Below are 72,089 nucleotides of genomic sequence, written 5' to 3'. Positions count from 1 at the left end.
GACTTCAATTTTCTAGTTCATCTCATTGGTGGCTTCCAACATTTTAGCTTGTTGAGATCATTTTGAATTGTGTAATCTTTATATTCCAAATGCACTCTTTCTATGGCATCTCCCAAGTAACAGACAAAACTATTAAATAGTCCTCAGCCTCCACTGTGGACACATCTCCCTTGTGAACCTGGTCCATCATTAATATTCTGTAAATATGGCCACTCAGCTCATTACATAATTCAACTGCCAATACTGTCATTGTGGACAATGCTCATCAAAATGTTATCCATGGGGACATCAAAAGAGACTCTTTCAGATCTTTTTCCAAAGCATTATTCAAGCAACAAGGTATGTGGATTGCATTTTTTGGTTGAATTATCATGTAACCAGTTCTATGTTCTCAGAATTTAATATTCATAAATCTTGAAGTCTTGAGGAAATCTTTTCATAGATTACAACAGAGAGTTCTCAAACAAATCTCTGCTCAGGTTTTTAGACAGACTACATCAAAAGTTCTTAACTTGCACAAATTCAAGGGAGAATTTTTAAAAAATTGTAATTCCATGAGAGTCACAGGAAATGTATTGTGGTGATGTAAATATAGGCATTTTCTTGGAATAAAAAACCTCAACCCAAAAATGTCCTCAAAAATTACCATGAATGACATTAAATCCCTAAATAAAGATGGCCCAAATGAAAATCTATTCTAATTTCTGTGGTTGCAGTTTTTTGTATTTGTGTCATGCAGCAAGAGGCATGCAATATCACTTTTATTCTCCATTCCTTCCTGAGTGGAGATGAAAGGATCTAAAGACAGCAAAATGAACTGTGCTTGTCCCTACTGGATTTGTGGTTTGAAACACAAACACCTTCAAAACGTGGCATTTAATATAAATAAAGCGTCTGCCTCTGAATCAGTCTTCTGATATCTACAGGTCATGCAAAGAGGATTTTTGTCATGGTTGAATATGAACTGGAAGGACAGGAATGAAATGGAGAATGGATTTGTTTTAAGAAAATTGGGAAAGTATGAAAGACCTGATTATAACTACAGGGTACAACTATCAAGACTGGACATTAAGCTAGTCCTTAGAGTATTCAGGTGCCTAGGAAGGAAAGGATGTTCTCCTGAAGATGAATGGAGTGGCGTGACAGCTAACTGAAGAGCAAGCTGCCTTGGGAGTCCACGTGTGGGCTGGAGGAAGATCCCACTGCAGTGGTTCCTCTAGGAATCCCCAGCATCATTTTGGTTACATATACAATCTCATTTTAAATACTGGCTTAAGACTCTAATCTGCAAAAAAGATATTAATTCACAGTTCCTGTAGGAAGGAAACACTACTTGGAAAGATCACTAGAAGGAGAAGCCCTACTGAGCAGGAAAGAATAAGTGTCTCAAAAATCAGAGAGAGGAGAAGCTTTAACACACCATTTCCAAGGTGGAAGAAGTGGCTTCAGGTGACTTTCTAGAAGGGTTCCATATTCCTATCACTTTGTCCTTCCATATGCCAGTTTGTGTACTAAGATGTACAGGGTGAAAACAATATTTATTCAATAGAGATTTTATGTCATATTTGCATTTAACATTCAATATTGTACACTAAAGAGGAAAAGAAATGGAAGGAGGGAAATTAAGAGGAGGCAGAGGGAATCGATAATTTAAAGAGCACCAGCGTTTCTGTCTGCCATGTCAAACAAACTAGCGCCTAGCATGACTGAGCATGTGTCACATGGCATGGGTCGCCTGCTTCCTTTGTGAGCTCAGTTTGCAAGGGCCACTCATCTCGTGAGGAATTCTGTAATTCTAGTACTTGAATATATGGATGTGTATGAATACATACATATATAACATATTGAACAAATTGGACAGGTATATGATAGATACAGAGATATAGCTATACACACACACACAGAGGAGAGAAAGAGAAAGAGAGGGGGAGGGGGAGAGAGAGAGAGAGAGAGAGAGAGAGAGAGAGAGAGAGAGAGAGAGACACAGAGAGAGAGAGAGAGAGAGAGAGAAATAATATCAAAGAATGGTTTTGCCCAGTGCCTGATTGGGGGAAAAAAAGACACTGGAAAGAAAACTGGTTGGTGGTTCCCACTGAGAGTTATGTATCTAGTTCTAAAATAATCTCTTACCAAGCCATTCCCCAGAGTCAGTGTGATTATATACAGAAATTTATTGGAAACGCTGATTTGGATTCTGTGGTGGGTGAATAATGTTCACAGTCAAATTCCCAGAACCTTCAGATGGAGTTTTATTGTGGATGACCTGGGCAGGTCCAATCTAATCACAAAGCATCTTTTTTACAGCTATGGTCAGAAAGATAGATCATAAAGATGCAATATTACTGGTTTTGGAAATGGAGGAAAGGGCCAAGAGCCAAACAACATGGTGGCCTCTTGAAATTCAGAAAGACAAGAGAATGGATTTTCCCCTTGAGCGTCCAGGAAAGAAGCAATGCCTTATGGACACCTTGCTTTCAGCTCATTAAGTTCAACTGAGTTTAAACTTTTAACCCCCAGAATCCTAAGAGTAAAAAAAAAAAAAAAGCTAGTTGTTTTAAATGGCTGAAATTTCAGAATTGTTACTACAGCAAACCATAGCCTATCCTGACTGCATATTTCTCCTAGAGAAAATCAACTTTAGGTGGACATGGTTTAATAAGCAGCATATGCAAAGATCTCCTTGAGTTGGTCTCCCTATCCCACTATGAATCAGTCTGAGGAGTTGAAGGGGAAGGGAGGGGGCATGGGGTTAGAAATGATGATGTGATGTAGAATGTGATGATCATAATTATCTAAAGTGCACGTATGAAAACATGAATTGGTGTGAATATACTTTCTATACAGACATGAAAAATTGTGCTCTATATGTGTAATAAGAATTGTAGTGCATTCCACTGTCATATATAAATAAATAAATAAAAGGTCTCTTTAATTAGCAAAATTTTAAAGGCCAATCAATATGATTCATATAAAAGAGGTAAGTTTCACATACATCTGGACCTAGTTGTTAAAATTGGCTCACTGGGAGTTCTACTCTTTCTTTTTCCCTTTATACCTTTTCTTTCCTCTATGGTTCTTCCTTCTCTTCTCAAGCAAACTCTTCTATGGTGGGGTCAAGATGGCTTTAGTCATATCTTACCAGCTTAGTATCTTCAGTGGCAAAAGAAAACCTCTCCATGACAATTTCAGGAAAAGTCCCAGATCCCGTTCTTACTGCCTTGTTTGGAGTCACATGTGTGTCTCTTCAGCAGGGGTAAGCAGGGAGACGTCGTTCCATCATTAGGCAAGTCTGAGTCTTGACCCCACCCAAACTTCATGAGCAGAAGGGGAAAACATGGATTTCCTAAGGGAAACAGGAATGGCACCTCCAGGAGGATGAAAAGATCACTGGGAGAAAGTGAAACAGTAACCACTCCAATACCTAAAGCCTAAATGAGGGGCCCCGAACTTGACTTTGTATAAAATCTCTTCCAAATTCAATTGCTTCTGCCTCTGATTTTCCTTTCTTCAAGATATGTTCTAAGTGTGCATTTATTTTCTCAGATGAGTTAGTTTCCCTTTGTGACTAAATGTTCTTAGTGATTCGTGGAGTGCTGGGAGCCATTAGCCAAGTAGGTATGACAATTTCCTTGCCAGCGTACCCCATGTTGCAGTGACATTGAATGTAGGTGACCTTGCTCAAGGACCAAGGCGGATTAGGGTGTTCCGGGTTTATGATAATCGTGTTTAGGGCGTTCCCAGTTTAGGTTCCAGGTTTAAGGTTTAAGATTATTCCTGCTGGGAATAGGGCGTATCCTGCTGCCTAAGTTCCCCTTGAGTTCTCATGGGATTCAGACAGTATATTTTGGGAGACAGAAGCCCAGTGAAGGTGAATTTGGGAGAGAACGTGATTTTGGGCAGAGAACGTGGATTTCCCCAGAACGTGTTTGTATACGGCTGGTGTGAGTTCGGGAATAAAGAGTTGCTGTTTGAATCTACAAGCTGTGTGGTGGCTCGTGATTTTGTGCCCAGCCAGACTGCGGCATTTGGTGGCCCGTACGGGGAACTTCTGAAGCTTAGAGGTAAGTGAAATTTCTCACCCTTGAGGAAGAGAAAGAATGGGTGACCAATTCAAAAAACAATGTGTTCTCGTTTTGATTTATTTTGTTTTTATTTCAAGTTGCCTGTTCCTAGAACTTTCTCAGGCAAACTGGGGAAAATGGTTGACTCAAGGTTTGAAGTTGTTCGCCTCCGAGCAAGATAAATTGTTAGAGGAAGGAGGCGCCCCAGTGAGACCAAGAACAATTAGGGCATATGTTGATACAATACAAAAATGTAGCCCATGGCTTTTTAAGTGCGTATGTCCATATTTCTTATATGAGGAGCGCTCATGAAAAAATGGATCCGAATTATTATTTTTTTTTTTTATTCACGTGATTTAAATGGTTTAATTTAAATTAGGTAAACAGCTGTTAAGGATTGTTTTTAAAGTAGGTTAACAGATCTGTTTGTTTACTTTCACCTTTCCTTTTCATTATATTTAATAATTCTTTTCAGGATAATGTCTTTTTAGCATCATTGCCAGAATTCCTATCTTCATCCCAGTGCCGGTGAAGACAAAGATAAAACCAGACTACAGCTTCTATGATAGCTATCACAGTAAACTGTATAAACTGATGCATCAATGAATATAACTCAACAAGTAATGCTCAATCAAGGAGTTAACTTACTTTGGGAGGAAACGGATTTTGGGAGGAAATGGACATATTGATAGATTCCTCCGCTTTGAACTGCTTGCAGAACTTGCCTGGACTATGTAACTATCGTTTGGTGCAGCGAATTGTGGTAATGCTGGCATATCTTTGCTGATGGTGTCACTAGTGATGCAATTTTTATTTCCTTGCCAGCGCACCCCATGTTAATTGTGGTAGTGCTGGCATATCTTTGCTGATGGTGTCACCAGTGATGCAATTTTTCCCAAGGAGCCGTCAATTGGCTTGGTGTCGTGGCATTTCTGTATCCTCCTCCCTTCTGCTAGTGATGGTCTAAAATTTGGGGGCCAATGGCTGTATGCTGGACCGGTAGTCAGTGACGGGTATGATCCAATTGCAGTGGTATCAACCTAAGACAGGAGGCTGACGCCTAAAGGTCAGTTTTCCGATGACGGGTAAGAACCATATGTTGAATTGGACAACCTACCAGGCACGGTCCTTAAGCCACATTGCTTGTTTAATTAATCAGAAGGGGGGAGATGCTGGGAGCCATTAGCCAAGTAGGTATGACAATTTCCTTGCCAGCGTACCCCATGTTGCAGTGACATTGAATGTAGGTGACCTTGCTCAAGGACCAAGGCGGATTAGGGTGTTCCGGGTTTATGATAATCGTGTTTAGGGCGTTCCCAGTTTAGGTTCCAGGTTTAAGGTTTAAGATTATTCCTGCTGGGAATAGGGCGTATCCTGCTGCCTAAGTTCCCCTTGAGTTCTCACGGGATTCAGACAGTATATTTTGGGAGACAGATGCCCAGTGGAGGTGAATTTGGGAGAGAATGTGGATTTGGGCAGAGAACGTGGATTTCCCCAGAACGTGATTGTAGACGGCTGGTGTGAGTTCGGGAATAAAGAGTTGCTGTTTGAATCTACAAGCTGTGTGGTGGCTCGTGATTTTGTGCCCAGCCAGACTGCGGCAGTGGAGTTTGACTTTTTAGGTGTAATAAAGTGGGAAATCATTTCACTGTGTTTTCTATAATGATCCTTTTACCTGGGCGTCTCTCAATACCTGAAGGCGTTACATCCTACCTACAGGCAAAGCAACCAGGGAAGGTATAAAGCCTTCCACTGCAAGCACTGACTTCATGAGCTCAGAGCTGTAAAGTGGCCGAGAACCACAAAGGGACAATAAACGGGTCCCTTCTTTCTATTCTGGGGTTTCAAGAGAATACGATGTATGTAAACTCCTTAAACCCTTCAGAGAAAAAGTGTATATAAATCCGAGTGATTATTCATACCATTATCCAACACAAATTGAACTTCCATCCCTTAGAGACTGTTCCATTGCTAATTTCACTGACAGCGGTTGATAAAGTTGACATTTGGTTTTAATGGCACTGGCTAATAAGCTGTCAGAAGGTTTCACAATCTTACAAAGTAATATATTACATTACAAATATTAAAAATTACTGCTGGAATTAGCATAATCTACTTTGGACACTCTACTGTATTAATCTGATAGGATATATCAATTTTTGTTCTTTTTTTCTTCTTCCCCCAGGGAAGACTCACGTACGTACAGCAATTGAGGATGGATGTTTACAAAGCCTTGTGTGTTTGTATGTATTCTATGTTCTTCTGATGACAAATATTCAGACTGTGTCAGAGTAACTGGCATTTTCGTGACATGCTTTGAATTTTTGAAAATACACAAACCCCCAGCACCTGATTCTACTTAAATCCTTTTATAGCTTTCAACTTTCGAGACCACTCCAATCATTATTATGAAAATAGTGTAGCGTTTAAAGGAAATTGAAAAACAAAAAAGCATAATGATTGCTACTTTTTACTGAGAACTTCCTCCAGATTAGTTCTGTTCATAATTATTTTTTTCCTTGCCACAATCTTTTGAGATAATTTTATCAATTTAAACTCTTATACTTGCAAGTGACAGAAAGTCCTACTCTGACTGGCTAAAATAAGGAAGGGGATTTGTTGGCTTACGTGCAAGTCCAGGGTAGAACTCAGGCTCTCAGGCCTCTCAGTCAAGTGTTCAAATGATATCCCCAGAATCTTCTCGGCAGTATTAGATGTATTTCATCCTTTAGATGTATTTTGTTCTCAGAGTTCTATGGTGGCTTTCCTTAGGGGAAAGTACAGCGCCCAATCCAGCATAGCCGGGAATCCATTTCTTGCTTTAGTTCAGAAAACACACAACAGAATCACATTTTCTTGGTTCTGATTGGCCTGACTTAAATCATGTGACCAGCTCTAAGCCAATTATCAAATCTTGACAGATGGAATGTACTAATTACTACTGATACTTAGCCTTAACTTTCTTCACCTGTTGGAGCTGGAGAGAAAGGTTAGAGACAACTTCACCCAAAATACAAGGGCTAAGAGGGTGAAGCCAGGGGGCCGTCAAGACAGAATCGTTATAGCAATGCCTAAAGAGTGGAATTAGGATCAGAATAGGAGCAGAGCCACATGTCAATACATATCCCTTGTAGACTGACATCATCTTTAGTTTATCCAAGAGGAACCTTCAAAGAAGTTCAGTGATTTGTGCAACATCAGACACCTAATGAGTGGCAGGGCCAGAAATTACAATTAAAACCCTTTGCTGTCTCCTGGGACTCAGCAAAATGGTCATGTCAGGCAGGGCCTGTGCAAGAGGTGGGGTACAGCCTATCTCCACCTGAGAAAGGAGGGCCCCGGGTGCTCTCTCTCCTTGCAATATAGAGAGCAAGAAAAGAGTGTCACATCTAACAGAGTAAATATCTACTGTATGCCATTTATGCAGTGGATGAAAAGGGAGAATGAAAGAATTTTTCCTTGGTGGAAAGGACAGTGATTTGGTTGGGGGGCCGGGGTGGGGGTTGCTTAGCATCAGATGCTCTATCCAAACTTCTGCATCTTCCCCTACATTTAGTGAGAAGTTAGGGAGACTCATGTAACATCTCTGAAACTTGAAATAATGGATAAAAGGTCCCTAACTCTTGCATGCTGGAAAGCATTAAAATGCCCTGATATATTCTAAAATGTTTTATAAGCTGTCACATACTTACAAACACCAGTGAACATGAAAGAGTCCCATTCCCACTTGTAGTCACAATGTAGCACTGGGCAGAGAAAGATGTCTCTGTATTTCTGAATTTGATTTAGATGAATTTTCTTAACATTTACAAATCCTCTCTGTCTTGAAACATGAGGGACCTCACACATGTTATAAAATGGATTCCTTGTTATTCTCCCTGGCTCATCTTCTTCCTGTCCTCATTGTGCCGCTGCTCCTCAGGCTGTGTCCCCTCCCACTCAGCACACTCTTCTTGCTGATCCCTCCAGTCCTCTGGCTTTCGTATGACCCATGTACCATTGAGCCCAGAAGTATATCTTTAACTCTGATAGTTCAAATATGTGCATCCAACTGTCAGTGTGTCACCTCCACTTGGGTTTTAACAGGTATTCCCAACTTAACATGGTTCAAACAAAATTCTAAATTCCCATCCTCAGTCACTTCCCCCAATCTACTCCTTTTCTAGATTTTCTCCTGTCAATGCCTTCATCCTTGATTTCTTTCTCCTGCATCTCCCACATCTGATAAATCAGCAAGTCCAGTTGACCCCATCCACCTATATGTCACAGCCTGAGCTAGCCTCCACTACCATCACCCTCTCCCAACCCTCTAATGTTACCCCTTCTTCTCCTGCAGCAATCCCCCAGCAGGTCTTGCTCATCCTATTCCTTCCCTCCAAATTCGGCCATACAGAAAGTGGCCAGAGAAATGCTTTCCAGCCCTGCACCCACCCTGCTCCCTTCTCCAAGCCTTCCAACATCTTCCCATCACTGAATGGATGATACCTTCTCTGTGATCCGGTGCCCATTCCCCTTTTCCATTCCATGTCTTACAAAGCTTTCCCTAGTTCACCAATTTCACTTGTCCAAACTCCTTTCATTTCCTGGGGTTCCTCTCTACCAGCTATTCTCACCACGGAGAATCCCCTGGCCTTTGATTTTTTTTTTTTTTTTTTTTTTTGGCAAAGCTGACTGTTTGAGACCATACAAACATTACTAATGAAAACTAAAATCTTCAGAAGGGCTCTTTCTGACCATCCAAATTAAGACAGCCAGTCACCTCTTTTATCATATCACCCACTTTAGTTCTTTGCATGTCCTTATCACTACCTATAATTTCTATTGTTTATTTGTTTGTTCATTCCCCCCCCATAAAGATATATTCTATATAACCAGGGACTTCAGCTTATTTATAGCTATGATGTCTAGGACTAGAACAAAGTCACTTTTTAATAAATAAATAAATGGGAAAACAAATGAATAAATGAACACATGATGAATTATGGCTTTTATTTTAGCGTGGGGGCCACCTTGCCAAGGGAGATTGTGATATCTTCAAGATTACTAGCTCTGTAAGGTGAAAACAAGCTATGAACTTATATTTCCCTGGAACGTAACAAAGTGAATCAACTCAGTCTCAGATTGGCCTAATCATAGAAGATCTTTCAAGGTTCTGACCTGTGCTTGTGTTGGAAGCAAGAGAATTGCATGGTACCAGGGGAAGCATTTGAATCCACCGTCGCCAGCCCAGTTCCTCTTCCGCCATTTCTGCATCATGTGCCATTACATTAAGTTACTCAGCCTCCCTGCCTTGCTGTTTTCTCAACCGTAAAGTGGCTGCAATAATAACCCATCTCACTGAGTCATTCTGAGATTCAATAAAACAAAACAAGAAGCCTGGTAACCAGAAGGGATCCAATAAATGTTACTTCCACTTCTCTTGACTTGTAACTTCATTTGTCACTGATGACAAATAATTTTCACAGTTCTTGCTGAGGTTAGTATCCCTACAAGACATTGCAGGTACTGGGAAGAAGGAATCACCTCAATACAAAAAATTCTTGGTCTCTGTGCTGCCTCCTTCCACTTTCGCTTCCAGATTCACTCTCCTTCTGTCCACATGTGCTTCCTGATACATGACCTAGAGATGGTCCTGTGTGCACTCTATCCATGAGCCTTCTTGCCTTTTGGGTTCTGGTTGGGTTTGATAAATAGGGAGCATCCTCAGGAGACAGGAGGGAAGCAAGAGAATGTGGCCAGGTTATTCCTCTGGCTTCTTCTGTTCTGAGTAGACAGGACTAAGAGCATCTTCCCCTGAGAGGCGTTTCCCTCTCCTCCTCTGGTTTCCACAATTTCTTCTTCTCTTTAGTCCTCAGGCCTACGAATGCTAAAGGCGCCCTTTCTAATAATTATTCTTTAGGAACCTTAAGCATATGCCTCTGACACATTTGTAAATAAATATTTAAACTTCCTCATCGTACTCTATTTAAAGGTGTCATCTCTTCTCTACCTAGATCCTGCCTGCTGTGGTCCCTGTGCCTAAGGCATTCACATCCTAAGAATGCACCACAGCAGAACTCACTGATGCTAAGTGGACCACAGCAAGAGTTCTCTCCTGCTGCATGCACTTCATGGTACATCAATTCAGAAGAGCAGGGTGATATTATTTATTATTTACCTTCCAGAAGGAGTCATCAAAAATATCCACATACTTATGAAACAATAAAATTGAACAGGTCATGTTAAATGCAATTATTTCCTTTTACTCAGTGTTTTTAATGAATCAAGTTTCAGGGAATGAAGCACAGAGTTCTATATATTTCAGAACAACTCAAGGGTCTCCAACATGAAATTAGGCTGAGAGTGGTAAGAAGCCCAGAGCAGATGCCAGCATCTAATAAAATGCTACATGGTCATCCTCACTGTTATGCTGAATTTGCTCCAGATTCAATTCTTCACTATACACATCCAAGCTACTCTCTTACCTTGGCTCTATTTTCTTTAATTCTGTGTAAACAACTATTCTTCTAGTATTTCCATTGGACATGGCTACCCAACCATCACTGCCTAATAATTTGCATAATATTTCTCTTGAATGTCTTCAATAGTGTCCCTTGGTTTCAGCCTTCATCTCTAAGGACAAGAAGCATTATGTTATATCACTTGCTGAGAGCTCCAGTTCTCAGCCCAGGCCAACAGTGCACCTGGGCCTTCCCCTTCCAGGGACACATACTGCATCACTTCAGAGAAAAATACATCTTCAGAAGTGGGTTTCACCAGGGGTGTACTTTTCACATCCCTTAGTATATTGAGAATATTCAAAAAAGTCTCATAATCAAATCACAATCATCAGAAGATATTATAACTACTTCTCTTTAAACAGATCGAAGGATTTTGATAATGAACTTATCCAAATCTCTTAATGCACCTGGATTTGTTCTTTAACTGTCCCTACCTTAGGGAGCTAATATATGTGGTAATTCTCTGTAAAGTATGCGCTTCTGCACATGTACGTGATTATCATTACTGCTTCTATGATTGCAACTTCAAACCAAAAACTTAAAAATGCTATAAGCAAATGCATTTAAGATAGACTAAATGAAACAAAAGCAATTTCAATGCATTCAAACTGTTTAATAATACCAGCACTGGAAATGGAATAATATTGAGTGATCCCGATGCTAGTAGAAACTTTACAGAAAAAAAAGTATTATGAATCTGTGTGTATTTAAATCTGAACATCCAAAGTTCTGTTGTAACCAAATATCAGAACCACGTTTACTGATAAAGAAGTTGGATGGACAGGAAAAGAAGTAAGTGGGACAGTTATTGAAGAAAAAATATTGGAAGTTGCATATTGAAAGCATAACCACAGTGCTCATTTGACAAATACCAAGATGATGTAGCTGTTGTTGACCTTCCAAGTGGCAAATCCACCCTAGCTTCCAGTCAGCCAAGCCAGCAAGCTCTGTCTTCGACTGTTGATTCCAAGGTGTTATTGCAAGTTTGCAGGCAAATTTTGTCTCCAGCTGGAATAGAGAAGGATGACTGCCTTCTCTTGTGTGACCTTAATGTCAATCACTTCATTGCAAGTAATAGTTGTTGTGAAATCTGAAGAAATAATTGGATGTGATTAGAACACTTTTAGAAACTGATATATCAGGGGGTTTCATATGTAATCATTTATGCATTCATTCCCATCCTTCAAAAAACACTGCTTAAACAGTCAGGAAGAAAGAGGACCCGTGCTAGATACTGAGCCATAGAGAACGTACAGGCCGGGCACCTCTTCCCTAATGCTTATGGGCTAATGCTAGAGAGACAGACATGGCTTCTGAATTAACAATATCTGACAAGTGCCACAGACAGATGTACATAAAGAAGGGAATGATTTGTTTGTAAGAAAAGTAGCCGCATTTGGCCTACCTAACCTTCCTTCCAAATGTGACATTGCTTTTAGCCTAAATCAACTACTTGGACTAAACCCCTTACTTACTACCCACTGTTTCCAAATCAATCTTTCTGGGCTATCTAGATTCCTGAGGGGCTGCCATGGAACTGGCCCCTCCTGTCTTCTCAGATGCTCTGAGGCAATGGGATAGATTGGATCTGACAGTCCTGGGTTTGCTTCTTGTTTGCATCAGTATCTGAGTAGCCTGGACTAAACCTCCTTGAGGGTGTTAGTCAGCTTTTTGTTTCTGTAACCAAAACACCCAATAAGAACAATTTGGTGGAAGGAAAATTTATTTTGGCTCATGGTTTCAGAGCTTTTAGTCCATGGTTGGATGAGTCCATTGCACTGGGCCCACGGTGAGGCAAAATGTCTTAAGGTCACAGTGGAGCAAAATTTGCTTGCCTCTTGGGAACCAGGAAGCAGAGCAATGGAAGGAGGAAGAGGCCACAGAGAAGATGGTCCTCCAGGGGATATCCCAGTGACCCACCTCTGCCAGCCATGTCCCACCTGTCTGCAATTAACACCCAGTCAGTGCCTTCAAACTAGGATGAACTGATCACCATCCATTCATTTCACTTCTGAGTTTTCCTGCTTTAACACAGGAGCTTTGGGAGAGCACCCCAGATCCAAACCATAACCCTGAGTCTCTGTGACTTCAGGTAACTAAAAATAGGGTACAGTTAAAATTAGAGAAGTATATATAAGGCAATGACACAGAGCCTAGAATATGTAACAGACCCACAAGGAATGAAAGCATTTACTATTACTATTGTTGTTGTTATTATTATTCTCAAACCTTCCAAATTTTGCATCGTCTCTTGATTCATGCACTTGATTTAAGTTTTTTTAAAATTACCAAATAGTTCCATAGAGATTTGTTTCGTTTTGGTTTTGTGTTTGAACTGCTGGGGATAGAAGTGGAACCTTGTAACATGTTAGGCAAGCATTCTACCATGGAGCTGTATCCACAGCCTGTCAAATAGTGATCGTACCAATTTAGGGGTACCATGTGACATTTCAATACATGTATACAATGTATAATGATCAGAGCTGACTCTACTTTGATATCCTAGTCTTGTTCCTTAAATAATAAATGTGAAAAAATATTTAAAAGTGGAAGGAAGTGAAGCTTAATTCCTACCCCACATGGTTGGCTGGACTTAGTGACTCACTTAGAAAGAAAAGAATAGAAGAAGATGGGGAGAGAAACTTTTCAGTGGAGAAGTCGGGCAAACATGAACTTAGCCAAATGGTCCTGGTTAATATCACACTGATAACCATATTGATATCTTGGCATTTTACACCTAATCTACAAAGTGCCTGGTGAGTACTCCTCAACATTGTCAAGGTCACAAAAAACTAAGAGAACAGAGGGGAATATGGAGACATGGACCCCAAGTGTGGTACCTGGATTGGATGAACCCGGGAAGACCAAGAGCATTAATGGAAAAGGTATCAAGAACTTGGTTAGTAGTAGTTTAACAATGCTGCCAAATGCACTATATCATCTTTAGAACTTCACTGTAGATTTACATTTCTTTCAAAGCCACACATTTTTTTCAGTGAAAACTGAAATTCCTCTAGAAAACTCTCCTTCCTAGGACTATGGATTGTTTCTGTGTCTCAATTACACTCAGCTGAAGTCTTGTATGTTTCTTCCACTTTTTTCTTCATTGAAGCATAGTCATAAACAAAACTATTTTCTGAAAATCCACTATATTCTTCTCATTGAAGGGAGTAATTGTTTCCATCAGTCAATATTTTGGTATTTGGGGGGTTAAGTAAAATCAGTGTTTTTTTTAAACTTCTAATGAGTGAGTCTATAATTTGGGAAATATATTCAAAGAATAATCAGATTGATCATAGCTTAATATTCTTCATACGGATGTTATTTCTTTATGAACAAAACAACTTGCAGGTCTCTCAACAATTGGATAAAGTGATTGGTCATTATCATTATACCAATTACAATTTGAAAACTAGGATATAAAAGATATTCCTTGTACTAAGTCAAGTGACAAAATAAGTCAATTTTCCTAAAAGACTTGTTTACCAACCCCATTTCCTATCTATCCTATAATGATATTCCCTATATAAAAGGTTTTTAATAAGCCCATTAAATTTTCCAGGGTCCTCATTATACCTTTGTGTAACTTGTTACCTATTTGTGAATTATCTCAGTTGTCTTTTAGGTTCTAAACTTTTAATGAAAAAAAAATATTAAAACTGAAGTGAAGGCAGACAATCAAGGAATTTGTCTTCAAATTTGTCTTCATTAGAATTTGTCTTGAGTGTCACGTTCATCTTGCTTGTTAGGCTGTGAGGCCCATGAAGGCAAGGAACACGTCTCATGCATCTTCATGTTTGTAGGACTTGGAACATTTTCCAACACACAGCACAGCTCAATAAACAAAGGAATACTTGTTGTTACTTGGAGCCTGGAGTTTCTCCTTACGTTCTCCTTAGCATTTCTCTGTTGAGTGAGGCCTCCAAAAATGAGACTGAGGTGCACAGTAACAACTGCAGGAAACTAATGGGGTGGGAGGCAAACCTGGGAAAGAGGAAGAAGCAGGTTTGACAGGAAGAGCCTCCCAATGCAATGCAGATGTGACCAAGTCTCAGCCAGCACGATGGGGAGCTCTGGAACAAAGGTTGCATGTGAGAAATCCTGCACCCTAACTCCCTCCCCCTGTATGGGGCAGAAATGTCAAGGTCCCAATGCCCCTGGAGAGTGTGGCCCCCTCCAATGCTGTGGCCAACTCCAAGAGTACTGCAGCTGGAGCATGTCACGTGACTTCCTTCCTCACAGCTCAACAGTGAGCTCTTCCTTGAAGTGACACGCCAGTGGTGCTCCTCCTGCAGCCTCTCTCCAGCAATCACTGAGTTAGCATGCGGACGACTACACGATACATTGAATGATTTGATTCCAAATCGATCACTAACTTTTAGGGCAGGTTCAAAAATCTCAACTATGACATATTTTAAAATATTGAATGTAGTTAAAGTGTCCACAAAAACAAGGCTATGATAATAAAATATTATTATTTTGCGTATAATTGTGTTACACAAAATAACCATAGTTTTCACAAGCAGAGATTCATATTATGTGAATAAATTACAGCTCATAGTGTCATATAACATCTTTGAGGTAGATGGGACAACGGAGTTCTAAGTGGGAACAAAATATATTTGGAGTCAGAAAAATCATGGTAAACAATTTGTTGATTCATGTTGACCCCTGCTAGTTCTGAGTGCCCTGCAGTTACTCTGCATCTAACACGCTCAGAGGAAGACATTGCTGCTGAACTCTGACTTCAAAACAGAGCTCTGTTTGCTCCTATAGGACAATAAGAACCTTGAATGCACGCTGGAATAAATAAAAAAGATTTCTCAGGATTCACACAGCTGGTTTTCTTTCTTGCTTGTTTGCTTTCTTTTATTCATCTGTTTTCTCTATCAAAAACTAGAACTTGAAGGAATGTTTATAGAGGAAATCACACAGTAGGAGCGAGAATACAGGATGAGATTTAAGGGAAGTTACACCTTCAAAAAAAAACAAGGAAAACCTCTGTGAGCACAGAAAACAGCTTGGAAAGATCATGAGTGGATGTGTCCTAAGCCCTGTGGGGTTAGCATGACCCACTCATGCTGGGGAGTAGGTTGGGAACCACGGGATTTTGAACACGTAGCCCAAAACACAAGACCTCTGGGGTCCAGCATGTTCCCTTGTGAATTCTTCACTTTGGCCACATCTTTCTTAACAATCCCTCTATTACACCTTACTTGAATTATCCTAATTCCATGTGCCATTGTTTTCTGCTAGGAACACTGATTTTACAGATGTTAATATCATAATATCAGAAAATCATATCTACCTAGGAAGAATATGGAAATTAACTGCTTTTACTAGACCATTAGATAACAAGGAGATTGGGAGTCTTTAGGCAAATAGAAATGAATGTCAGAATACAGTTTTTTAAAGCCCAGTTTCTGACAAATATGTCAGATTTTTTTAGTGTGTGTGTGTGTGTGTGTATGTGAGAGAGAGAGAGAGAGAGGAAAGTTTTTAAAAAATAGAGAAATTCTTAAATAAAATCATAAAGTAACTTCTCCCTGTTTCCTTCCCAAATAATGCCATGCAAAAATGATGAGATGAGGCTAGGCAGGGCAGCGTCAGGGTGGAAGGGCTGAGCAAAGGAGCCCAGCACAGGATTGGGAAGGTGTGTACCCCTCGGGGTGGCCCAGCACAGAGGGTTGGAACCTAAGTTGGGCGTTAAGCTCCTTGGGATGAGATAGCTGCTTGGGGTGTAAGGCCTCTGTAGGGCACTGATGTGGCAGTATCATCCTGTAGGGTTGTTGCATTCTGAGCAGGGTGAGTACTACATGTGCTGCCCACCTGGCATGGGGCATTGGAGCCCAAGAAGGATGAGGAAGTGCTGGTGTAGAGGGCCCAGTGTCAGAGCCTCAGAAGGTGAAAAGAGCTTCTGTGTGAAGGAAAACAGTTGCCCCTAGTGCAGAAAATTAGAGGCAGGGTAGGGTGAGAAGGCAGGGGATACCAGACCTAGAGGCCCCAGCAGCAGCCACTGAACCTGCAGCCCTGGGCTCCAGTTGGGAAGAAGAAGGTATCCATGCCTGGGGAGGAGCAGCAGTATTGGCAGGTAGGTGTGTCAGAACCTGGCAGGCTGAGAAGGTGTCCTTGAAGGGTCACAGACCTGGGCAGGCAGTGACCTATGGAGGCCATGAGAACCCAGGCTGAATAATGGGTGGACTCTGCCCGAGTGAGGGGCAGAGCTACGAAAGGAGATTGGTTTCAGGGAAATGATTAAGTAAGCAGGAACATTAAGGATAATGGGGGCCTAGATTCTCACAGTGGAAAAGGAAAAGGAAAATACAAAAAGAAAATCAGAATGAAACTTGTGGTACTGATGGAATTGGAGGTATTGACGTAATCTTGTGATTTTTTTTCACCAGATTAGAGAATACACACAGCAAGTAAGATGTAAATGTGCAAATACACATACCTCGTATACATAAAAAATGATCTGTTCCCTAGCTTTGCCCACAATGGAGGGTCAGCATCTGATCATGATGAGCACACATTGCAACCACGCCTTGGCTTCTAAATATTGTTTCCCACTAAAAGGAATGAGGTTCTGTGGAGCAGTGGCTGCTCCCAAGACTGGGACAGGGAAAGTACTAAATTCCCTGGATCATGTTTCTTGGCCAGAATGTAAAGAGATCATCAAAGATGAGTGGAGATGCATCAGGGGCACATAAGCCAGCCTGTAGGGACTTCCCTGGCCTTAGACAATCCCAATGTTTGTTCTGATATAAATATATCAATGAATAAGCTGAAAGACTGGTGTGTAACTATATATTTATAGAGAGTCATACATAGTACCTCCTTCAACACATTTTTTATCCATAATAGGGAAAGAAAAACTCTGCAATGGTAAAGCCTAGAAGAATTGACTTAATCCAGTAATCACAAGTGTGGGACTAGTAGAAATCACTGTGACCAGAAAGGATACAATGAGGAGGAACCAATGTCACTTCAGTGATATCCCTACCAAAAGTACATACTATGAGCTTAGTAATTAAAATAATAAAGCAGGCATTCTACAAAGTAACTCTCTAATCTTTCACTAAAGCCAGGGTCATGAAAGTCAAATGGGGCTGAGGAATTGCTCCGGATGGAAAGAAGCTAAAGAGAAATAATATCTAAACACAAAACTAAATGCAATATTTTGCTGTAAAGGACATTATCGGAACACGTGGAGGGATTGAAATGGGGTCTGAGGATTAAATGAGAGTCATGTATCACTGTTATCTCCTGATCTTGATGGTTGTTTTGTGATTATACAGGAGAACACTCTTGTTTATAGAAAATGAATACTGAATTATTTGAAAGTGATGGGACATTATCATATGAGCGTATTACTCTCACATTGTTCAGGGTGAATAAAAGAAATTTTTGTGCTGAACTTGCAAATTTTTAAGGTCTGGATATAGTTTTAAAATCGCTCTGAAAATGTTATTAAATGTTTTATCACAATGTAGCACCATAATCCACTCATCATTCATTTTAAATATGAAGACTCTGCTTAATGAGTATTCTCTCCTTTTCTAGCCTCTTCAGCAAAGAGAACTCAGACTTACTTCTAGCAAGACAATTTGGGTCCAGTAATTTACAGGGTAACAGTTGGCGATATGACAGTCCCAGGGAGATTTCTTTCTCTTTTTTCAGCTAACTGCTTCCACTTAGAAATGAAACTTTAAATATTCTGCTCTGACCTTTTTGCCTGGGAGGAGAGTTTAATTACCTGCCCAGTTTACATAAATTATGTCGCCTGTTTGTCTAAAATTGAATCCTGGGCAGAGATCAATATGGCCTCAGAAAAGCCAGAGCAAATGACTTCCCTCAAATGCCATCAAAGGTCACCAGAACCTTTCCTGCTTGGATGGGACACATTCTGTTCGACAACCTGGAGCATGTCAGAGGCCGGCCGCCTGCTGCCTTGGATGCACCACGAGAGCATGATTGATCATCGGCTAGAGGACATTGGGTACAAACTCCCTCAGGAGCCGACTGTGTGAAATTAATTGAATACCATGATGAGTCTGATCCATCACTCTCCAAAGAGAAAGGGGGAAAAATGGCACAGAACACACCCAGAGTTTGATGCATGAGACCTTGGGAAGGGAAAGTGCAATTTCTATTCAGGATCCTGATGGTCACGAACTGTGGATGTTCTATTGTGTGCAGCTCCCCAAAATTATCCAGAGAAAAATAGTATCTCTGTGTCCATACTTCTTTCTTTTCTCTTCTCTTTTTTTGAAGGAAACAGTTGATAAGGGCTGGCTACGTGTTGGAAACTACTCAAATAACCACATTATACAAATATTAAAAGAATTTTAATAGCGATAGGATTTTTGCCATCTGAGGGACTCAGAGAAAGCTTCATAGAGGTTGTAGAATTTGATTGGTAACAAGGTGCATGACTGTACTGAATAGTCAAGAAATGAAGTCAAGAGTAATGTCACAGAACTTGTTCAAATTTGAAGCCCGCAATTACTTCAATATGATTAGAGCAGCCAGAAAATAGTGTTGGCAAAAGAACACAGCTCGTGGTTGCTGAAGTCAAGACCTTAGGGAACACATGCTTTCAGCACAGGGCTAGAGAAAGAGGTGTCAACCAAGAAGAAACAGAAACGTACAGAACATGGAGGGTCCCACTAGCTGAGAGAGGAAGGAGATTTTACATGACAAACAGGTCAAAAGGGAGAGAGAAGCCAAAAGTTAAACAGAAAACACCATTGATACTGTAACTGTGACTTTTGCCAGAGCAGTTCTTTGGAAAGCATGGGACACACCAATCTAAAGAGGAAAGAGGAGGTGCTGAAGTGAGAGTTGATACACTGGGGGGAGTGGGGATCACCTTCCTCATATTTTGGTGGTCAGTGAAGGAAGAATGCAGGTAAAGATAGCAGTCAGAAAGAAAAGAGTGAAGCAAAAAGCAGGAAAGGAGATTGATTGATGGATAAGGACAAGAAAACCACTGTGATAGGCAGAAAGGTTGAACGCAACACAGAATGAGAGATTGGTGCTATAAGAAAAACAACACTCCCGCAGTTAGGTTGGAAGGTGAGAGAAGTTGGAATGGAGAATATATCTCTGAGAGTACCTCTTCTAACAGAAGAAAGAAGGAAAGATAAGACATTTTTAAGGTCGTTGGGATGAGGGGTATGCAAGGGAGAAAAGTCAAACATGCTCTGTTAAGTGGGTGCTACTTTCACGTATTAAGAGCTCAGATACCTTCCCGAAAAACAAAGGAAGCGTAATGGGAGAGAGAATTTGAGATATAGACTCCATTGAGATTATCAGCTCTTAGGAGGGTTTCCCATGAATGCAGAAAACTTCTATATTCATGAAGGAAAGAACCGTGGTAGGATGGAGGAGGGTAAACTGCTATTAAGGTTTGGAATGTCCCCCAAGCCCCAGGTGTTCAGAGGTGGGGCTTTGGGACTGACTTGTGAGGGCTCCGTCTTCATCAATGGGTGAATCCAGTGACAGCTGAATGGACACTAGGAGGTGGAGCCTAGTGGGAGGAGGTAGACCACTCGGGCATGTCCTGTAATGGTTCATCTTCCCCCCGTCCCTGCTCTCCCTCGGCTTCCTGGCTGTCACGAGTTCAGCAGCTTTCCTACTCTGTGCCCTTTTGCCATGATGTTCTGTCTGGGAGCCAGCTGACCATGAGCTGAATCCCCCGAAACCATCAGCCAAAATAAATGTTTCCTCATTTAAGTTGCTTGTGTCTAATATTTTTATAACAGCAACAAAAAGCTGGCTACTGTGACTACTATGAATGACTATAGCAAATAGAACTCAAGAATTCAACAGCTTACACACACACACACACACACACACACACACACGATGTTTGCTTCTTTCTCATGAGAACCAGGTTAGCAATGAATCTTTTCCACTCAGTCATCTAAAGACTAGGTTTGTAACAGACCTTTCCAGTACAACATGTGACTTCCAAGGTAGCTGAGTTCTAATATCCCAATGGAAATGACCTTAGAGGAAAGTGCATACCAGGTTTGTGTCCCAGAGCTGAAGGTGGCACACGGCCTTTCTACTCACATGCATTTAACTACATAGAATTCAGTGGCCTGCCCTAAGAGGGTGGAACAGCTAAAAGTTTCTGAGATTAGGTCTATGCTGCTATTCTACGGGATCAGGACTAGCATCAACATGCCAGATCTCTTAAGGTTTATAAAGGTCTTCCCTAGGGACAGAAACAAAGGCACGCAATATGAAATTATTCAGGATAATAAGCTTCATAGTCTGAAAAGCATCAGGGGCCACATGCTTGCTGGAGCTCTCCTTGGTACTGAACACCACAGCTGCACAAAGCATTCCACAAAAACTGAAAGGAGTGCCGGGTGCATGCATGCATCTTTTTTTTTTCTTCTTCTTCTTTCTTCTTTTTTTTAATGCTCCTGGGGATTGAACCAGACGCACTCAAACACTGAGCCACATCCCCAGCCCTTTTTTTCGTATTTTATTTAGAGACAGGATCTTGCTGCGTTGCTCAATCTCACTAAATTGCTGACTTTGAACTCGCAATCCTTAGCCTCCCAAGCCGCTGGGATTACAGGCGTGCACCACTGCATCCAGCGGGTGCATGGATCTTCAGGGGCTATTAAATCATGATCTTTCTGCGTATACAAGAAATTCTCTTGGACACTTTGAAGTCTGTCCATTTGGCAAAAATGATCAAATTAAGGAATGAAAGGCATCTCAGACTGTAAGTTAGATAATGTAGAGTGTTGTCCAGATTCTGTGAGCAATTCTCTGGTGACATGGCCAAGTGGCTTCTCTCCTCTGAGTATCAACTTCTCTGCTTAAAAATGCTGATTTCAGGTTCAGGGACCTTGTAGCTTCTCTTATTCAAAAATAAACAAATATTTTGTCCTTTCAGCTGTGGCGATATTTCCTGCTTCTGCTGTCTCATGAAACAAAAGCCCCAAGTTAGTGTTCAACAGGAAGTCATCTTTAAATAATGATGTTCGGAATACAGATGGGGCCCTCTTCCTGGAAGGCATTTTGGTACAGTTTTTTAAGAGCCGTAAGTACTTTCATGCCAAAGGGAATATGAGAAATCTAGGTGTCTGTAGAGAATTATCCATAATTATCTATAGTAGAGAAAATTAAAAGCAATAAAAGTGTCCTAATTCGATAGGAATATTGAATACAGTGAATATATGCAGTCATTAAAAATAGGATTTGAAAGTTTAGCTAGCATAATGGATATTGAGGAATCATTAAAATGTTTGGTTAATTATTTAAGATAATAGAAATATGCTTGTGACTTCCATCTCTAAAATGTCAAGCCCTCCCCATGCTCTCCTGTACTTTCAATCAACACCTGGAACCTACGCATTATAATTGTCTTGTTTCTTCTTTCCCTTCCCAAACTGAATGTATGTTCAATGAGATCTATGATTTTTGGTCCTTTTTTTCCTCTCTCTCTCTGCTTAACTCTCTTTTCCTAGAAAAGTCTTTGGCAGAGAGTAGGCATTCAATAAAAGCATTTTACATATATACATTTAGCATCAAGTAAAAAAAAAAGAGAAAATTACATGCAGAGTGTAACTATCCAAATAAAGTTAAATTTATATGTATAAATGAGCCTGAATGTGTCTTAGATATTTCTTGTGCATTTATTTCTTGTTAAAGTACCAAAAAAGGGGGGAGGGAATACCCATTTCTGAATTCTTACGTGATACTATTTGACCTTCAACCTGGTTAGTGTGAATGTGTATGTGTGTATGTGTGTGTGTGTGTGTGTGTCTGTGCGTGTGTGCATTTGTGTGCGTGTGCAGTAATGCTACGCTGGCCATCCCTGGTTCCGTCTGTCTGCTGTATAGGAGTCTCAAACCTTTCTTTGTCAGGATTGCTCCCTCTATGGTCCGAGCGTCCACTGTTATCTTACTGAATTGCCACAAAGCCTTTACACGTGTCTCCCTGTGGTCACTCCTGCTCCTATAATTCGCCTTTCAAGTAGTTTCTACAATTTAAAACCAAAAATGGTTCTTGCTAGTCCCCTGTTAAAAACCCCAGGGACTTTGTGTAACACTCAAACTACAGTCAGAACACTGCCTTCTCCTTGGACTGAAGCCTGGCCAGCTCCCTGGCCTGTGTCCTGCCAACCCCTCCCACGCCCACCTCCTTTCACTGCATTTGATCTTTGTCCTCACCGCCCAGAGTCTCAGCCTTCTTTGATGGCATTTGAGCTCTGCCTGAAGCCTCCTCTCCCAGATGGCTCAGGCCCACTTCCTCTCAGCCGCCAGGCCTCTGTTCAACTCACTCCCCAGAGCCACTGCCCGTGACTCCAACTCCACAAGTCACTGACTCACCGCCATCTTGCTGAATTGATTTTAAAACACTAATCTTTAGCTGAAATCACCTGGCCTCTAAATTCTTTTGTTATATTTTCCTCCTTCTCTAGAAAAACTGCTTCCTGTCAGCAGGACCCTTGTCTGTCTTCTCTGTCATCCCAAGACCCAGAGAACACGCAGGGAGTCACCAACAATTCCTTGTTCTATGAGTGAATCAATGATGCTGACCTCGGTTCTCATCTGTTCTAAAACGTAGTGTTCTTCCGACTCCATTCTTAGTATCCTATCCCTTGATCTCACTTTCAAAATGATGAAGGAAGGTTTGACTTCAAATGATAAAGCTATGGGTAAAGATATGAGCAAAGAATGTTCTAGGATGAGAATGTTACAAGGGACCAAGAGAGACGAGGCACTTGATGTACATTAAAACCTGCTGGAAAGCCTACAGTGGTAAGAATGTTTACAGAGGGAAGGCCCCAAAGCCAGCCATTTTAAGAAAAAAAAAAGGATTTTTAACTTCACATTACACTGAAATTCAAGAGTACACTGTCTTCAGGTATTACTGCATCAGGTACTCAAAACATGTTATCAAAAAATGAGTTTCCCTTCCCTATGCAGCAAGATGAAATTAAGCCCCTATCTCTCACCATGCACAAAACTCAACTCAAAATGGATCAAGGACCTAGGAATTAGACCAGAGATGCTGCATCTAATAAAAGGAAAAGTAGGCCCAAATCTTCATCACATCAGATTAGGCCCTGACTTCCTTAACAGGACTCCTTAAATGCAAGAAATAAAATCAAGAATCAATAAATGGGATGGATTCAAACTGAAAAGCCTCTTCTCAGCAAAAGAAACAATCAGTGAGGTGAAGAGAGGGTCTATAGAATGGGAACAAATTTTTACCACACGCACATCAGATAGAGCACTAATCTCTAGTATATATAAAGAACTCAAAAAACTTAGCACTAAAAAAACAAAAACAAAAAAGACCCAATCAATAAATAGTTTAAGGGACTGAACAGACACTTCTCAGAAGAAGATATACGATCAATCAACAAATATATGAAAAAAAAATGTTCAACATCTCTAGCAATTAGAGAAATGCGAATCAAAACTACTCCAAGATTTCATCTCACTCTAGTCAAAATTGTTATTAAGAATACAAGTTACAATAAGTGTTGGCGAGGATGTGGGGAGAAAGGCACACTCTTACATTGCTGATGGAACTGATGGTGCAACCAATCTGGAAAGCAGTATGGAGATCCCTTAGAAAACTTGGAATGGAACCACCATTTGACCCAGCTATCCCCACTCGTCAGTTTATCCCCAAAGGGCTTAAAAACAGCATACTATAGGTCACAGCCACATCAGTGTTTATAACAGCACAATTCACAACAGTTAAATTGTGGAATCAACCTAGATACCCTTCAATAGATGAATGGATAAAGAAACTATGGTATATATACACAATGGAATATTACTCTGCATTTAAAAAGAAGGAAATCATGGCATTTGCAGGCAAATAGATGAAGTTCTCTAGAATATTCTAGAAATGGATATTCTATAGAATATCATGCTAAGTGAAGTCATCCAATCCCCAAAAAACAAAGGCTGAATGTTTTCTCTGATAAGTGGATGCTGATCCATAATGGGTGGGGGGATAAGGGAGGAATGAAGGAAGTTTGGATAGGGCAAAGGGGAACGAGGGGAAGGGGGGAGGGCATGGACGTAGGAAAGATGGTGGAATGAGATGGACATCATTACTCTAGGTACATGGATGAGGACATAAATGGTGTGAAAATACTTTGTGTACAGAGAAATGAAAACTTATGCTCCATATGTGTACTATGAACTGAAATGCATTCTGTTGTCATGTGTAACAAATTAGAACAAATTAATTAATTAATTTTTTTAAAATGAGTTTCCTTAACTTTTCATATCTGTTTTTGCCTGTGTTAATATTTTTTAAAGCAAGCTCATCTTGGGTATAAATGACCAACAACAATTCAAATTAAGTCCTAATTGTTTAATAATATCAACCAATAATTATTATTTCTTTCCCAGTAGCTACACCAAAAAATTCAGAAGATCTCTCTAGCTAGATGTGTCAGTTAACTCTTACTTCATGAAACATCACTCAAACTCACAGTTTATAAGGCAATAATCATTCATCACTGCTCACACGACTGCAGACTGTGTGGGTGGTTCCCTTGGTCTCAGTTGGGCTCAATCATTTCTGAGAGAGCTGGAGGTTCTGGTGACCATGCCCAGGTCCTCTGCATGTTTGGGACATTACAGATTGGCTGTACTTGAGTAACTTTACCTAGAGAAATGAGGTTCTCATCCACGTGTCTCTCTTCTTCTACCAGCTTGTCCCAGTTATTTATCAAAGCAATGCTATGGTTCTAAGGTGGAAATTCTCAAGAAATCTTGCGGCCTAGACTTAGAAGCAGCACAGAACCAAATTAAGCCACAAGGACTCATCCATATTGAGAGGACTCAGGGAATATCATGGGGAAAGCTGCAGAGACGTCATAAAGGGCAGGGATGCAGGTAGGTGAAAACCCGGGATCATGTTGGCAATCAATCTCACACTGAACTTGGGTCAAAAGACCATCATTAAATCAGTTGCTATAAACAAAGTGTGGACAGAAGCTTAGGAGTAGTGGTTTCTAAGGAAAACGTGACATGCAGCTTCCTTAGGAAAGACTGATGAGGAAGGAAAACCAGGGGTACTTCACTTCATGACCTCACCATCAGGGAGTCTGTTTATCACAGTGATTTAGAGCACAAGGGTGTGATTCTGACTCCTGATGGTGGGATCACAACACTGTCACTTAGTAGGGAGGTTAAATGACTTACTTATCCTCTCCAAAAACTTATCTGCTCTAAGTCTTCACATCTGTAGTATGGAAATAATCACAGCTCTTTGCTCAAGGTATGCTTCTGAGGACTAAATGCCATAATATAAGTAAAGTCCTTAGAAGAAAACTGGGCACATAGTAAGTGTTCACTAAATCTTAGATATGTTGCATTACCCTTTGGCAACAGCAAGCTTTTGAAAAATTACAGAGAAAACAGGGATATGTTAGTAACAACCTTTGAGGGCAAAAGCTGGGTTTTCTTTATAATGCTGGAGTGAGGACCCTCTTTCATCTCTACTATACCTGCCATACTAAATTTCATTTCTAGCATAATATTGGAGCCCCCAGGGGAAAATATTCTTTCACTGAGAAATTCAGGTAAATTTCAGGCTTTCAAAAACAGAACTTATAAATGTAGACTAGTGGAAAGGGCACAAAGCTGGGTTCTCATGGTTCCAGGGTATTGGAGTCCATCATTGATTATCAAACAAGGTCAACGTCTGTGGCCCAGAAAAGCATTTTAGCATCTATTATTTATGTGATGTTTGTGATAGGCTCTCTATGCTTGAATAAGGAGCTTCAAGATCAAGAGTGAAAGACTGTTAGCAAGAACACTAGTTGGCAAAAGAATTGGGGTATCTTATTTTTTAGGCAAACCTCTCTCTCTCTCTCTCTCTCTCTTGCTCGCTCTCTCTCTCTCTCTCTCTCTCCCCACACACACCCTTCTCTCACTCTCTGCTTCTTCTGTTATGTAACCATTTTATTTCTACACAGGGAAATAATCTCCAATAAATCTATAATCACTTTTTTCTCCATGCTGTATTTTGCTAGTATTTTACTATAGAAAAGTTGCATGGAAGTTCTAGGTAGAATAATTTTGGCTCTGCAAGAAGCCTGCATTCTCACTGGATAAATGCAATTTCAGGTACAAAGCAGGAAAGAAAATGCTCTAGATTATTAAATGCTGGACATGGGATTGCGGCAGATGGTCAGTAGAGATTTTGGTAAGAGAGGTGGTCCATAGGAACTAAAGATGCTGATGGACATGCTACAAACTGCAGCTTTTCCTCCAGAGTTTGAAAGACGACTGGCTGGGGGTGAGAGGAGGACATGGGGGGCTGCATCAGTTGACAGGTCTAGAAGGAAGTAGCTCAGAGGTGACAATGAGTCAGCTGCATGGAGAGGGAGGAAGCTCATGACAGGAGATTCACTTGGGCTCCAGGAGGCAGAAAGAGTTTTGCATTTAAGAGGTGACTCAGGCCTCCATCTGCAAAGAGATGCGACAGCCAGATTCTGTTCATTCAACTTGCACAACACAGAGCTGCTCTTGATCAAAGTTACTTCTTGATTCACTCAACAAATGGTAAGAACATTTTGTTGAATCCCTACTGTGTGGCAGTTCTGGGCCCACACACAGAAACATAGGGATTTCTAGAATGAAGACCTCCTCCTCGGAATTGCTGGGAGCCAAGGCACACGTGCATGCACGCACACACACACACACACACCTGCTGCTGAGCTAGCCAGATTTGCATCCCAGTGACTATAATAGTTGAGAAAAACAACTGGAAGAAGGAAAGATTTATTTTGGTTCACAGTCAGAGTTTTCCAGTCCTGGTTGACCTACTGCATTGCTCAGAGCCTGAGGCAGGCAGCGCATCATGGCAGAAGACCATGGAGGAGGAAGGTTGCTCAGCTCATGGTAGCATAGGCAGAGAGAGAGGAGTGGGAGTCAGGGATAGGATACTGTGCCCAGGGACATGCCCATAGTGACTACTTCCTCCAACAAAACTCCTACAGTCTCCACCACTCAGCTATCAGTGGACTAATCTGCTGATGAGGTCAGAGTCCTCATGATCCCGTCACTTCCCACAGCCCCACTCTGCACATTGCTGCATCGAGGACCAAGCCTCCAGCACATGAGCCCTTTGGAGGATACTGCACACCCAAACCAAAACAGCAGCTGTTTATAAAGTGGGAATTGCCTTACAAGAGATGTAAATGGCTATTCAGAGGCTAGATCTCCTGGGCAGCAGGAGCCAATACATATCAGTGAGTGTTTTGGAACTTTCTCTGGAGTGAACTCAGTTCACCTCTCTGGTTACTGGAAGTAGTCATTGATTTTTAGACTTAACTAGAAAACTCTGGTTCTTTGTTTGCGTCGTGTGAAGCCCATCAGCCAGGTAACGGCATTGATTTACCTTTTGCCCCAAGAGTTGTTCTGGACCCAGTATTCTGTTGTCCAGGACACTCCTTAGTATCTGGTCACCTTCTCGGCTATGGAAGGTGCTTAGGAAAAGAAAATTTCTGTCTGTTGGGAAGCAGAGACATTTCTCGTCTACCTAAAGTGCTGTCACTATGCTAATAAAGGAGGGACAGGTGAAGCAGTCAGGAAGACAGATCCTTGGCTCACACATTCATTGGGGTTTGGAGAGATCACGACATGAAGAGCTTGGAGCTTGTCTCCAGCAGGTCTCCGGCAGAAAGCCATCAGACAGAAATCACTGCTGGCTGCTATTCCCCACACCCCTCCTTAATAATAATAGTGGACGGGATGAGGACTTCCAGTGTGTGCCTGAATCAAGCTTTTAGCATTCAGTGTATTTTTAAATCCGTATGGAACTCTAAGAGGTGGGCATCATTGTCATCTATATTATAAGTGACATTAAGTGGAGGTTAAATGAGGTTAAAGTTCCTTCCTAGCAACTGCTGGGGCTATGGTGCAAATGAACTCGTGTGGAAGTTCAATTTTGGAAGTGGTGCACATCTTTCTGATTTTACTCTATAATGTCTTTTTTTCTCCAAAACCAAAATATGGTACCACGATGGATGATCTTATATTATAGCAAATACTTCAGTAAGTGTTTTCAAATGCATAGAATAAAAATGTATTATATATTCCATATATCTAGGTGGGTTTGTATTTATCTAACACAATATGTGTACCAACACATTAATTTGTCATGTGTAGTTTATTTATTTTTCCCAAGGAGGCACTACTGGGGAATGAACCCAGGGATGCTTTACCACTGAGCTACATCCCCAGCCCTTTTATTTTTAATTTTGACACACAGTCTTGCTAAGTTGCTGAGGCTGACCTCCAACTTGCAATCCTCTTACCTCAGCCTCCCGAGTCACTGGGATTACAGGCAGGCATGAGCCACCACAGCTGGATTTTCATGAGTAAATTCTAAAATGGTACAGATATGCAATTTTATCTACTTGGTCTGTGTCCTTTTATGTTAGAGTCTGTAAACAAGTCAAGATGGCTCCTGGCATTTTGCCAGAGGGAGTGGTTTGTGAAGTAACGCCAGCGAGCCATTAAGTGTGGAGATTCCTTATTGGTTGACGGCTCTATCTAGTTTATGTTAATTAAGATAAGCTGTGTGGAATGTATAAATACCTCTGTTGTCCTACAATAAACGGCTCCCACTCCTGCTGTATCAATGTACACAAGTTGTTCGTCACCCCCCGGTTATTTTGCTGCAGCCGGACTGCGGCAGCTGGTGGCCCGTCCGGGGAGCCCAGGGACACCCGGGGGTAAGTGACCAAAAAAAAAAAGCTGCCCGTCCATAGATAGGACGGGAGCAAATCTGCTCGTCCCTAGACAGATAGGGTGAGAGGAAAAATGGCCATTTCGAGAAAATGGAGAAGATTGATACAGTATGTTTGTGTCTTGTTTTGTCTTGAAATGTTGTATTGTCTTTGTGACAAAAATATGGAAGGGGTGTTAAGTAAATTACTAAGGGAAGGAGGCACCCCAGTGGAACCAAGAACAGTTAGGGCATGTGTTGATGGAAGCCCAGGAACTCTAGTCAGAAAGAAGAAAGTTCAGAGGAGGAAGGATTATCAGGAAAAAAGTTGCAGCAAAAGGCTATTACAGAATACTTTTCGTTACCGGAGGGTGCGTGAATCAGTGCAGCGGCTGCCATGTGCGCGAGCCGGTCACGTTGCAGCAAGGACTTTCCAAGTGGCAGCAGCGGGCTCTTCTCTGCCCCCTGCCTGGGGAGCGGGATGCCACTGCGAGAGCCCAAATCCAAACCTGACCTGGAGGCACAGTCTCGCAGGCTCTTGCTCCCTGTGCCCAGTGGCAGTTTTGAGTCCGGGACACTCCCCAGACTCTCTCGGGGCCATCTGGGGCTGCCCGGGACGCTGCAGGCGAGGACGGCCCTTGTCCCTGAGGTTTGGTCATTTCCAATGTCAGTAACTACAATGGTTCTCCCACACCTGGAGGCTAATGAGTAATGAGCACTATTAAGGCTTATTTCAAATGTAAAAAAAAACTTGAGATAATGTACTAAATTGTTCAGAAGGTTGTTTTCTTAGTAGAATGCTACAGGATTTTCTTTAGCATCATTGCCAGAGTTCCTGCCTTCGTCCCAGTGCTGGTGAGGACGAGAGTGGAAGAATTTCCAGTGTTACTGAGAATGGGATGAGACTTCGGATCAAGCTAGCTGCCTGCAGAACTTACTTGGACTGTGATTTAAGCTAGCTGCCTGCAGAACTTACCTGGACTGTAATTTAAGCTAGCTGCCTACAGAACTTACCTGGACTGTGATTTACCTGGACTGTGAGTTAATCTATTGAGACACTGCTTTACCTGGACTGAGACAGACAACAAACTGTAATCTACAACAAATTGTAACTCGGTATGTTTGCTAATGGTGTATTGCTGGTATAATTTTTCCAAGGGCTTCTTGCATGGAGCCATCAATTGGCTTGGTATTGTGGCATTTTGTATCCTCCCCTTCTGCTTGTAGCAGATTATTTATGGTGTTTGTGTAAAAACCACTATGGTCGTTATTCAAATTAAACAAAAGGGGGAAATGTTAGGGTCTGTAAACAAGTCAGGATGGCGCCTGGCATTTTGCCAGGGGGAGTGGCTTGTGAAGTAATGCCAGCGAGCCATTAAGTGTGGAGATTCCTTATTGGTTGACTGCTGTATCTAGTTTATGTTAATTAAGATAAGCTGTGTGGAATGTATATATACCCCTCCTGTCCTACAATAAACGGCTCCCACTCCTGCTATATCAATGTACACAAGGTGCTCTTCACCCCCACGGTTATTTTGCTGCAGCTGGACTGCAGCACTTTTAGATGAAAAGTTCCATAAAAATGACATTATGCTTGGTTGCTGCCGCAGTCCGGCTGGGCATAATAACTGAGAGGTGACAAGCAACTTGAAGGTTGAAGCGGGAACTGCTTTATTGCAAGTGAACTCAGCAGGAACTGATCGAGAACTCAAAGTAGCGGGCTCCTAAGGTAGCGGAACCGCCTTATTGCGGGACAGCAGAGGTATATATACCTAACTGACTACACACAGATTGACTCAATTAACATCATCTAGATACAGCAGTCAGCCAATAAGGAATCCTCACCATTAATGGCTCGCTGGCGTTGCTTCACAAACCACTCCTCCTGGCAAAGTGCCAGGCGCCATCTTGACTTGATTTGCATCCCCAACAGGTTGTTGCCATGTCACAGTTCCCAGTAAAGTGCTTAGCTCCTAATAGACATGTATCACAGGTCAAATCGTAACATAAGTGTACATATAGCCTTATCAAGACACGTGTATCTAAATATTTTAATTGTGTGTATAACATTTTAAGTCCATACATATCACACGTCATATGATGCCATTTTCCAAATGTCGTTAGTTATTTCTCAATGGACTAAGAATTCTTCTAGCCTAAGTGCTTGTCGGCGTTCAACAGTGAGAAAAGTACAGGCAAAGAGATTTGCAGAGCTCCATTTCAGTTACTTCATAAAAATTTGATTCAAGAGAAAAATATCTATTTCTTGGCCCTTGCTGTGTTGGCCTGTTGATGGATCGTGTGGTGGAGACACAGAAGCATGAAACAGCTGCCACGATTCATGCTCTGACTGTGATTGGGGATGTGAATCCCTCGAACTGAACCAGCAGAGGATGGTAGAGAAGGGCAGAGGATCATGTCCCCAGGGTCCATGGGAAGACTGAGCACTGTGTTAGTTCACAGGAGAAAACAGAGAGAGCTTTCCATGACCTGGTGTGGCTATTTAATGACCAGGTGGGCATTTGTTTTGAATGTCAAAAGATCGATGTCATTAAAGACGAGTGAGAAGAAGAGACAGGGACAGAATTCACCGAGTTGAGAACCAGGCAGGTGCGGGTGCTCATCACAGTACTTCCCCCACCTCCTTTTCTCTTTGACTTTGTCGATCCTCAGTCTCACCGTCTATAACATTGGGATTGCAACAGTAGCTGCCACAGGTGGCCACTATAACATCTAAATAAGATGTCACACATGGAGTGGTTAAACATGGTGCCTGCCTCAGAGAGACTGTTCCTCAAATGTTGGGACTATTACCTTCTGTTCTTAACATCTTTTGGGGTGTTACAACCAAAATGGTGGAGCTGGAAGAGCTGTCACACCATTAAACCTAACTCAGTCTGATCTAGAGGGAACGAGTCTTTCTTTTACCATTTTACTTCGGAAGACAGGTGTAAACAGCCCAGTGGAGCAGGCTGTTGTATTTGTATTTATCTATTGAGATATGTCTATTGATTTTCTCCAGAGCAGGGCTGCACCAGAGGCCTTTCTGATACCAACTTAAATCAGCAGGTTCCCCCCATTTCCATCAGGGAGGGTAGCCAATGTCACTCTCCATAGAGATGGGCTTTTGGCAGAAACAGCAATTATACTATGCTGGAGAGTTTCATCGAAAAACTCTTCTAGCGGATGACAAGAGTGGACTGTGCCTGTGTTCCTCCTTTGTATGAATGAGAGTGCACAGAAACTCAATGAAAGCAACAGAGGAGGCTCACTCGCAAGGATCATCGAATCAGGAATCAGCTGCATCTTAAGAAGCTACTTTCCTGCTAAAAGGCTGAACCCAGAGCAAAATCCCACTCTCCACCCGGTTCCCGACACGAGCATTTGGAAGGGCTCCTTTGGGTCACCCGCACTTGCAATTTGAGCCCTGACGCTGTGGGCCCTTCCTGGCCTTGCCCTGCTCTTGGCTCACTCCCTTCCTGGCCCATAATTTTCACCAAGTTCAAAGCCGCCCCGTCTCTTACCTAGACTTTTTCAAGTGGCCTCCCAGCTGGTTCTCATTCTCTCACTAGCACTGATCCACTTCCACGGGGCTGAACAAAATATCCACCTCGAGCACAGACGAAAGACTCCTACTTTCTTAAAGGTGTCTGTTGGACGCATTTCACATCCTAGTTCTAATTGCTTCTGATGCTGCTAGTGTTATATTATCATCACCATCATCATCGTCACCACCATCATCATTTCTGTATAAAATCCAAACACCTTGGAGCAGAATTCAAGCTGTTCAAAATCAGTCGACACTCCCAGCTTTATGCTCATGAACATTTTTTAATGCCTTTACTTTATTTATTTATTTTTACGTGGTGCTGAGGGTTGAACCCAGCGCCTCGCCCGTGCTAGGCGAGTGCCCTACTACTGAGCCACAACCCCAGCCCCTATAATTGTTAACATTTGTTGGAAGTTAATATGTTGCAGGTCATGTGCTCAGTGGTGTACCCCACACTCCCAGCTCATGCACCTGAATGCTTGGCACCTGAATGACTGTCGCGCTTTTCATAGGAACAGAGAAATGTCTCATTAAATGATATCCATCTCCCCAATCCCATTAATAAGCTAATGCACCTGAATGCTTGGCCCACTATGGCCAACCAGTCCCACCAACTGCCGTGGGCCTTTGCACGTGTTTTCCTTCTCTGTGGAATGCTATGTCTTCCTCCAACCCATTACAGAAAAAGAATCACTTCAAATGCCCGCACAGCAGGTGCTGTGAACACCCCCGCCCAATTCCACGGAAGGGCTGGTGAACTCACCTGCCTGCCGCAGGCCTCGGCTGCTAACCACTTCCTTCCAGAGAGCTCTTCAGGAGCAGCTTCCTCCAGAGACGAGGAGGAGGCCATGACACAGTCCTCCCCCACTCACGGCCAGTGGTCCCCCAAGGAGAGGGAATGACCAGGAGGACTCCGGGGCAATCTGAAGTCATGTCTTTGCATAGCTGCCTCCCCTGCCCTGGTCTGCGTCCCTGCACTCCCCTAAGAGTGCATCCTAAGTGAGTCCCTATGCGGGATCTCTTGAAGGGCACTGACCTAAGACAGGCACACCCTCCCTGAGGCTTTTCCTGATGTCCCCAGAAAGCCCCAGGATCTTGGTTGGACATTCTTGTATTAAAAGTCCCCGTCCTTTCCTTGTTCGCCATTTCTTTCGAGATGAGAACAGTGCCCCGTTGAAGCCCCTGACCCCAGAACCCGGCTGCTGCTCTGCCTGGCTGCCCCCGGCCTCCTCACATGAGACCAGGGGCCAGCTCCTCTCTGCATTCCCCACACAGGCTCTGCCTCCTCCCTTCTCCTCCCCTGCATCAGTTTATCTTTCTCTCTCCCCCACTTCCCAGACCTCGAGCAACGGGACACTTAGGATTACAAATCCTCTCATCAGAGGCAGCCGATGACCTCCTCAGCCGGATGCAAATGTGTGGCCTCTTTAATTTATGACTGTCGCGCTTTTCATAGGGACAGAGAAATGTCTCATTAAATGATATCCATCTCCCCAATCCCATTAATAAGCTAATAGAAAAATTAAAGTGCAGCTCATGGGGGATAGACCGGCTTCTGTGATAGAATGTTGGCTAAATGAGATATTAATAAAAAGACATCGGAGGTGTGTGTCCAACTCCTCAGGGACGAGGGCTGGGACTAAAATCCACAATGTGAGTTTCTTCTCATTTGACTGATGTACCCATTCAGGATCCTTTCTATCTGACTTAGTTTTTGTCATGATCAAATGATTTTTATAAGCACAAGTTGAGCAACTAGAACTAAGAATTGTTTATTGAGAAGCAGATGCTTTAAATAAATTGCCTCATTTAATAATCACACAAACAACTGGCGAGGTTAAACATTTCCTAAGCTCCTGCTCTAGGAAGGCCACTAAAACTCAGAGAGGGTGATTTGCTTCCTTGGAGTCACACAGCTAACAAACAGCACATAGCACTTGGTTCTTCTGACACTCTCTGATGAAGGGCCAGGATTTTGTTTGCTGGGGTTTTTTTGTTGTTGTTGTTGTTTGTTTGTTTGTTTGTTTTGTTTTAAGTTTTCAAACCTTGCAGATGCTGCATGGTCCCAGTTCATCTGACAACATAGATATCGTGGCAACATCAAATTGACCTAGGAGTCTCTAAAGGCTTGCTTTCAATTTTTCTGTGCTTTTCTCATTGACGTCTGTCCACAGATCATAGTTGGAGTACTGCAGCTCTACTGTACTGCTTTCCGTTGCTCTAGCTGGCTGAGACGGTCAATGGGATTTAGGTTTATTAAGGTTTGCACGTCCTATCTAGAAGAAACATATTTTTCCAAGACACAAGTTGGAAAACTCTCATGAAACAAAGTGTGGTATCTTCAGTCCAATTTCCCAGGCCCAAAAGTAAGGCTAAGCAGGTCTGAGTAGCCCAGCTCCAGAACCAGTCTCTGTTTCCCTGAAAAAGATATCTTTGCATTAAAGGCATAATATAAATTATCTGTCTGTTCATTACTAGAATATATAAGTGATACATCACAATTTAGAAAAAGGTTTATAGAAATATGAACGCTACGATACAGGCTGGTAATTTTTCCCTATGCTCAACTTCAATTATCGTCAATCATAGCTTCATCTAGCTGTGATTCTTGCTTCCTCTGATACATTCTTCATGTGATCCAGGCTTTGTGAGGTAAACAACTTCTACTTTCCTGTGCAGAGGGCAGACACATCTATCTATGCCAGCCTGGGCTAGTCCCTGGTGCAATGCTGTAGATCACAGAAACTTCTGTTGCGTGGTTTTCACTATGAGTTGCAATTTGACAGTGCACACCCCACTGGACAGAAGGAATCTTTCTAGCAGTCCAATTGAGCCTCCCTTCTTTTATGAAGTGAAAAGATCTCCCTCTCAACCTTCCAACTTTTCACTTATCTCCCACTCTGTGGACAGAATAAACTTCAGTAATAACACTGGGTTATGTAACATTCTTTGGGATCTGGTGAGGGGGGGAAAGCAACTTAAGGATAGCCTTGTTCCAACTGAGAACAAATTGCCTTGCCAATGAGTTTTTACACCGCCACAATTGTCTAATCATCCCTCTTTTATGGAACAATGTCTCATTATCACTCAGATTGCTCCTCGTGGAACCAGTTCCCAGCAGTTTTTACAACCTGTTTGGATCCCTTAGAACCAATTGGTTCTTGCATATGGGGAATAATTCTTTTTTATTCCTCCCAAATGTTTAAATTTTAAACATTTAAATCTCAGCAAAGCAGGAGATGTATAGATTTATGCAGTGTGCTTTGTTTGGCTCGTCACACTGCTTGCTCATTACGTTTTCTGGGCGGAGACTGCTGTAGGCAAGAATCCAAATTTTGAGCAAGATCAAATGATAGAATTCGGGGTGTGAGGCAAAGGATGGGGAGCCGGGTTAGCATCTAAGCCCATGTGAACCAACCAGGTTTGGGGAAGAGATGAAGGGAAATAAAAAGGAAACTGACTTCATGAAGGTTTGGGGGAGACTCTTTCTGAAGAAATCCTTTATCTCACACACGGCATCGCAATGGGCCTGAGCCCCTTTCTGTTTCCAGTTCCATCAACCCTTCTCACATCACTTCAGAGGCAGTGGGTTTTTCTGAAGCTTTTGAAGCCCAAGAAAGCTGCTGCACGTTGCTTGCAAAACATTTGGAGATGTCAAGGTGCAGACCGTACACTATGTATTTCACACGTTTAACCTAAGATTCATTCAAGACTTCGTAATGTACGGAAACCCCAAAATGTCCTTTAATCTATTAAGTTACCATTGAAATCGGTCCCTGGATGATCAACATCTCCCTGCTGGAGATCTCGTGCTGCCTGACCCAGGAGAGTGCAGACGCTGGAGGGGAGGTGTAGGGAGAGCAATCACGGGCAAGGTACTAGTGAGGACAATGTGAAATGTCCCATGGAGTCGTTCCCATGTTCTGTGATCAGTGGTCACGTCTTGCATTTTATGGTGAGGAAAACAAGATTTAAAGAGGTGGATTATTTCCTCAGATCACAAAATAAGGCTAGTGTGCTTCCTCGGGGTTGGCATCAGCCTTCCCTCCCCAGGTCACTTGCCAGTCTCTGAACCTACAGCTACGACTCATGTGCATCACCCGCTGAGCTTCAGACTCAAATCTAAAGTCTCCAAACCAGCTTTCCCACTAGAATGTTCTCAACATAACCTGTCCACAGAAAAACTATCACTGCTCCCATCCACCCCAACCGCTGCCACCAACTCTTTGCCTTCACAGTGAGCAGCCACAGCTACTTCCCTTGCAGACAAGGAACACTGAGGATCCTTCTTACCTCTATCTTTGCTCAGTCCCATCATGGGTCCTATTCATAGAACTGGGAAAAATGTTCCAGATATGACCATCTCGGACCACCTCTGATAAGAAACCTTGTTCAAGCCACTGTCCGACCTTGACTGACACCAGCCACCTGGACAGCGTCCTCTCTTTCACCTTGACCCCTTACTATTATTTATTCTGTGAAAAAAGTGATCCTTCCAAGGTGTGAATCAGTCTATGACATTGTCCTACTAACAACACCCCGAGGGGTCCCCAGTGATTCTGCAAAGCTTTACCATTACTTCAAGACCCAAATGCCCTGGTGAGAACTACTGCCCGGAATTCATCTTCCTCCATTCTCCCCTTGATCTCTCCAGCACCACTAGCCTTCTCAGAACTCCAATTTACTCTTTTTTTTTTTTTGGTACCAGGAATTGAACTCAGGGGCACTTGACCACTGAGCCACACCCCCAGCTCTATTTTGTATTTTATTTAGACACCCGGTCTCCCTGAGTTGTTTAGTGCCTCGTTTTTGCTGAGGCTGGCTTTGAACTCATGATCAGCCTGCCTCAGCCTCCCCAGCCCCTGGGATTACAGGCATAGGACACGGCACCCAGCTTCCAACTCACTCTTTTCTCCAAACAAATACCCTACTTCTCCATTCAGCTGATTAGTATTGAGAAGCACCTTACTGGTCTGTGTGCAGTGTTAATACACTTCACTCTAATATGACTTCTCTGAGGCAGAGACTTTTGTGAGCTAAGAATAATGAGCAGCACAGACTGACCATTCTCCACTGGGCGGGTTCCCACCTCACAGTGCCGGCACCTCTTCCTTACCTCTGCTGGGATGCTCTGCTTCATCGTTTTTTTTTTTTTAATTTTTTATTGTTGGTTATTCATCTTTAGTGTGTAACTCCATTCTCCTCATCCCTTTCATCAGTCATTTCCTTGGGAAGCGTTCCCTGGATCCTGCAGACTTCCTGTTTTATGTTCTCCCATCGCCCTTTCTTTTGTGATTCTCATCAAAATCTGTGATTATGAATAAATGATGGTAACAAGATTTCTGTGAATTCTCTCCATTAAAAAATTAAAGCATCACAAGAAACAAATTGTCTATTTTATTCCATAGAGAACTTGCTGAGCATATTAAAAAGCCTGTCATATGGCAGAGGTTCAATAAAGATGGAAATAAAAAGGAATGAATGAGCGGCTGATAAATAGAGAACTCCGGGAGATCTGCCTCCCAGCAGCCTTAGAGCCAGCCTAGATTGTGGCTATAATCCTTCAAGGTGGGGCAGGACAGGTGGATGAAGGATGAAGGTCAGATTTCCACAAGCTGCAGTAATAAAGGATAAGAAAGACAGGTGGACGAGGAGCATCTGACAGCTTTCCATGCAACACTTCATAGAATCTCCGTGTACAACAAAAGACATGGAAGCAGACCAGAAGCAAAAGATGGAAGGACAAAGGAGGAGCTGGAAGGGTGTCAAAGAGAAGAGGCGCAGGAGGAGGGCAGGTCCAGCCTTGGTGAGCAGAGATGGCCACAACAGGTGGGTGAAGACCTCCTAGTTGAAATCTAGCTGTGAGGAGGCAGTGTGGCGTCCAAAAGGGCTTTATGAGCCCCGACACATCAAGGCACAGCCACTACCTGTCACACTGCTTTCTCTTTGGGGGGGTTTTCCACCACTTGAGGAACAGCTAAGCTTCCGTCTGAGTGTGCCAGCTGCTGCTGGGGTGTAGGAAAGGTGGCAGAACTCCTCTTCAGTATATGCCATGTGCTCTTAATCACAAAAGTGGTATTTTTGAGGTTTCTTTGTAGAGGAGGGGTCAAAGACATGTAAGGCAAAGCAGTTGGTTGGAAATTCCAGTGGCCATACCAAAGCACACACTGAATCAAGTAGGAGGGTTGACCCATAGCTCTAGGTTACCCTTCCTTAATATTTCTGGCTGGTGTGATGGTTGGCACCCTAGCTGATACAATGGACCATGAGGCAACATTGAGACTAGAAACTAAGTTCTGTGAAAGATAAAGTACAGTAGAGAGAATCTGGACCTCCAATATCCTGGGAATCAATCCACTAGCCTTGGGTTTGATTAACAGGCATTAAAACGGAAGTTGAGACTTTTGATCTCTCTTGTTTACATTTCTCATAAATGCAGTTACATCTGATTCTACGGATGGATACAAATTAAATTTAGTTTACATCTGATTCTTGTGGCAAAATCACTTTGAGAGCAAAGAAAGGGGACAGACAGTGGTATCGAAGAGAGTCTCCTGTTATTTGACTTTGGGCAAAGCTCTGTCTCTTCCTCCGTAAGTTATAGCTAATAATTTCCTTACACAGCTTTGTCAGGATTAGATCAAAGCACAGAAAGTGCCTTGAACAAATTAGCAGCTCAATAGTTACTGCAATTACACAAAATTTCATTGTGTAGAAATGTCTATATCCATTTATTTATTCACCAATAATTTAAACACTTATTTTTATGTGGAACAGACACCCAGTCATGGTGAGAAGACTGATCAGCCAAGGCTAGATATTTGGAAGACACCATTAGTGCAGTTGATAGATTAAGAAGAAAGAAGCAAATAGTTCCAAACATAATTTTTGTACTTTAATATCATTTCATGTTTGCACAGTTCGTGATAAACCTGAGCCACTGCCCCCGGCTCCCCACTTCTTGACACCCTTGCCTGCTGTTGTTCCTGTGTCCCATTAATGACAGCTTCCTTTGATGTTTGCTTCAACACAGGTTTCATAACCTTGGCATTGCTGATGTTCTGGAACCGACGATTCTCTGCCACTGTGTGCTGGCTGGGGACAGGGAGCTGCTCTGTGCATTTGCAGGCTGCTCAACAGCATCTCTGGACTCTTCCCACCAAATGCCAGCTGTGGCCCCAGCCCCAGCATGACACCAAAATGTCTGCCGACATTGCCACACATGGGGAAGAGGGAGCAAAACCGTCCCTGTTGAGAACCCACCATGAAATGTCAATTATCCAAGCACAGGGGAAGTTTGTGCTGGTATCTTGGGTTTTGCACAAAGTTCTAAACTTCACGGAGAAATAGCTCTGACTTAGATTTCCTAGACAGGAGCCCTGTTCTTCCCTCCCACCCCTCCAGGGGCCTCACAGGGCCTGCTGTTTGGGCCACAGAGTGTATCTTAAAGCATCCTCTTCCCATACAACCTGGTCAGCCTCAGTAGGTCCCCTCTCCTTCCTCTCCACTATGCTCAGCAAAAACAGTCCAATTCCAGCTCCCAGACACTGCCAAGTCCCCTCCCCCAGGCCTTCACACCCTTTCCTGCCCGCCTCACCCTCCTGCATCCGCTCTGAGATTTTAACTCCATCACCCCCACTCACTCTGAACACGACACTCGGAGCCTCGGTCTCCAGGCCTCCCAGCACTCGGTGCTGCCGTTCCCCAGCACTTCTTATCACGGGGCCAATGCCTCCAGGGACCCGTGCGCCCCATCCACTTCAGCTGTGCTCAGCTTTCAGCGATCACGTCCCACCTGGCCTGTGTGCTGTGCCTAGCATGTTGTCAATGACATGGCATGAAGCAGGTACTCAGGGAATGCTAGAAGGTTAGTTAACTTTATGAATTAAAAAAAAAAATAAGTGAAAACAAATGTTTTCATAGGAGATAAACTTAATCAACTTATCACCCTATGAGTTTTTAAAGAACTCCTGTGTGTCAAAGAGATCTGAGCATCTGCAAAGCTGGCGGCTGCCAATCTCCCTTACGATGACACTTTCTCTTGTTCTCTGAATTAAATTGATGTGAAAAAGATGAGAGACAGGAATGCATCTGACAGTCCTGGGAACATCACCACGGGGTGCAGATTTTGGAAGCTTCTGGAAGTAAGCTGAACCTAAAATTCACCATTCCTTCATCTCAAATGTCTCTCATTGTGCTCTATGAATTGGAATATCTAAAAAGGCCTCGTGATTTGCAGGTAATGTTTAATACTTGATGTTTTCTGAGAGTTTTGGAATGTTCGATTCATAAGATCAATCAAGGGAAATCCTTCAAAGGAACTCTCCATGAGGTTTCTGTTTCAAAATAGACCTTGAAAACTGGGAGACTCAAGACTATTTCTTGCCAACAGAAAATTTCAATGGTGTTTGCTTTAACTAGATTTAGACAGCCTGAAGAATACTGTTAGTTGCCAAATTAAAAAAAAAAATTAAGAGAGTCCACATGGAAATCTATATTTCCAGGGTTTTTTTCTTTCTTTTTTTAAGAAAATCAACAATACTGGGACTATCCTCCCTCAGGCCAGCATTTGGCCAGACTAAGAGCCCAGGTGCCACCACTGAGGGAGCAGTACCCCAGGGTTTCTTCCAGGCATATCACCTGCTTGGATCACCCACCACCTGGCCCTTATGGTGTAACCTCCATTTCCTGCCTCCTCTCATTCATATCCCTCAAGGGGTTCACAGTCCTCATACTTAATATCCAATATTAAAAATCATGTAAGTCTGAATTCACATAGGATGCATCTATTGCAAATCACAGAATACAAAATCTTCATTTTTGATGAGCTACTTCAACCTCCCAATCTTTAGATCTGTGCTGTCCAATGTGGTAGCTACTTAAACTTAAATTAATAAGAAAATTTAACATAAATTAAAAATTAAAACCCTCAGCCACAGTAGCCACATTTTAAGTGCTCAATGGTCACGTAAGGTCACAGACTACCACATGGAAGAGCTCAGAAAACATCTTCCTTATGAAGGAAGTTCTATTATGATAGTCTTGCCTAGGACATTTCTGATAAGTGGACAATGAAAGGAAAAAAGAAGGGCATATGGAATCTTAGAGACTCCTTCCAAGATTTACATATGAAATCCCTAGCCCCTAGTATCCCAAAATGTGACCTTATTTGGTGACAATCTTTAAGGAGGTAACTAAGTTAAAGTGTTGTCATTAGAGTTGGCCTTAGTTGGAATGACTGTTTTCTTACACAAAAGTGAAACTTCTACTGAGAGACGTGTACAGAGAGAAGGTGACATGAAGAGGGACAAGGGAAAGATGGCCTCTGCCAGTGAAGGGTCAGGTCTAGAGCAGGCTCTTCCCTCCCAGTCTCAGAAGGAACCCACCCTGCCGACTCCCTGGCTTGGGCTTTCAGCCTGCAGAACTGAGGCCTGTTTCTTTGGGTTAAGCCACTGAGCTTGTGGTACTGTGCTATTTTGCTAAATTGTCCTTAACAACTAATAGAGCCATTGTCATTCATATTCTGACTGTGACAATGGCTGTCAAATACCTTCTGCATCAAAAATCGTAGTAGGTGTTTTTAAAGAATACGGAGACACTCTGATCTCGCCTTCAAGAGCTTCTGGGTCTAGTGGTCTGGTACAAGTGTGAAAAAATGTATTTACAGAAGCAAATGGAAAGTATAAAATGGTAAATGTTTTGTGAAACGTCTTATTGATTTTTGAAATTAGAGAAATCAAGAGTTAAACTTTTCCCCAAACTCCTTGCACGGGCTCAGGACAATGGGGACTTTGAAAGTAAAAGGGGACAGTCTATTATTTATTTTATTGGACAAAGCAAAGAATACTAGTCCCTCTTCCTTCCCACCTCAGGCTTCCACTTGGGTGACAAGCCAGGGGACTCTTTGTGCCCTGTGTTGCCATACATGAGGGACAATGCAGATGATAACAAATTTAATGTCAGTGACCCCACACAGTCCACAGCCCGGTTGCTCCTGGGTTCTAACCAGGAGGGTTTACTCTCCACAAGACGGAAAGAGTCAAGTGGAGTCTTTTTAAATTTATTTATTTACTCTAATTTGTTATACATGAGAGTAGAGTGCATTTCAATTCATAGTACACAATGTCTCTGGTTGTTCACAATGTAGAGTCACACCATTGCTGTCTTCATGCATGTACTTAGGGCCACGATGTCCATCTCATTCCACCATCTTTCCTACTCCCATGTCTGTCTCTTTCTCTCCCTCCCCTTTGCCCTATCTAGAGTTCCTCAATTCCTCCCATTCGCCCCTCATCTTCATATGGATCAGCATCCACTTATCAGAGAAAACATTCTGCCTTTGATTTGGGGGGATTGGCCTACTTCATTTAGCATAATATTCTCCAACTCCATCTATTTACCTGCAAATGCCATGATTTTATTCTCTTTTAATGCTGAGTAATATTCCATTGTATATATAGTACAAGAAATAAAATCAAGAATCAATAAATGGGATGAATTCAGACTGAAAATCTTCTTCTCAGCAAAAGAAACAATCAGTGAAGTGAACAGAGAGCCTACAGAATGGGAGCAAATTTTTACCATATGCACATTAGATAGAGCACTAATCTCTAGGATACATAAAGAACTCAAAAAACTTAACACCAAAAAACAAACAACTCAATCAATAAATGGGCCAAGGAACCAACTTCTCAGAAGAAGATAGACAATAAATCAACAAATGAAAAAAATGTTTATGAAAAAAATGTTCAACCTCTCTTGCAATTAGAGAAATGCAAATCAAAACTAAGATTCCATCTCACTGCAGTCAGAATGACAGCTATTAAGAATACAAACAGCAATAAGTGTTGGCAAGGATGTGGGAGAAAGGCACACTCATACATAGCTGGTGGGACTGCAAATTGGTGCAACCAATATGGAAAGCAGTATGGAGATTCCTTGGAAAACTTGGAATGGAAAAACTCCTCAGTTTATACCCAAAGGACTTAAAAACAGCATACTATAGTAAACACAGACACATAAATGTTTATAGCACCACAATTCACAACAGCTAAATTGTGGAACCAACCTAGATACCCTTCAGTAGATGAATGCATCATGTGGAGTCTTCCCTTATCATTTGATCAGTAAGAAGAGGCTTATGGAAGACCCGCTTGTGACCAGCGCTAAATCTCCTGCTAACAGAAGCAATAGACTGGTTTTCCCCAGCCTATCTTCTGCAAGATGGTTTTATTAAAAGCAGGGTCTTGTGTCCCATTAACTCACTTACTTCCAAGACCAACTCTTTAGCATGAGGGGCCTCTTTGGCTTTGGCTCAACTGCTTTCCTAACTTAGAAAGGCGAATAACTTTGTTATTAGAGTATGATAGTGACTCACCCACTTTTCCCCGTAAAATTTCCAGGCATAACTACAGATAATAAAGGCATTTGTTTAAAGTCCTTGTCCTGCTCAGACTCTTATTGTGGGTAGGGACCATGTCTTCAGTGGTCCATGCACACCTCCCATGCAAAACCCATTCAGCAGGTGCTCAGTTAATGTTGAATGGTTGAAAGAAGTAATTTTATAAACCAAAAAAAATTAATGTAAAAATTTTTTATTATTTTTAAGGCAGATTTATAGACTACAGAAGGACTACATTATTTAACAGTATGAAAAGAATAGCTTCTAAAATGATCCTGAGAAGCCTGTGTGAGTAGAAACTTTAAGGATGAGGGTATTTTCCAAGTGGAATTGGAAGAAACCAATGGTAAAGACTAGCATGGGCATAGCCCCCAGAAGACAGGGACATGTGAAGAGAATTAGAGTAAGTAAAGTTGGAATGGTGAATTGTGGAGAAAGTTGGGAAAGAAATTTGGATTTTTTCTCCTGTAAGTAATGAAGAGGTATTGGAGTGCTTTATAAAGGGATTGATATGTTCAAAGCTAATTTTTTTCAGGCAAATTAATTTGCCACTAATTCTTGAGATTGATTAGAGTAGGGAAAATTGGAAGCAGAGAAAATGAGCATGAGAGAAGTATGTTCTCATGCCTCTGTGTTTATAGATTACTTTTTAGACTAATACTATGGTTATTGTGCTGTAATGACATATTTATCTTTCAGACTTGAGAAAGCTGACAATCATTGTACCAGAATGATGTCTTTGTACTTCATGTGTTAGGTGTTTATTTCTTTTCTTTTTAAATTTTTTAAATCTTTGGAAATTTCCATGCTGTATTCAAATGCAAGGGTTCTGCCTACTCTTCTAGCACAAGTGGGGCTGGGAAAATTTCAATCAAAGAGGAAAGAACTGAATCTTTTCAGCTAAGGTGAGTGGTCCTCAACTTTAAAAATCACCTGGAGAGGTTTGTGAAAACCCTCAATGGCCCAAGCCACACCTTGATCAATGAAATTACAGTCTCTGGAAGTAGAACCCAAGCATCAGGGTTTTTCCCGCATATCTGGTATTTCCAATGACAACCAAGGTTGAGAATCACTAGTTTGGATTCCTCTTCTCACCTGAAAAGTCACCATCAAGAGATAAACCTTGGAGATTGGTTCTGCTTAATAGAGAGCCATGCTGTTATTTTTAAAGCTGAAAGTCAGGTGCAGGGAACAAAAACGTTGAGTGGATGGAAGTTAACACAGAGCATCAGAGACTGCCTCTCTGACTTTAGCAGGGAGCTATTAACAAAACAGGGAAGAGGATGATGAACAGGTTTGGTAGGAAAAAGATGAGCTCAGCATTGAACAAATTGAGTTAGAAGTGTCAGCAGGACATAAGGTGGAGATGTCACACAAGAATTAGATCTATATGGATGAAGCATTGGAAAGAGGCCATGCTGGGGAAATAGATCTAGGAAACAGTCACATGGAAGTTAGTTAGAAGACTATTCCAGATCCATGGGACTAGCTACTGAGGGGAAGATGCTAGAAAGAGAAGAAGGAATCTAAGGACATGCCCTCCTTACATTTCCATCTCCCCAATTGCCAAAGATCATCACTTCTCCAAGTTAGTTTCTCGTATCTTGTGCTCTGTTGGAGCATTTCTTGCATCACGTGATCTAATGTTTATACCTCATTATGCTTTGATCTGGAATGTCTCCCAAAACTCATATGTTTAAGGCTTGGTCCCTAATGTAACAGCATTCAGAAGTAGTGCTCCTTGGAATTGATTGGGTCATGAGGGTTCTGGCCTTATCAAGACTAATCCATTGGGGCAGTCATAGCTGAATGGATGACTGGGAGGTAGTGGAAACTGTAGGTGGTGGGTCATGGTTGGAGGAAGTAGGTCACCGAAGGGTGTATTTTTGAAGAGTATTTGTGGTCTCTGGCCTTTTCCTCTCCTTTCCTCTTCCTTCTCTTGTTGTTGTTGTTATTATTATTCTCCTTCCCCTTTTCCTCCCACTCCTACTCCTCTTCCTCCTCCTCCTTCTCCTTTTTCTCTCCCCCTCTCCTTCCTGGCTGCCATGAACTGAGCCACTTTCCTTCACCATACCCTTCCACCCTGATGCTCTACCTCACCTCAAGTCCAAAGCAATGGAGCCAGTTGAGCATTGATTAAAACCTTGGAAACAGCCAAAATAAAGTTTTCCACCTCCAGGTTGTTTTTTCCAGGTATTAGCTAATACACATCTCTCTCTCCTAGCTCCTTGCTCAACTTCATCAAGGGCAAGGCCATGAGCTGTCAATCTTTGTGTTCACCAGAGTTGAACCAATGCACAATAAAGAGGTCAATGTCAATGAGCAAATGTAAAAGTGAATTAACAGAAACTATGGCTCTGTTAAACCAGGAGGCACAGTCACATAACCAGCAGCATCCCCGTGCTGACCTGAACTGTCACTGCACATCTAACATTCTATCCTGCCAACCACTGCTGCAGTCTCCCAAGGGTTGTTGAAATAAGTAACACTTACACATTGATTTACCCAACACTGAAGATCTGTTACTGATCTAGGAAAGTGAATAAAAAATTTTTAGAAGCCATGGCCCCTGCCTTCAAGAAGCTTGTGACCAAGCAGAGGAAAGAAGTATTTCCTCTGTGGTGCCTTTCCTGAGAGCCAGGCAGACAACACACTCTCTCCTGACCCCCTTATGACTTCGCAGGCATCAGCACAGGATTGGCCACACATTCCCCTCTGATCCTGTGACACCTTTCCCTCTCCATCACAGAGGGGACACTCCTCGAGGGGAATCACTGTCCTGCTTCATACTGCATTGTCTACTGTCCATGCTGGACCCCTTTTCTTCAACATGTGCTCCATTCTTCTGTTTCAGGGGACCTGTGCCTCTGATATTTCCTCTGTCTTAAGTGCTAATACTGCATTCCATATGGAGATGATGTGCTTATCTTAAAAGGTTCAGCTTAGATGTCATTTCCTCCAGAAAGCCTTCCAGACTCCAGGTCTGGGTTAACTCCAAAATCATCTGTGGCTCAGAGATTTTGCCTGTGATCAACTATATAATAATTGCCTATGTGTTCATGCAGACTCCATGCCCATATACATCGATCATGAACTTTATTTATTTATGTTTGGTACCAGGGATTGAACCCAGAAGCACTCAACCCCCCCCCACATATATATAATATATATATATATATATTTTTTTTTTTCGAGACAGGGTCTCAGCACCATATAAAGCTGCTGAGGCTGGCTTTATATTTGCAATCCTCCTGCTTCAACCTCCTGTGCCACCACACAAGGCTGGATCATAAATTTTAAACATGAAGATTATGGTTGTTTTTTTTTTTACACTGTATTCCTAGAGCCTAGTGTAATACCTATAAAATACCAAATTCACAATAGAGGTTAGATGAATGAACAAACAATTGAATAACAAAGCAGAAATTCAGCATGTCTCTGAATAAACTGAATTACAGATATGCAAAAATTAGAAGATATAAACAGAGGACATAATGTGGTAGGATGAGTATGAGTGATAGCTGTCCCATTGGATAGAGATGACAAGCACAACAAAGTCCAAAAGTAAGGCTAGTCATTGAAAAATTGTCAACCAGTTATCCACAGCATTCCAAATGGCTTCAATTGTTCATAACTTAATCTATTTTATATGCTTCTGATACATTTCATTATGATCACAATTAACATCATTATTCTTTTTTGAGGTAACATTTACTGGGTTTAATGTGAGCAACAAATAGTTATCTATTAAGTTAATATTTGAAAATTATAAGATTTTTTAAAAACAATCTAGAAAATGTATATGATTCTTATCATTTTTTGTGGATTGCATTAAGTTAAAAATATATGATGTTTTTAATAATGCATGTTATGAAAATTTTATTTTTGATTTTCATATGTTAAATAAACAAATCTTCAAAAATAACATGGCTTTATTTAGTCACCATCTACTAGGTACTGTCTACATCACCATTTGAGAATGAGTTTGTGTCATTCTCAAACTTTACAACACAATAATCACAGAACTAATATGTCAAGAACAGAGATACTTCATTGCTTCAAGATTATCCGGAAAACAGTGCAGGTAGAATCCTCGCTATCCACACTTACCATAGATAGATAGATAGATAGGTAGAATAGGAGGACAGGTAGTAATAGATATAGATAGATGATATATGGACACATAGATAATAGATATAGATGATAGATATAGATAGATGATAGAAGGATGGATAGATAGGTGATAGATGGATACATAGATAATAGACATAGATGATAGAAGGATAAATGATAGATATAGATATAGATAGAAATACATAGATAATAGGGGGGGAGAGAGAGAGACAGAGAGAGAGATGACAGATAAGCAGACATAGCACAATTAGTTAGGTGCCTCCTGTGGGTGAGATACCATGTTATGTGTTATATACGTATCATTTTTTTCTTCTCCACCAGACTACAAAAGAATACTGTTACTCATATCATTGATTAGAATACTTGATGGCTAAGCAAGCAGGTAACTGCATCACGCTTGAACCCTCAAGTATCTGACACCAGCACTCTGGAACTTGCTGGGTCGCCCTGCTATGTAGTCTTTCAAGACAAAAAATCCATTCTCGCTGGAATCCATTCACATTCCCTTATCCTGAACTTTGCTCTTCTTATCAAACAAGTGAGAGGACAGCAGACCTGCCTACATCCTGCAAGGTCCAAGCTGGCTTCACTATTATTCTTTAACCAAGGGACCCAAGCAGCCTCTGATGACACTATTAGTTTGAATGGCTGTGCTAAGGGATGACATTCCAAACAAGAATGATCCTTGGAGACAGACTACTCCTGACCTACTCAAGTCCCCCAAAAGATAAACTAAAGTGCTGAATCTACTTGATTCATGTTTTACTCTGCAGTATTATCTTAAGGGATTTGCCAACTCGGGGCTTAAAAATGTAACAAAAAAGTAGATTGAGAAACATCTTTACACCATCCCCACCACCATCCCCGCTGCTGACATACACACAGAAAAGCACATGGTTATAATTTATAATTATGTGAGCATACATATGTACATAAATATATGTGAAGTTATATACAAAATGAAACTCAAATATTTATATGCAATCAATTACACACCTAGATTTTGGATTCAATAATAGAAAGGACTATGGCATCATTTGATTGGTGTCTGTGCAGTGTGGCATAAATTCAGTGCTGTCAAATGAATAAGTGAAGTCCAAATACACCACTAGCTTTCTCAATTCCTCCTCCCTTGTCATTGCTCAAATCTTCAGCCTGCACTTTTGATGTAGTTTCTCTTTTTCTTCCTATTGGGCATTGCCTGCTGCCATTGCCTGGTCCTGCCTCCTCCTCTGATGGCTGTCTCCATCGACACCCCTCGGCCTATCTCCACATACCTAGGGCCACTTCCTTCAATGACAGTTTATCACAGAGTTCTCGGACTGCCTCTGTGATGATTGGGCATTCAGGCCTTGAGTGCCAAGGTCATCTGCCTTGAACCAAACATACTTCATTTTGACTATTTCAGTTCTTATTGTTTTTAATTACTAATAACACCCACCCAAACAACTCTATGCATGTCCAGGATGTTAAGGGCTTCCAAGGACAGCAAACTCTGCCCTTATTATTTATTTATTTATTTATTTTGCATAACGCCCACTGCTAAGTGTCCATGATACCTGTGAGGGCCATATTTAAAGTATAAGCTTAGAGTTGGAAGTTTGGGTATCGACTCCAGACCCTTCACTTATTAGCTAATCAAATTACCTCCCCTATCTAAATTACAATAAATCCTTTCTTAGAAAATGATTGTTAGGGATCGAAAAGGATACCCCTTATGGAAGACCCAAAACCAGAATTTTGCAAATACTGCATTCTTAGTAAGTGTCTCATTTTTCTTCAACCTACCCCCCAAATCCTCTCCTTCACTGAAAGAGTTGTTGCAGATCTCCATGGCTTTAGGCAGAGAAGAAATAACTTCCATAGGTAATGTTACTTGGAATATTCCTCTCTTTTTCAGAAAAGTTCTTCCCCCTATGGTCCTTCTATGTGTGCCACAGTCAAAAGTCATCTCAGGCAGAACAGTCAGAGTTTAAATTGCCCACTGCATCCCTGCTAGGGTTTCTCCATTTAGGTTTCTTGCTTCCATGTGGTTCAAATTGTTCTGCAGAATTCTCCAATTGGGGATTAGAGTGGAAAATGTCTTCAGTTAACAACCAGCACCAATGAAAAGATCTTTCATGTGACATTGAAATAGACCTTTTTTTTTTTTTTCTTTCTTTCTTTCTTTTGAAATCTAACTGGAGTCAAACAGGGGAAGCTTGTTAGGTAGGACAGACTGACAGGCTTGCTCTGGGTGGTAACATCTGAACCCATTCTAACAGGGTGGATGGAAATGAGAGCCGGTCACAGGCAGGTGAGGCTGTGAGGAATGATGGAGCCCATGTGCTACATGAATAATGGATCCCTTGGTCACAGCTGGCTAAGGGTGTCAGTTCCAGTCTTGTAGCAAAATCACCAGTTGTAACCTTTCTTTCCCCCCTCAAGAAATAAGTTAACCGAGCAAAGAGAAATGTCCATGGCTGTGAGGCTTGCCTTTTGTGAAATCTCTTTCTGCTGAGAAGTTTTGTCATTTTATTAGAATTTGAGGAGGAGGTCATCTTAGATGTGAAGTAGCAATCTGTTGGCAAGAAATACTGGACCTTAAAAAGGCCCATGGAGGGAGATGGAAGGGCTGGATTCCAATCCTGACTTTTCTCCTTGCTTGCTATACACAATCTTGGTAGAGTTTCTTAGCCTCCCTAAGCCTTGGTTTTCACCGTCAATGCATAAAAATGGTAACTGCTTTTGAAATGGTTGCATAAATAAAAATCATTTTTGTTTCCTTTGAACATATCCATCATTTTAGAAAATATTTGTCCCTCCCTCTAGCCTTGTGCCTCTGCCAGTACTGTGAAATTTTGACTAAAGATAGATGGGCCACATCCTAGCAGGTGTTCTCACAACCACAAACTCGTGTATTAAGCAGATCTTAAATACCAGACCTCTCTCAGGCTTAGTGCTTGTAAACCAGGTAACAATAACAATCTCTGCTATTCCTACTTTGTGGAGTAGATAATGGTTATAAACATTCTGGAAAAGGGTAAACAGCTCTTATCTTCTCTCTTATTTTGGTAGTCCATGGAGGTGTTGAGAAACCCCACATGGGTCTCAACTATCATGGCTCATATTCACCTTCTGTTTTTATGTTCCCTAATACATTAGAGTTTCTTAGCCCCAATGTGACTCAACACAACTCTTTGGAGGAGTATCAGTTCAAGAGTAATTAATAATTTTGACTCCTGTGGAAATGTTGGATTCCAAATAGGCTCTTTCCATTTTGAACATCAGGAGTACAGATGAAGCATCCATCTAAAGAATATCTGGATGACATTTGACAGCCGTCTCTTCAACACACCTGTGAGAAAGATGTGTCATCCCCATTTCATAGATTAATCAAGCAAGTTTCAGAAGGTTTTATTGAACCACCAAGGTCATAAGTTTGTTATAACAGTAAGATTCAATACTTTTGCTTATTTATTTATTAAAATCCTAAATTCTATTCCCAACACTGCTCCTTATTCCACCAGGAGAATTAAAATGGACAGAGCATTCAGAAAAAAATTTCTTTATGGTAACATGAAGTTGATCACCACACACCAGAGGAGGGTCGGAAGGCTCAACCTGAAGTGTAAACAGATCTAGAGAAAGGCCCAGCCTCCTTTGGAGGACCATGTGAGCCAGGTTAAGTCACCAACTAGAGGCAAAGTACCCCTTTCACCTAGCCGTGGCTCAATGGATACGTGTTCTCTTTCATTTGTCTTCCTAAAATGGCCATGTTTTGTTCTATTACTGCATCTTAGTTCATGCTGCTGTAACAAAGAACCAGAAGTTGGTGACTTATAAGTAAGAAGAATTTATTTCTCACAGTTCTGGAGTCTGGAAGTCCAAGATCTGGGTGTCAGCATGGTTGGGATCTGCTGAAGAGGACTTCCAGGTTGCAGACCACCAACTTCTTGTATCTTCAAAGGGCAGACAGAGAGCTAGCTGCTACCTTGGGCCCTCTGTGACATGTCTGGGGAGGCCACCGCTCCTGAGCTCCTTTCCTACCCTCCACCTCTCACAGGCTCACTGCTCAGACAAGCTCTGCAAGTCTTTGGCTCTAGGCCACCAGCTCACTTTTCTTCTCAAGGAAGGAATATGTGCCTCCTCTTTGCAGAGAGGATCCCACAACAGGACCTCTCAGGCTCTGAGGGTAACCTGCACTCATTTTCTCCCCATATGGAAGCACCCCCCTTACCTCAGTCTCTTACACATTACAGTCACTGCCCTGAAGCTGGTACCTAGCTCTCCCTCCCCTCCCAGCTTGGGTTCAGCTGCTAAATCCCTTCCACTAGGCTTGCATCAAAGGGGTTCCCTTGCCGACCAACCATTTATCATAAAACCTGGCATCTATCTCCATATCCACTTACCCCCTCTTACCCCACTTACACCAATGTTTGTTGGTGAAATGTTTCTCAAAAAGCCCCCTACGCATATACAGATGCATTATTAGGACAGTCACCTGAGGCCACTCGCCAGTCAGAACCACAGCCCACTCCATTCTACTCTAAAACAATAGAGAATACAAATGCTGCCTGTTTTATTGCCACAAATGGTTCAAAATTATAATAATTTATAATTTACCAAACGCTTCCCCAAAGTTATTGCTAATTCTCCCCATCCTAATCTTTGAACATATTAAAATTCAACAAGTTGAGCAAGTGCCAGTTTGGCGCTAATGTTTATATTAGGTACTTTCATATGTATTTCCCATTGAACATTCAGAATAACTTCCTACCGTTATTATTATTTATATGTGTAAAGACCCAAATGCTCAAGAGGTTAAGAAACTTGCCAAAAATCATTGAAGTAGAAAGACTTTTTATTTCTGCAACTCAAATCTAATAATCTTCAAAGCCACTGTATTGGTTTGCATTTAACGAAGTAGCTTAGCACTTTATAAATCCAACTATTTTTTTTTTTTAATTTATAAGATCTTCTCTTATCAGGACATTGTAAGTTATTTGAGAACATCTGATACTTCTGTTTAGTTGTGTGTTGTTACAAAACAAATTAACCCAACACACCAGAGATAAACTATAACCATTTTTTCCCAATTTTGTGGAGCAGGAATTCAGGCAGGGCTCAACTGGACAATTCTTCTCCATGTGATGTTGATAACAACCTGGAAGTAGCGTTGTTCACTTGGAGGGTGTGCTGCTCTGGAGAGTCTGAGAGATTTCACTCTTATGGCTAGTGCCTTGGCAGGGGTGGCTGGCTGGACAGACAGACTCAGCCAGACAGACTGTCAGTCAGGTCACTTACAATTGGAATCTCTAATGTGGTACTCTTAAGAAGTCAAGTTTTGCACACAGTAGCTCAGGGTTTCCCAGAGACAAGAAGTAGAAGCTGCTCATTTCATAAACTGACATAACATCACTTGTGCCACATTTAGTTGATCAAAGCCATTTGCAGAGCCTGCCTGATTTCAAGGGAAGACAAGAGAGATCCCACCTCTCAACAGGAGGAGTGCCAAAGAAATTATAGCCATCCTTAATGTGCCACAGCTTCTTCCAGATTTTCTAAATATATACTCAGTACATGTAAGTGGAAAGAGATAATAATTATATTTTAATAGCTACCATTTTTAGTGCCTCCAGATGGCCAAGCTTATTCAAGGCAGATTTTCTCCAACTCAGCACTGTTGACATTTTGAGCTAGATAATTCTTTGTTGTGAGGAGCTATCCTGTGCATTGTAAGATGTTAAGCAGTATCTTTTGCCTCAACCTGCCAGATACCAGTGACATCTCCCTGAAGTTATGACAACCAAAAATTTCTTTAGGCATTGCCAAATGTCTCATAGAGGAAAGATGGCCCCCACTTGGGGTCTCCTGCTCTTTATTAAGCACTAAACACAGGGATATGTTCTAATATAATAGATAAGTCTCAGTACAGTATAAAACAGATACTATGATTAATCCCATTTTGTAGAGAGGTAAACAGAAGCCTAGAGAGTTAAATGGCTCATCCATTTTCATCTGGTCACTTTGCAGGAAAATTTCATGTCTGTTTAAATACAATATATGAAATCTTTCTAAAACACCATTGATTTCCATTTTCTACTCCAAAATGTCCAGAATCCAAATGCATCCCAGGAGCTGAATAACCAGCTTTCCAAAATCAGAGGCAAAACTCCAGCCACACACAGGGCCAGTTTTGTGGTTGCCTCCCTGATTGATACACCAGGGGGTCTGGCTGGACTCTTCAGCTGATTTAGGTCATCTCCATCACAGAAAGCATTGATCCACACAAAATTAGCAGGCGCTTCTCTTCTCTGCCCTGCTGTTTGCTTACAGAGGGGATTCAAGCCTAATTTGGATCTGCGCCTGACTCTGGGCTGCATGCCAGGCCTCGGTGCAGGGACGCTGGGCACCCGCACTCACCTGGTGTGCAGTCTATTTCAGGACACAGCCTCAGTCACTGCTGCTGCAGGTGTCCTGACAGATGCAACGTGCCCTGCATTTGCCCTGGATTAAAGATGCCACTGTTGCTGGTGCAGACATGTCCTTGGCCCCTTCTTTTCAATCCTCCCACTGGCTTTCTTCATGGGAAGCCAGTGACCCACAAGACCACATACCCCAGCCCCGTCCTGAGGGAAGACAAATATGTAATTGACAATTAGGAAGTGGAGCATCCATCTAGGGACACAAAGAGAGGAGTGGTGAATCCTCCTTGGAAGAGTGGCTGAAGTGGGTGTTCCAGGGAGTCCTTCTACAGGGTGAAACGTAGCATTCTCCAAGCAGAGCAAAAGGGAATAGGACATTTCATGCAAGAAGGATCTCATGTGAGAAGACAAAGACACTCTAAGTGGCAGGGTATCTTGAGGCCACCTAAATATAATCAGAAGATAAGACAGTGAATCGCAAAGAGAAATGACCAGGGACTGAGGAGGAGGAGCTATGTCAATCTTTGATTAACAAGAAGAGCAGGGCTTTAAGAAAATGAATAAAAGGCTGGATTTGCACACACAAAGATTAATTTAGCACCTCTAAGCTGTGTTGTTTGTAGAGGGGCAAAAAGTGATTGCAAGGGACAGGTGAAAACCAATTGGAAATTTGTTCAAATAGTATTCGGTTTAATCATTCAACAAGTATTAAATGAGTGTCTAATTGGTTTCCAGAGTCCCCACTAGAAAGCCCAAATCGAGTGGTGAATAAACTTGACATTTTCCCAACACGCGTCGATCCCCTGTTCTGGTAGGCACGACAGATATTAAACGATAGGCATCATTAATCACATAATTAAAATGAAGGGTTCCAGGGCGGGGAAGTTACTAGAGGGCTAGTGCACAGTGGAGCAGCCCAACACAACCTGGGGTGGAAAGCAAGCAGGATGGGGGCAGCTGCCCTCTTCTGTCGGAGATCTCAGGGCCCCACCAGGACAGTGAGTTGGGCAGGATTAGGGACCCTGTTACAGATGCAGAAAAGACGTTTTAAGGTAGAGAGTCAAAGCTCCGCCTTGAGACGAGGTTACCCAGGCTTATAAGAGAGCAGTGGCAATGGGATGAGAAGGTAGGGAGGTGGAGTCCAGAGGAGGCAGCTTGGCTCTGCCTGCTCATGCGAGTGATTTGGCCATTACCTGGAGGACCAAGGTATTATCATGGAGTCTAAAGTCTCAGTTCCTCCCCACCAAGGTACTCTGGTTTATTGAACTTTGTGAACAGAGCCAGCTAGCAAGGTGACATTGTGGCAGAGATGGAGCCTTGCTGCTCCTTGCATCAGAAAAGCAGAGACAGCCTCTCTGGCAGTGACACAAAAGAAGCCTGCGTGGGACGTGACTCAGCTCAGCAATGCTCCACCACTAGCCATAAAAATGAGGCAAGGCAGCAGCAACATGACCTGAGACCGTGCCCCCAAAGCCATTGCCCCACAGGGAGGCTGCCAGCCGGGCAGTGCCAGCTCTTTCATGAATGCAATGATATGCCCAGGGCATAGCACAGGACCTAAGCACAGAACCGGCTGGCCTGGGTAGTCTTTGTGTCCTGGCCACGTGTGGCACTGATCTCTGTCACCTGGACCATTTCCCTGAGAGCAGGCACTTGACTGGCTAACTCAAGCTGCATGACCTTCAAACAGCTAGGTGACAGTGACTCTGAGCTGAGGAGAGAGGAAGAAGCCTCTGACAGAAGCTTTAGGACCCAGAGCGAAGGACACAGGTGGAGGAGTCACCTGATGAACTTGGAAGCTTGGTCCTGCCCCTCTCAGCCACGTGAGCAGAACCTGTCTGCACCTCGGTGTCCAGCTAAATGGAGGAGGGGACAAGGAGATGGAGCGAACTGACATTAGTCCAGGATGGATCTCATCTGGCTTTGCCTCACTCACTACCACATGTGAGACCGGTGTGCCGATCCTGTCTTACGTGTGATCGTGACACTTCCCTCAAGGTGAGAATCATGAAGCAATATAGATGAGTGCTTAGTGACCCAGCCTATCCTTGTTATAATTATTATTACTCTAAGTGCTATCCCCATTATACAGATGAAAAGCCCGAGGCTGGGAAGCCACATAGCAGGGACCTGACTCCAGCTCTCCCTGGTTTCAAAGCCCCTGTCCTGAATCACATAAAAAGACTGCTTTCTTATTTCTATCCTCATCCCCAGATGTTGGCTGAGATCCATAGAAAATGGGTTCAAAAGGGAAAAAAAAAGAATTGAGTCCAATGATTCTTGAACACATAATTTAATAATAATTAGTTATTAAGAAAGTACTCAACTAAAATAATGTATTTATTTAAAAATTATTCTCTAAATATTTATCAAGGGCTATTTATATGCTAGTCATTGCATTTCTATGGGACATTAAAAAAATTAGCATGAAGTCTTCCTACCCACAGTTTATAGTCTAATAAATACATGCAGAAATCATTCTAGTGGGAGTGGGAGTAGTAAATAATACTCATAATGCACCGATCTATACTGATGTGTACCATATTTCAGATGTGATCCTCAGCATCTTGTATGCATTATCTCTTTAGCATTTAGAATAATTCTCTGTGATGATAATTATTACTCCAGTTCTACACAGAACAGAGCAGAGCTCAGCAAAGTTATATAATTTGGCCAAAATTATATAACTCAGAAATGGGACAGAACCAAGAAGCCAGCCCAGGTCCGTCTGACCCAAATAAATGCCCATAGCCATTGTTGGCTCTCCCTGGTCCTCCCTGACCAACCTCTCTACTTACAACCAGGAAACACACTTGTTTCACTAAATGGCCTTAATAAAGAGCAGAATCCCACCAATCAGCAAAAACGGACATTGATACCAAATAAAATCGCAGGAACTCCATTTTGACTTTGCAGTTCACTATTTTATTCTCTCAGCTGTAGTCTTCCTCCAGGAACAAGGGCAGGTCCCAGGCAGCGAAGACCCTGCTCACGCTGCAGCTCACACCAGCCTTTCATCTGTGGCAGCAGACTAACTCCTGGCTTTCTCCAGGCTCATGCCACTATCCTGCCACTTCAAGCAGCCCTTAATCAAATATTGATGACAGTTTCCTTCTTCTTCAAAACGGTATATTTGAATGCCATTATCAAGGGATAAAATAACAAGGTCGTTTCTTTTTTGTCTTTTTTCTTCCAAGTTGTTGGAAGACATCTGAGCCACAAACAGACAGGTTTGAGGTCATCTGAAGGACAGATTGGGGATGATGTTGAGAACAGGAATTCACTGTAGGTAAATGGATGATGCTTCCTCCTCAAAAGCCCACGTAGGCGACAACTTCGCAGAAGCACCACTCTCTTGCTCAGAGTCAGCAGAGGGAGGAATATGCTTTCTCACTAGACTCAAGGCCTTGCGATGATTGACAACCTCTCCACCTTCTATCATGCAAACACTGTCAGCTCTGCCCAGGGCTGCTTGCCAATCCACCTCTCCCACATAAAATGATCCCTTCATTATCAATCCATGTCCCCCATCTGTGAACCCTGTTCAGGACCCAGGTCAGAATTTGCCTTATTCATGAAGCCTCCTGACCACCCAAGCACTTCTGCCTTAGCACCCTGACTCCTTCTGGGTCATGACCTAGCACATCTGTCTTCCCAGTGGACAGGCAGCAGTATGGACAGGCTTTATCTAGACCTACTTTGTCACCCTATTCATCAGTGAGAAACTAAACAGCATCCACTCTAGGGTGTTAGGCAGCTTTGTGTCACTGTGACCAAAATACCTGACAAGAACATCTTAGAGAAGGGCAGGTTTATTTTGGCTCACTGTTTCAGAGGTTCAGTCTGTGGTCAGCAGGTTCCAAGACAGAAACATCATGGTGGAGGAAATCTGCTCAGCTCACAATAGCCAGGAAGGGGGAGGGAGAAAGAAAGAGAGAGTGAGCCAGAGAGATGGAGACAGAGAGAGAGAGAAGGGAAGACATAATCCACAAGTGTACGTCCCCAGTGTCTCATCTCCTCCAGCCATGCCCCAGTTGCATATAGTTTTCACCACCTCCCAGTAAATACATTCAAATTATTAATCAATCAATGGATTAATCCACTGGTAAGGTTAGAGCCCTCGTGATCCAATCACTGCCTAAAATCCCTACCTCTGAACCTTGCTGCACTGAGGATCATGTTCTCAACACATGGTCTTTTGGGGGCCCACTCCAGATCCAAGGCACAACAAGAAGATAGTCAATGACCCTGAAAGCAAAATATTACAGATCACCATATCACCTAGGAAGGAAAGCATATTGGAGATAGAGTAGTGCACGAAGGGCAGTGACAACCAACTCAGATAAGTGATCAAAAAGTGCTCTCAGAGGAGGCCGAATTTAAGCTGAGACCTAAAGGGAGAGATGGATCCAGACCCACAGTAGACTAGGCCAAGAGAAGCAAGCACAAAATTCTGGCTATGAAAATGGCTTGATGTCGACAAGAAAATGGGCAGAGGCCAGTATGGTGGGAACGGTAAGAAACAGCTAGAAACAGCTGAGCAGAGTACAGAAGAGACATGGGCCAGGCAAGACAGGAGGGAGCCCGCAGGTCACAGGTAGTCCAGAGTTTTGGTTAGTCTAAAAGCAATAAGAAGTTTGTTATGGTTTAGATATTGTCTTTCCCCTCCAAAATTTAAAATTTAGTCCCCAGTGAAATGGTGATGAGAGGTGGTGGGATCCGCAGGAGGAATTTGAATCATGAGGGTTCTGCCCTAATGAGGAGACTCATGCCACTCTTGCAGGACTGAGTTAATTCAGGAAAGCAAGTGACCCTCACTCTTGTGGGACTGGATTAGTTACCTCCAGAGTGAGTCGTTATAAAGCAAATGGGTCCCTAGTGTTCTGTCTCTTCTGCATACATCCACTGGACCTTTGGCTGTTCTGCCATGTTGCACTGCAGTCCTCACCAGAGGCCAGGAAGGTGCTGGTGCCATTCTCTTGGACTTCTCAGCTTCCAGAACTGTGAGCTAAATGTGCTTCTTTTCCTTATGAGTTACTCAGTCTCAGGTTTTCTGTTGTAGCAACGGAAAACAAAGACATAGTTATCGAAAGGCTCTTAGTGGGGAAGTAACTTTATTTGATTTATGTTTTGAAAGGTTGTCCTGACATTTATGGGGGGGGGCATCTAGATTTAAGGGTAAAGAGGGACAAGAATAGAAATAGAGCATTGGGGGACTCTTGTCCCATTGCCAACCACAAATGACTGATACAGCAGAGGTGCTCCATAAAAATGCTTGGAAGGAAATGAATGGATGAGTAAGTGCATAAGTGAAAGAATGAATGAGTTAGACCACCCTGGGCTTTAGCAAAAAGTGTGACCCACCATTTCTTTCGCTGGCTGGTTCTATTTTATCTCCCATCCACCCTTAGCACCAGCAACACTTGATTTATTCAGAAAAAAAAAAAAACGGGTAAAAAGTGCATCCTGAAAATTTTTCACCCATCTCAGGCCCAGATTTCCCATGTCACAGGCTTGCAAAAATCACCATCTTGTCCTGGCAACATTTTATCATGCTTAACATCATTTTTTGCCACTGTTCTTCATTCCTGTGAACAGGACACAGCCTCCTGTTTCTGGCAGGAGAAAAAAAAAAAGGCAAGTTCTGCTTCAATCAGACAGAGAAAGAAAAGGGAAAGGAAGGGGGGACTCTGATGAGGACTTTCATCCCCTTTCAGGAAGCTGGCTGAGGGCCATGCTTGCAGGCTTGACATTAGACCTGAAAACCTCAGCTTCCCCAGGGAAGCCAGGAGGGGCGGGCTCTTGGCACACGGAATTCCCAAACAGCACAAATATCCGCTTTTCCTCAGCAATCTCCTGCTTTATTAGCTAAGCTGCTCCGAAGCCCAGACGGGCGCATTTCATGCCGAGTTTAGGGTGAAAGTGATTTGGCAGGTTACATTCCCAGGGTGCTCCGGAAAAGAGACAAGAGGCTGTTGAACACAAGCCATGCTGGATGCTTTCCTAAACCAGCAGGAATCAGCTGCTTTGACAGTGGGGTCTGCTAACAGATGGAAAATCCTTCAAGGGGAACAGAGACTGAGAGAACCGAGGAGGTGCGGAGCACTCCGTATGGATATGATTCCAACAGAGCACTTCCCCAATATCCTCTACCTTCTGTCAGGACCATTAAAAAGGACACAGAGGTAATCCTCCGATAGACAAACTTTAAAAAATGTAAAAACAATAAAATTAAATGGATTTTCAAGCTAGAAAGGAACTTCATAATCAAACAGTTTCCCTTTCTCAAGGGAAAATTGACACAGCAGGATGAGAAGTAACTTCCCAAATTCACTTAGCTGCAGTGGAACAGATGCCCCAGGTAACCAGACTCCACTCTGTCTAGCCCCTTCCTGATGCCATACCTTCTTGCTCAGGGGCAGGATAAAGAGATGATTAATGACCATTTGGATCATTAGTAAGTCAAAAAGACTTATGATCCTACAAACCTCTAATGGAGTCTCTGAATGACACTCACTAGATCTATGACCCTTGATACTGTCTCCTCCAAGGAAATAATTGAACATAGTAATAATCCCTACCTCACAGATTTAAATGAGATAATGCCTGTAATGTCTGTACACATAAATTATGTTCCTGTGTGTTCACCAGATATTTTACTTCCTTGTGGATATTGAGGGCAACTGTTTTCAAGCTCTTTTGCACCTGGGTTGGGCCACATGACTAATGTGGTCAATGGAATGTAGGCAGAAGAATGTGCCTCTTTGGTATGAATCTGGAATGTCCCCTAAGACTTGGGTGTTAAAGGTTTGGTCCTCAGTGTGACAATGTTCAGAACTGGAGCTTGTGGGAAGTGATTGGATCCTGAGAGCTCTGACCTCCTTGGTGGATTAACCCATCGGTGGCTGAATGGAGTCCTGCGAGATGGTGGAAACTGCAGGCAGCAGGGCAAGGTTGCACAAAGTAGGTCACTGGGGACGTGCCCGGGAAGGGTGTTTCTTGTCCCCAGCTTTCCCCTCTCTGCTTCGCAGCTGGCATGAGCTGACCAGCTTTTCCCCACCATGCCCCAAGCCCAGAGCAATGAAGCCAACTGAACACACGTTGAAACTCCAAAACTGTAAACCAAAATATTCTCTTCTTCCTTTAAATTGTTAGTGTTTGAAGTATTGTCACAACAACAAAAAGCTGACTACACAGTGCCCAATCCCAGTAGTTGCTTGTGAAACATTGTATTTCCATTCCTTCTAGACAATGGTGCCACTCTGTAGATGGCAGTGTCACAGGAGGTTATGTCCTTGAATTGCTATTTGAAGAGCTGACCAATCAATACTATCCACTTTGAATTCTTTAAGAGAAAAACCTTCCTGTGTTAAAATATAATTTACAGGGTTGTTTATTATAGCAGCAGCTCATCTTTACTCTGATTAATATAGAAAGCATCCATGGAATAGTAACAATCATAAATGGCACATTTTTTAGTTATTCAGAATCTATACCATCTATGGATTCTTATAATCAAAACTCATTTCTATAGTACTGAGCACTGACAGCCAACATCAACCCTGATAAAAGGCATCCTCTGATTCTGAAGTGTTTGGCAAGAATTTAACTGTGTTCCATGTAATCTGGCTGCAGATATGTATCTATTGGCTTTTTAAATTTTTTTTACTTCTTTAGGAAAAAAAACAGCAAGTGAGGGTAATTCTCATTTTATAAATGCTCTTATTTCTTAAGTACTTACTGAGCTCGAGACATTTTTCTAGTATTATCTCTCAGGTTGCCACCTGCTATTCCCATGATCGCCCCATAAGACTGTGAGGTCACTGTTATTCCAGGCATGGACTCCCACTCCCCATCTTTCTCTTCTTCCACCCTCGGTATGACGCATGCCCTACCTTGGCTCCAGCCCTCTGCCATCTACCTCTCTGGCTCCCATGCTCTCTTACCTCACTGGCTTCTATGTGGCTTTTCCTTCCTATCACTCTTTATCCTGGCACACCAGAGCCTCATTCTTGGTAGAAAACGTGCTCCTTACCTGGTGCCATTGGGTTTTCCTTGCCTCCAGGATGGAGCACACTCCATGGCAGACCTTCAGAGCCCAGGGAATCAGCAAGCCTTGAAAGCTTTCGTAACAGCCGTCCATCCAGTATTCTCACCTCAGTCTCACGTGCTTGGGGTCCGTGGGTTGAGCCCCTCTCCACCCTCCACCACAGTCTCACTGAACTGACTCTGTTCCGGTATCCTGATCTCCCCATTCACAGAAGAAAGGGCTGTGAGGCAGTCTTCATTTCCATCTGGATTTTCTTACTCCAGCTCTGATTCTGAGTCTTTCTGCATCAACCTGCCTCTTTCTTACAGGGAACAGCCAGTTCCCTACTTTTTCCTCCTCAACTCAAACTCAACAAGAAAGTCAGATTCTAGATTAAATAAGCTTGCAAAGCTGTGTCTTTGTGTTTGCTCTCCGTGCAGACCACTGGTGCAGGACAAGCACCTGAGGAGGCCCTGAGCACGTGGCAGTGGAGGAAAACCATCAAACTTGCTTCCTTGCAGCCGCAGGAAGCCAGGATCAGGGAAGGAGACCATGGTGCCTGCAGCCTGGAAGTTATAACTGAGATTGGTTTGATGACACAGAGGACACACCCTGTTGAAATTTTCTCCAAATGAGGGGCATTTTCAAGTTGCTCATTGAGCAGTCAGTTAGCAGGGCTGGGAATGTCTGGAGTAATGTATTCCTGGTCCCAATGTGATTGTGACTGGGTTTTAGGCACAGCTTATTACCACTTTTAGGTAAAGATGTAAATACAATGATTCCTGATAATATGCAGGTACTTGGTCCCCACAGAAGTTGTCTTTTGGAGCAGGCCTGGTGACTGATGGGCTTGGTGTAAAATGCAAATTCACATTTTGTGGAAAGTGTTAAGTTCATTCATCTAAATCACTTCTGTTATAGTCTGTGACGGCTTCTGAAAATTGCCAGGGTAGGATTTTTATTTGATCTCTCAACATTATTGGAGGTCATATAAACAGGATTATATGAAGTCTTTCACTGTCAATTAGTGTAATTTTAAATCAACCTTCTGTCGACGATGTGCAGATTTCACAGTGTAAGGAGGAAGAGAGAAGATCTGGTTTCTCCCTTCAGTGGATTTGTCTGGCTTTTAGTTACTGCTTACATAGAAAGCAAGGGAGAGGAGGGGAGGTGGAAAGGAGGAGAGAGAGAGAGAGGCAGTAATAGGGAAGGGAAGGCAAGAAAAGGGAGAGACAAAAGAATGGAGTGGGGAGAGGAAAGAAGGAGAGAAAGAGCAAGTTAGCTTCTCACAAGGTGCCTGAAAAATTCATCTAGTCCTTGAGTTTATCTTAAGAAACAAAAATGTAGAGTTGTTAAAAGGTTAAAAACAATTCCATTTATGTGAAATTGGATGGCTAAATGGTCTTCTCATGATATAATCTAAAATATGACTCTTTCTGAGCCTAATGTGCAGCAGACATTTTTCACGAATAGATTCAATGACGGGCACTAATTGTTTTATGGAAATAAAAAAACATCAAATTTCATGTATTGGGGGAATACTGGCCCTACTTTTAAGTTTAATTTGACCTTCAAGGATTTATGAGTGTGTCTGGGACAATACTTTCCATAAGTCTCTATAAATATGAGGAAGAACTCTCTTCATTTGAAAATCTTCATAACCGCGGGATTAAATTTTCATCCCTTTTACAACTCCACAGGAAACCTCCCAGCAATGGATAAGGAAAGTCTTAGTGTCAAGCAAATTATCTCACTCATTGCTACAACATCCTTGTAAAGGCTGTGCTATGTTTCAAGCTAATTGAAGTTGGAAAGAGTCAATAGATGAAATAAAATAATCCAATGAAGAAGCCCTTTTCTGATCTGGTTGTCTCTGATCTACCAGACCAGCTTATTTCAAAACGGATGCTTGAACTCCAGAGTAGACTCCGCCAGAATAGATTCTCCTCTGTCTACAGTCAGACCCACTGGGATGGAGTCCCAGTTCTGCTTCCTTTTGTGTGATCTCTAAGTCTCCATCCACACAGCAGGGAAATCACATTTTCTATCCCACATTGTGGTGAGCACTAAATCATAATGAACGGACCATGATTAACACCATAACTAACATCCTATCATCAGTGTCAACGTCGTCTTCGTCCACCACAAAGGTTTCAGAATTAATTCTAGGTCCAATCTTGCCTCCTTTAAATCCATTCTTAAAACAATGCAGCCAGAATGAATCTTCCAGGATATAAACTTGGTATATTACTTCTATGGTTAAAAGCATTCAGTGTTGCTCCTTTGTCAAAAGAACAGCGTCCACAATCCCTGAGGAGGCAGTCAGGCCTTTCTCCATCAAGCCCTGCACCCTCTCCATCCTCTCCCCTCACTCCCCCTGTTTCCTGTCCCTGATCTGAACTTCCAGCCAAACAGGGCTATTTGATAATCCTAAGCATTTCCTTCCATTCACTCACCCTCCTGTCTATACTTCTCCATGTCGAAACATTCTTTCCATTCTTGTCTCCAAAAGGTTAGATTAAAAAAAAAAAAAGAAAAGTTCCTTTCTTGGAGCAAGAAACTCCAGACTCAAAGATGCACAGGAGAAGGGAAATTAATCTGCTCCAGTGATGTTGGAAGAGGAGCAGGTGCCAATTTCCTTAGCAAGGAGAGGATCCATTATGAACTCAGCCGTCCTGCTGCTTTGCAGTCCCCGTTGTGGCCTATTTGCTCACGCTGTGAACGCAGTCATGATCTAAGCACTCCCAAAGTCAGCCTGGCCGGCGTACAGCACATCTTAAAAAGCATCTGCAGCACAGATTGAACTCGCACTTTAAAAATCCTGGGAAGTGATAAACATATGATTTTGCTTAAGTACTTACGGGGCGGCTGCAATTAAAGTTGAGGATAGTGTCTCCTAGTGCCTCGCTAAACCGCACTTGTTCACACAGGCAGGAAGAGAGTGACTTCTCCATAGCTTTCCTAAGTGGAGAAAAGAACAGGACAGGCAGCAGCAAAATATATTGACTGTTTCTCTTTGGGATTGTGGGGAGTTGGGGGCTACTACCGCTGGTCTTCTGGAATCCATCAACACCAATGCTCTCCATGGCCCAGCTACCCTGTGTCTTTTTGCTTGTTTTGTTTTGTTTTTGGCTTTTTTATTAATTTATTATAGTTACACAGAATATTGGGGCTCATTTTAACATAATTATATAGCATGGAATATAATTTGCTCCAATTCAGTACCCAGTACTTCCCTTTTCCCTCCTCTCCTCCCACCTGCTATTCCCATTCCTCTATTCCTCTAAGCATTTCCTTCCATTCACTCACCCTCCTGTCTATACTTCTGTGTATTGAAACATTTTTTCAACAAGTGCATTATCGATACACATGAAGGTGAACTTACTGTGACATAGTCACATACGTACCTAGGACACTTTGGTTCTTTTCGTTCTACTGTTCCTCCCTTACCTGTCCCTCCTCCTTCATTCCCTTTCCTCTACTCCATTGTTCCCCCTTCTGTTTTATGGGGCCCCACTCTTTTCCCCTTATTTTGGTCTATATTCCCCAGACACCCCTTCTTATCATTCCCTGAAAGAGGGGTTTATACAAAAGAAAATGGCGGATGAGAAGTCAAGTGGCACTTTGTTACACTTAGTTCAGTTCTTTGGTGATTTGGCTGGAGTTGGGATTTGAAGGACATAGGTCACCAAGGCCTGAGGAGTGTTATCTACTTTTGAAGCCCTGACACAAAACCGTGCTTCTCTGCTTGGCCCCATGAAGAAAGAGACTTAAGCGATGAACACATTGCAGTTGTGTTGGAGTAGTGCAGAATGACAAGTGGGGCTGTCCTGTGTACAAGTATCTCCTCACCTAGATGACCACTTCAACCTCTAGCAAAAGTAAGACAGAGAGAGCCACAGCGGTGCAGGCAACACCGCCTCCCTGCCCACTGGTGTACCCCAGAACCTGACCCCCCTACGCCTCTGGCTTGAAGTCTTGCGTGAGTCAGTTTCAAACTCCTCCCTCAATTTCTTTATCTTTCAAGTGATACATCAGGCAAGAGGCACCCGCTGTGATGTAATGCTGTGTGGCCATAAGTAAGCTTCACTTTCTAGAAAGCAAGAGTGCTCGCAAGACTGAATTCTGGAATTCAAAACGAATTCTTTTTGGACATAAGTAATATTTCAGTAATCTTCACGCCTCTATTCCTAGGCAACTCTCTTATAGTCCCCTGGGTAAAAGAAGATGTTCGACTCAGCAGACATCTAGCCCCAGTCCTGGAGTGAAAAGCCCCACATATTTGTACTTCAGAAACTCAGAACATGAAAACTTCAGAACTTGCCCAATCTGTTCTCTAGAGAGTTGTAATGAAAATCAAAATAGTCAAAAATAAGGAACAACTATTTCTCATGTGAACATAATGCAATAGTCAATTTTTCACTTCTCTTCAAAGACAGCAGCAAGAATAACTTTAAAAATTATTTTGAAGCCTTCGACTTCCATTTTGAGAAAAACCAGGATACAGATGTGTAATCCATGGCATCCAAAGGCAGAAAGAACCTGCAGCGACACACTTCCTAAGCAGGAGGTTCCCAGCCTGCTGTGCAAACGGTGCCAGTCTCCTTCCAACAAGCACAAGAACCGAGTAGGGGAGAGGCAGAGACACCCGTCTGCCACTCCCAAAGAACCTCACAGATGAGCCACGTCTGCAGGCGTGTGCCTCGTCACAGAGAACCTCTGGGTGTGAGGCTTTGATGCTCTTCTCCCACCCATTGGAGTCTCCTGAACATGGCTGGTGTGATTAGAAGTTATCTGAATTAAGAGATAAGTAATAAAACAAGGAGATTATGCCAAGTTATTGTTAGTCAATAAAGAAAACAATGGTAAAACTTACCATGAGAGGAAGATTACCCATCAGAAGAAAATCGCAACCATGTCATGAATCAAAATATAGTAATACAGTAATTGTTGCTATTAAAGAAAAACTACAAATAAAAATGTAGTAGCTCAGGAAAAATATAACCAGACAACAGGAAGAGGTTAAAGGTAAACTAACACATCTGAGAGAAGTTAGAGAAGAACAGAGCAAAACCATCTTACCCAGAAAAAACAGAGAGAGGGGAAATTGCAAAGAAAGAAATTTGAGGTTGCAGAAAATATAATAAGAACCTTAAAGGATAAAAATAATAAAAGCAAAAATAAAAAATAAGTGAAGGAAACAAAGAACAGAAAGAGAAAAATAAAAGAGAAGATGAGGGAGGAAGGAAGGGCAACTTAGAGAAATTCATAGCATTCGAATGTAAGACTCAATGTTTGCACATTGTCTATAAATGAAGAAATTTTGGTAGGAGTCATAAGATTTGAAGGGAGATTCTTCACTGTATCATAATTCATAATTTTTTTACATTTTTGAATAAAAAGAATTAATGCGTATATAGCAAAGAAAAAGGAACATGATACATAGAGACTCAAAAGAAGGGAGGGAAAACACTAGGCTTGATTCAAACATTTACATATTTAAATGTGTAGCAGGTACTTATTGAATGCCTGTTATATGCCAGGCTCTGTTCTAGGTGCTCAGTATTCAGTAATAAAGAAAAGAGCCCCAAATCTCTGCCTTTACAAACTTTCATCTTAGAGAGCACAGATGGACAACAAGCGAGATATATTCTATAGCAAATGATAATGGCAAGAAAATGAGGACACGGAGAGGAAGACAGAGCCCATCTAGGAGCTGGCACCCTGGGCAGGCTAGTCAGGGAAGGAGTCCATGCATGGTGACACACAGACCTGGAAGATGTGCAGGGAGAAGGACGTTCGAATAGCCAAGGCAGACTGGATGGTAAGCACCAAAGGCTCTAGGGCAGAAAGACTGTCCTTGAGAACTTAAAGGCTATAGAAAGGATGTGTGTTTCCTTTACTCAAAGTTCAAGGGAGAAAGACCTCACACATATTGCGTCAAAGAATGGGAAGGGTACTTTCAAGAAGAAATTTTCCTTTCCTGATTTGTTATCTAACTTTAAGTCTCTAAAAAGAAGAGTGAAGGATCGGAAAGACGCGGCGTGGTATGGATCCCATGATCAGGAAGAGAGGGTGTAGCGTGGATTGACCTGAAGGACAGATGCGCAAGGCTACCCTCTCCAACCGAATCTCAAAAGAAAAGGAAGTTTTGAATCCCAAATGTCTGCCTGCCCAGGGTTGGCCCTGGGAGGGAGGTGAAACAGCCGGAGACTTGGGGTGTTTTGGAGATCATGCTGGGCTCTCAAGCATGGGAGCCAGAGGAGGATGCATGCAGGACAGGTCGTCAGAGGGCTTTCCGAGTGTCTGCTATGTGTCAGCTATGTGACAGCCAGGACATGGCAGCAGACCTCACGAGAGTGACAAGGAATTAGATTGGGATGTTTAGAAACCCAAAGAAAAGACTGCAACTGCATCTAATAAAAAAGAAAACATTGTGCTTTCTGTCTCTATCTATCACCCAAACAGTCAAAAGTGGAGAAAACTACTTTCGTCTCTCACCAACATGGATGTTATTTATATAACACTGTGATTCCAATGATCTTTTATTATGCATAGGCAAACACTTTTTAAAAAATTGAATCATATATGTAATACACAAAATGGACCCCCCAAAAATGAGGCAGTAAGAAAATGCCTAAGATTCGGAAGTCTGCCATTCAATTCAATGCATTTATTTTGCATACCATGAAATTACAGGAGAAAACATGACCTTTGCAAGGTTATATAGCTAGTTAGTTGTGAGGCTGAGTATACAACATAGGGCTCCCTTTTCTCAATTCATTGTGGGATCTTACAAAGCTGATCACAGAAGCAGACAGAAGACTAATCATGTGACATGGGGATGTGGACATATTTATGCTCACAGCCCCTTGTACCATCTCCAAAAATAAATGGTTGCACATGGAGAAAACACAGAGCCATGAACCACAGCTCGAGTGCACTCACTCCATGGTGTTATGATGATAATTTATAATGCTATTGCAATTACAGTAGAATTATAGCCTGCCCGGCACCTAATAGAGCTGTGTGCATACTCTTGAGAAAGACGGATGTGCTGGCATCTTGGGCTGCAGAAATGAGATTAAATGGCTCCCATCCCTGATCCTGCCATTGATTTTTGTAGCACTCCCATTAACATGATCCCTCACATTCCATCCTTCTATCATTCCTCAGAGGTGAAGACATAGTTTTAGAGTGTAAATAATTAGACCCTCAAAATCCAAGGTGACAAATCTTCCACGCCTCCAATTGCCATGAATCAGGACACATAAATCAAAGCCTCTTTGGAGGGTGTGTTCGTGAGCAGGAAGACATGTTTACAGAATGAACCTGCCGTGCCTTTTCCTTTCTTCCTCTTTCCTCCTTTTGGCTTGTGCACAAACTTGACTTCGGATGTGAATCATTCAGGATAGAGTGATTATATAAATTGAGACATTTTTGTAAAGGAGGAAGGTTGCTCTTATACCAGGGCAACCAAACCAAACAGAAACCGTCCCTGACACACAAGAGCATACATTCCTTCATAATTCTCCACAATAGGAATGGTGATCTGGTGCTGTGGTTTCCATAAAATGCTTTTCTATGGGTTGTTCAATATTGCTAATGAGATAATGCAATGAAAAACAATAAGCAATACTAATGTTGGCTACCTTTTATCAAGTGCCCACTTTGTGTTCCTAAATGTCTGGAATAATGATTGAGAACATTGGATTGCATATCACATTTTGACAGGTTGATCAATCACTCTGTGCCCATGTCTTTAATAAATATGCACTGGTTCAAAGTAAGCATGCAAAGAGATGGGCTATTATTACTGTATGCCAAGTCCTTTCTATTCCTTATAGCATCAGTTCCTTACAGGAGATGATGCAGACATCATTAAGCCTATTTTTGAGATGATAAAACTAGGGCTCAGCAAAGATAAACTCCTTGTCTGAGGTCATAATAGGTTGTTTCCAAGCTCAAGCTTTGTCGAACTTTGGCTTATAGAATTATTAATGCACACATTTTCCCATTTGACATCTTTTAATTATCTTGTTTGTTTGTTCACTGTTTACTTACACCAATTCACCTTACTCCAGAAAGATTTACATGGTTTATAAAAATACAGCCATTCTATGTTTTAAGTATTAATGTGTTGATTGTACACATTAATGGGACTCAGGACGATGTTTCCATACATGTGTACACTGTGTATCTTCTTATGCTATCCTCATCCTGTCTCTCTCCAGTACCCTTCCCACTAATATATGGGGTTTTTGGGGGGAGGATTACTGGGGATTGAACCCAGGGGTGCTATATCACTGAGCCACATCCCCAACTCTCTTTTTTTTTTGAGACAGGGTCTCCCTAAATTGCTTAGGGCCTTGATAAACTGCTGAGTCTCGCCATGAACTTGTGATCCTCCTGTCTCAGCCTCTCAAGCCACTGGGATTACAGGCATGCACCACCACACTCATCTTGATACATGCATTTTTACAGGTGTGCTGAGAAATCAGGAATAAAAGAAACAAGACCAGGGAAAAATAAGATGAAGCCGAGAGTAAAGATGGTATTCAAAGTGTGAACAAGCGTTTATTGAGCAGATTCACTCTAGGTGATGCTAAACAGAAATTGGAAATTACCGGTAAAAAGATAAACTCCCTTCTCTTCATAAATTTGGATTCAAATGGAAGAAATAAATATACAAACAAATAATTGCAATGCTGTGAGGAAAATTGGAAATAATGTATAAGACCCAGTAATAACAGCATGTGAAGAGGAGCCATGCCTGTCTTTTCCTTCTAGAATGTTAGCTTCAAGATATCTTCCATGGCAGTCATATCCTCTCTTTCTGGATCACTGCCTGACACATTAGAGAGGTTCGATAATGAGAAAATGAATGGATCTCAGAGAGGTTAAGTATCCCATTCTGCACAGCTTGCAAATTACAGAACCATCCCAGTTCTATCTGTCTTCCCTAGACCTTGGAGGTGGCTTCAACAGGTAGTTCAAACATTGAAAGTAGAGATTTGGAAATTAGAAGATTCAAAATCAGTGCCTTGAGGAGATCAGCCAACAAAACTCAACCCCCAAACCAAAGGATTGACTAGTGCCAAGTTGAAGGCACTGACCAAGGCAAGGGTGGTGAGTCTAGGGAACAAGCAAGACAGCAGTGATTGATTTGTCCAACTCGACAGAGCTGGTTGGAGGAAGTCCCTGCAGAGATGGAACAGAACAAGAACTGAAAAAATACCTGGAGAAAAAGAGAGAGGCTTGGGACA

At 42.2% G+C, this 72,089-nt stretch overlaps 1 long non-coding RNA gene across 2 annotated transcripts; it reads right to left on the bottom strand.

Annotated features, from left to right (window-relative positions):
* Window positions 1-38,010: 38,010 nt before the first annotated feature.
* Window positions 38,011-65,979, bottom strand: LOC125616553. 2 transcript variants are annotated; one of them, XR_007347247.1, is made up of 4 exons: window positions 65,685-65,979; window positions 62,830-63,962; window positions 59,636-59,847; window positions 38,011-38,160 (listed from the first exon to the last, which is right to left on the bottom strand). It is a non-coding gene; the product is annotated as an uncharacterized LOC125616553 (long non-coding RNA). The 2 variants fall into 2 exon arrangements; XR_007347246.1 differs by having other exon boundaries at window positions 62,830-63,959; window positions 65,685-65,978.
* Window positions 65,980-72,089: the final 6,110 nt, after the last annotated feature.

This window comes from Marmota marmota, unplaced genomic scaffold, assembly GCF_001458135.2.
Source record: "Marmota marmota marmota unplaced genomic scaffold, marMar, whole genome shotgun sequence".
NCBI lineage: Eukaryota > Metazoa > Chordata > Mammalia > Rodentia > Sciuridae > Marmota > Marmota marmota.
Note: the sequence above shows the minus strand (reverse complement) of the source record. Positions and strands in the feature narration are given on the sequence as shown.